This window comes from Lactuca serriola, chromosome 6 (genome assembly GCF_051521515.1).
Source record: "Lactuca serriola cultivar US96UC23 chromosome 6, Lser_US96UC23_V15, whole genome shotgun sequence".
Classification (NCBI taxonomy): domain Eukaryota; kingdom Viridiplantae; phylum Streptophyta; class Magnoliopsida; order Asterales; family Asteraceae; genus Lactuca; species Lactuca serriola.
In genome coordinates, this window is record NC_136413.1 from 9699047 (window position 1) to 9759994 (window position 60948).

Below are 60948 nucleotides of genomic sequence, written 5' to 3' on the forward strand. Positions count from 1 at the left end.
GGAGTTGTAAGTTTCTTCCACAAACAAACAGGATGACGTTGAGCTCATCCTGACGACTGCGTTGTTGTTAATCATAAAGAATTGAAATTTTTTGGTGGTGGACTTTAGAAGTCCCAAGATTCAGTCTGTGCTCGAAAAGCATGGCGTTGAAGGTATTTGCTGATCGAATGTCCCAACCATCTCGTGCAGTTCTCATCTTCTGCAAGTATGTTATCTTCTTCCTCGTTTCGATAATTTAGTAAATTAGTTCAAATTCGTTCTCTTTCATCCGTAGTAAATAAATACCAAGGGTTTGATTATTGATCTGTGACCCGAGTACACGTATTGTTGCGATTACTCAGGCTTACCATGATCTTTAAATTGGGTTCTCTGGCTGTTGAATTGAAATTAGTCGGTAACATTTCTACAACGATAAGCCCCTTTTTCTACTAATCTGTGCAAATTGAGTCGGTTTTCTATTATTACTGTTATATGTTCTACTTGTCTTTCCTTCATTAGCTTCTGGCCTACAGCAATTTCTTGCAATGATACTTGAGTTTCGTAAATTGATGTGTATGTATATGTTGTTTCATGGGTGAATTCAGTTGGGCTTATTAATCCTATTAGGGTTGTGTTTCTTTTTATGCACAAGTTATAATGTATCTGATTATGCTTGCCTAAATTTGTGTTTCTTATGGCTTATTTGGATGTTATTTGAAGGATAAATGGGATAGATTTTGAGGAAATCCGAGTAGATGTCTTGAAAAACCAGCAATTCTCCCCTGAATATAAAGGTTTGTCTCTGATTTTGTATCAAATTCTGCATATTTGGTTAATCACAATTCTCTCTGTTGTACACGTACACATCTACTAAGGGCAAAGTTTTCATTTTTTCAAAAAGATAAAGTTCAACAGTTTATTCAACATTATAGACATGTAACAACATGCTATATGAATTTGAAGATAAAGGATTGTTGTGTGTTGTATGTTTTACGCAGCAATAAATCCCATGTCTCAGGTTCCAGCAATAGTTGATGGACGCTTTAAGCTGTTTGAGAGGTTTTTTTTCTCGTGTTTTTAAAGAGGTTTTAGTTTATTTTATACATAATAAACTCTCGGTTTTCATAAGGTGAATTTGTTGTGGTTTGTTTGTAGTCATGCAATTCTTATCTACTTGTCTTGTTCATTTCCCGGAGTTTCTAGTCATTGGTAAGAGTCTGGTTTTCTTCTCTCCTTGAATATGACAAAATCTCTAGAGGCATACAAATCCCAAACTCCAATAAACTCCATGGATTTATCATTTATATATAAAAAGCTTAATCGCATCCATAGGTATCCTGGTGATGTATCCAAAAGAGCTAAAATCCACTCTGTTTTAGACTGGCATCATTCAAACCTACGTCGTGGAGCAGGTGATATCTAATTTTTTTTTTCTTTAAATTCAATGATTGGATTTTAAACCACAAGTTTGATTGGTTTTGGGGTATTAACACATATGTTTGGTTTTTTATATCTACTTTCAGCTGGAGTTGTTTTCAACACTATCTTGGCCCCACTAAATGGCATCCCCTCAAGCCCTCAAGCAGCCAAAGAAGCCGAGAAGATACTCATGAGATCGTTGACTAAATTGGAAAACTTTTGGCTAAAAGATGGAAGATTTTTGGTTGGAAGCTCTCAGCCTTCAATTGCAGATCTCAGTTTAGTATGTGAACTCATGCAACTTGAGGTAATCATATACTATTATAGAATCAAAATATTTCATCACATTCATCTTTTTGGCTAATTCTTAACTAAAAACATATATTTTTTTTCTTCATGTGTTTAGCTTCTGAGTGAGGAGGAGTGTCATCGGATATTAAGTCCTTACAAGAAAGTTGTTGAGTGGATGGAAGGTACAAAGAAGGCAACTGCACCTCATTTTGATGAAGTTCATGAGTTTCTCTTTAAAGCCCAGAAAAGATTTCGAGAGCAGACATCAAAAAAAGAATCTGGGAAAAACGAATTTAAGTCAAAGCTGTAAAATCAAACATAATCTTCGAAAGTCGTTTGATTTCTGTATAATGTTGCTATATGAAGTGTATTAAGTTGAAATAAACCATTACAGAGATTATGTAATGTAATCATCGTTACATTTTAATTACCTGGATTTCATATAAAGTATATGGATCAATGGTATTGTACAAGTAAGTAGTCAACGCATTAAATACTAATTTAAACTCATGCTGACGATTGCGTTGTTAATCATAAAGAGGTGAAATATTGTTTATTTGAGTTGAAATTTTTTACAACTCCCAAGATTAACATGGCGCTGAAGGTCTTTGCTGATCGGATTTCCCAACCATCTCGTGCAATTCTCATCTTCTGCAAGTATATTTATTATCTTCTTCCTCGTTTCGTTAATTTAGTAAATTACTTACAAATTCCTTCTCTTTGATCGGATTGTAAATAAATACCAACCGCTTTGGTCATTGACTTGTGATCGACTGCAAGTATTGATCTTTAATAGGGTTCGCTGGCTGTTGAATTGAAATTTGTCCTTCCAATTCTATACTCGAGGGTTTCTTTCATCAGCAAGGATTCTATTAATCTGTACAAATTGAGTTGCTTTTCTATTAGTATTACTGTTAAAGCGATCTTTATGTTCTACTTTGTCTTTTACTTTGGGTTTATTGTTAAATTGATACTTAATAATCCTATATTAGCGTTGTGTTATGTGTTTCTTTTTATGCACAACTTATATTCTCTCTGATTATGCTTCTCTAAATTCATCATTCTTGTGGCTTTTATCGATGTTATCTGAAGAAAAAATGGGATAGATTTTGAGGAAATCCGAGTAGATGTCTTCAAAAACCAGCAATTCACCCCTGAATACAAAGGTCTGTTTGATACCATCTGCACTGATTTTGTATCAAATCCTCTGCATATTTAGTCAACATCTACCAATGGCAAAGTATAAGGTTACGTATTGATATTATTACTAAAAGAATGTAAATACATTGCTCTTTTATGCAGCAATAAATCCTATGTCTCAAGTTCCAGCAATAGTTAATGGACGTTTCAAGCTGTTTGAAAGGTTGTTTCTGTTTATGAATTAAAAGTCCTTATTCTATTTGGACTCATTTATTTTATGCTGTAAATAAACTCGTTTGTTTCACTTTAACAATGTGAAGTGTTGTGATTTTCAGTCATGCAATTCTTATCTACTTGTGCATTTCCAGGAGTTGCTAGTCATTGGTAAATCGGTTTTTTTCTCCTTCTGTATCTTGATACAAATTCTAAACTTTATTTTAAATGATTATTAACTTATTAGATGAATAGGTATCCTGGTGATGTATCCAAAAGAGCTAAAATCCATTCTGTTTTGGATTGGCATCATTCCAATTTACGCCGTGGGACAGGTGATATGTAGTTTATTTATTTATTTTTTAAAAATATATTTTAACCTAAATCATAACATTTTAAACAACAGATTTATCGGACAATGATCTTATCATATATGCTCCTTTTCTACTTTCAGTTGGACTTGTTTTCTACACTATCTTGGCACCACAAATTGGCCTCCCTTCAAACCTTCAAACAGCCAAGGAATCCGAGAAGTTACTCATGAAATCGTTGACTAAATTAGAAAACTTTCGGCTAAAAGATGGAAGCTTTTTGGTTGGAAGTTCTCAACTATCAATAGCAGATCTTAGTTTAGTATGTGAAATCATGCAACTTGAGGTAATCATATATTGTAGAGTCAAAATATTTCATCACGTTCATCTTTTTGGCTAATTCTTAACTAAAAACATAAATTTTTTCATGTGTTTAGCTTCTGAGTGAGACAGATTGTAATCGGATATTAAACCCTTACAAGAAAGTTGTTGAGTGGATGGAAGATACAAAGAAGGCAACTGCACCTCATTTTGATGAAGTTCATGAGTTTCTCTTTAAAGCCCAGAAAAGATTTCGAGAGCAGACATCAAAAGAATCTGAGAAAGATGAATTGAAGTCCAAGTTGTAAAATTAAACATAATCTTTATCTTGGTAAAGACTAAAATCGTTTTATTTCTGTATAATTAATTCACCACGTAATGTTGTTATGTGAACTGTATTAAGTTGAAATAAACCATTAATGAGATTATGTAATCATCGTTACATTTTAATTACCTGGATTTCATATAAAGTATCGAAGAATACAGGTGATGGTGTTATATATTCCTACACTTTTTCCTAACCCACATTTGATAAAAATAAGAATAAAAAAAGTGATGTTATTTTAGGTTTAGAAATTTTTATGTCAAGTGTATATTAAGATGACGTTTAGGAGAATATATTATTAGGATCGTACAAGTGGTGTGGAGCATTAAATACTAATTTAAACTCATGCTGACGATTACGTTGTTAATCATAAAGAGGTGAAAGATTGTTTATTGGAGTTGAAATTTTTTGCAACTCCGAAGATTCAGTCTGTGCTCGAAAAACATGGCGCTGAAGGTATATGCTGATCGGATGTCCCAACCATCTCGTGCAGTTCTCATCTTCTGCAAGTATGTTAATTATCTTCTTCCTCGTTTCCATAATTTAGTAAATTACTTACAAATTCATGCTTTTTGATCGGATTGTAAATAAATACCAACCGCTTTTGTGATCGACTGCAAGTATTGAAGTGATTACTTGATTGCTCAGGCTTACTGTGATCTTTAATCGGATTCTCTGGTTGTTGAATTGAAATTTGTCCTTCGAAGGATAAACCCCTTTTCTATTAATCTGTGCAAATTGAGTTGGTTTATTGTTAAATTGATACTTAATCCTATTCGGGTTGTGTTTTGTGTTTCTTTTTATGCACAAGTTATATTCTATCTGATTATGCTTGTCTAAATTCATCATTCTTATTATGGCTTTTTCCGAAGAAAAAATGGGATAGATTTTGAGGAAATCCGAGTAGATGTTTTGAGGAACGAGCAATTCACCCCTGAATACAAAGGTAATTGTTTCTGATTTTGTATCAAATCCTGCATATTTAGTCAAAAAAGTAGACATATTGATATTATTACTAAAAGAATGTAAATACATTGCTCTTGTTTTAATTTTTATGCAGCAATAAATCCAATGTCTCAAGTTCCAGCAATAGTTGATGGAGGTTTCAAGCTGTTTGAAAGGTTGTTTCTGTTTATGATTTGAAAGTCCTTATTCTATTTGGATTCATTTATTTTATGCTGGAAATAAACTCAAAATGTTTGTGTTTTTCAGTCATGCAATTCTTATCTACTTATCTTGTGCATTTCCAGGAGTAGCTAGTCATTGGTGAGTCAGTTCCATATTTTCATACAAATTCTTAACTTTATTTGAAATGAATATATATATATATATATATATATATATATATATATATATATATATATATATAAAGATTATAAGGTTATTAACTTATTAGATGTATAGGTATCCTGGTGATTTAACCATAAGAGCTAAAATCCATTCTGTTTTGGATTGGCATCATTCAAATTTACGCCGTGGGACAGGTGATAATTATATGTGGTTTTTTTTTTAAACAACAGATTTGTTGGAGAATGATCTTATCATATATGATACTTTTCTACTTTCAGTTGGACTTGTTTTCAACACTATCTTGGCACCATTATTTGGCCTCCCTTCAAATCTTCAAACAGCCAAGGAATCCGAGAAGTTACTCATGAAATCGTTGAATAAACTGGAAAACTTTTGGCTAAAAGATGGAAGCTTTTTGGTTGGAAGCTCTCAACCATCAATAGCAGATCTAAGTTTAGTATGTGAAATCATGCAACTTCAGGTAACCATATTAAATCAAAGTAGTAGTATTTCATTACATTCATCCTTTTGGCTAATCCTTAATTAAAATATATCTATATATATTATGTGTTTAGCTTCTGAGTGAGACGGATTGTAATCGGATATTAAGCCCTTACAAGAGAGTTGTTGAGTGGATGGAAGATACAAAGAAAGCGACTGCACCTCATTTTGATGAAGTTCATGAGTTTCTCTTTGAAGCCCAAAAAAGAATTCGAGAGCAAACAGCAAAAGAATCTTCTGGGAAAGATTGAAGTCCAAGTTGTAAAATTAAACATGATCTTCGTTTGGTAAAGACTAAATTCAGTTTGATTTCTGTATAATTCACCACGTAATGTTCCTGCTATATGAAGTATATTAAGTTGAAATAAAGTATGTATCGTCATTGCATTTTAATTAGCTGGATTTCATAAATTATTGAAGAATACAGGTGATGGTGTTATTTTAAAGAGAAAATTGCAAATTTAGCCAAATACACAAATTACTTTGTGAAAAATAGCAAAGAAAAAAACCAAATTACAAAATTAGCCCTTAAAATCACAGATGGAATAAGCCCATCTGCGATTTCACATTTCCATCTACGAACGTACAAGTGCCTAAAGCACATCTGTGCTTTAGGCACCTTTACGTTTGCAGATGGAACAGTCCATCAATGATTTTGTACATTCCATCTGTGATTTCGTAACTATTTTGTATAAAAACGTTTTTTTTCTTCATTTTTCACTATCTTTTCTAAAGAAACTCTCTTTCCACCTCCCGCCAGTTACAATGCAAACAAAATATTCATTATTTTTTTAAAGACGTTTTAAACAAAATTTCCAACTAAATAACAACAAAAATGATAATTTCCGAAGAAGTTTATATATAATAATGTTGTTTCGTAGTGAAACCTTATCAATTTTGTAATTAAAATAATAAAAAAAAACAATAAAAAATCACAAAATCGTAGGTGAATAGAGAGGAAATCCTAGATAGTCAATTTGTGATTTTAGGCTGGAAAAGGGGGTATATATACATCGAAAAAAAACCTCATCTGCAAACATACAAGTGTGTTTTAGCCATTTGTACGTTCACAAATGGCATGACGAAATCACAGATGGAGTATACTCATCTGCGATTTTAGTGGCTAAAAATGCAATTTTGATTTTTTTTTTGCTATTTTCCACAAAATAATTAGTGTATTTGGTTAAATTTACAATTTTCTCTATTTTAAAAGATTACTCTTATATATATATATATATATATATATATATATATATATATATATATATATATATATATATATATATATATTCTTACACTTCTTCCCAAACGACATTTGACAAAAAAATAAAAAAATAAAACAAGTGATGTTATATTAGGTTTAGAAATTTTTGTCCAATATATAAGAGAACGTTTAGGATAATATATTAGCGTTGTAGAAATTGTTTAGGAGAACGTTTAGGAGAATATATTAGTGTTGTACAAATTGTTTTCTTTATGTAAAAACATGGCTTTTTTTAATTATTTTATACAAAGATAAATCTCACACAAACCGGCTTTCTTTGACATGACACATAAGGTAGGCTTTGTTTTCAAAAGTGAGCATTACCTCTGTTGCTCTAAACATGTTATGATTTACATTTGTGGAAAATCCGATGAAATAAAACTTTAACATTCCACTTTATGGTATGTTTATTTATAAATGAAAATTTAAGAATCATTGTTTCACAATTCTCTTCTTCTATTTAAGTTCTTTCACAAAATTCTTTTGCTTTTAAGAAAAGTGTATACAATGCAAACCAAACACCGCTTGTCATCTTAATACTTATTTGTTAAAGATAATTGATTAGAAATTTCAAAATATTAACATAGGTGCTATTTGTGTGGTTAGAAAAAGACCCACCTAGTCGTCTTTATGTTTTGGGTCGGACACATGTTAAAATAAAAGACCGTTTATTTTTTAAAAGGCTACAGACGTATATATGTGAGTGACATCAAAATAAAAAAACTTATGATGCTTCTGCCACAATTGCCACTGTTATACCTGACAAAACCCGACATGAAATTAGTGGGTTTGAGTAAAAGATTTTAACACGTTTATATAAACAGGTTGACATGACATGACATAATAATTAAATAGGTAAAGTTAGGGTTAACACTTTCAACTCGAAGATGACTCGAATATGACCCGTTTAATTATATATCGTTTTTATAAATTTCATAATTTTATAAATTTATTATATATTATATACTTGTAGTGGGCCAAATTCAAAAATCAAAAGTAAAATTCAAGCTTTCAAAATGATTTAGTTTTCCAGTCACCATCAATCCCATTTGCTCCCTGATTCTAATTTTTTTAATTTTACTTTCTAAACTTATTATAAATTTTGTCATTCTATCTTCCAATTCTAGTGTTTCATTTTTTCCTTTTCGCCTTCCCATCTCCTACTTTCCAATCTTTTAAAATGTTTCAAACCAATATGACTGAACATATTTACAAGGTCTAAACCTTAACTCAAAACCCGACACAAAAATAAACAAGTTAACCCGACCCGATCTGATAATTAAACGGATCGGGTTAGGGTTAAACCCTCTTAATCCATTTAATGTCTTGACACAACACACGTTTGTCAGGTCTAGCAACTGCCATTACCACCACCACTAGCACTTGCACCTTGGCGTTTACCACCACTGTCTGATTTGTTTGTTCAGTATCATCTATGATTAATGTGGTTTAGTATTGTTTATACAATCAATTATTACAATATCTAGAATTTTATTTTATTTATTTATTTATTTTTTTGCCACTGCAACTTTGTTGTAGAGATGTAAATAAACGAATGCATATATATATATATATATATATATATATATTCTTACATAAAAAATCAAACATGATGAAGATTCGAACACTATGAGGATACACTTAACCAAAAAAATGTTTTTATTTTGAAGTTAAAATTGATTTTTACCCAAAAAATTATTGAGGGTAAATTACGTGAATCGTTCCTCGTGCACGTGCCAAAAATCACGTTTTGTCTTTATTTTCAAAAATAACTCGGACCGTCTCTCGTTTGGTTTAACCTTGCATGCTTCATCCCTGAAAGACAATTTTGTTGCAAACTTAGTTCATGCCAAAACTAAAATGACAATAATACCCTTGACTTTTTATTTTTCAATTAATTTGATATTTTTATTATTATTTTCAGCTTTTTTTAAAAAAATAGGGCCCACTATACCATCCTCTCATCACTTTCCCCACCCTTACATTTTTACTGATCGGAAACACACATACACACACTCGATGAGGGGGAAAAAATGAGACACAACTAGCCGACATGTCACCAGCAAGTCACAACCATCATCACTGCCTCCATCCTTCGGCGAACCTTATCTCTTCATCTATCATCGTGTCTAACCAACTCCCTCACTTCCAACAACATTTGAGGCCATCACCTCGCCGAAGAAGGTTGACTTCGCAGAGCCACCTTCACCACCGTAGATCGGCACCGGAATCACTTGTGTTGTGAGCTGTCATCGCTATTGTAGATCTACACTGAAACCCTAATGTTGTCTGAAACCCTAACTATCACCACCTCTATTCGAAAGCATATAGATATGAGGTAGTGGTTATGTATTTCTGCGATTGTGGTGACTATGACTCTTCCAGATGTAAATCAGAAAAAGATGAAGGGATACAACGACTATCTATGGTTTGTTTTTGACACTTCATATGGCGACGATGATTTAGGGCTACGTCGAAAAAGTTATTCCTTTTTCAATTTGGGGTTCGCTGATCTGTTCTTCCTTTTCAGTATAGATTCACCAAAAAAGTTGGAGATCTTTGAGAGAAAGGGGTACAAGAGAGCAAATGAGAAAAGATAGAGGGTTGTTAGAGTCGTGAGAGTGTCGTCGGAGTATTGGAGTTGGTGGCTTCTTCCGGCAAACATGGCTTTTTTCTGCAAACATAAAAAATCGAACCCTGGTGGTGGTGCTTGTACCTGATGGTAGTAATGGTTGTGTTGGTTAATGGAAATAGTGAAAGAACCATATATTTAATCAAACCATTTGATTTAATAGATTAATAGTTAATAATTAATAAATAAATCAAAAAAGAAGTAAATAAGGGCAAAATGGTCTTTTAATGCCTGGAGGGATGAAATGTGCAACTTTTAAACAAACGAAGAACGACCCGAGTTAATTTTTGAAAATAAGGACTAAACACGCTTTTTGGCATATACACGATGAACAATTGGTGTAATTTACCCAATTATTGATTTATGAAGGTTAGAAAAAAAGTTTTTTTTTTTTTTTTTTTTTTTTTTTTTTTTTTTTTTTTTTTTTTTTTTTTTAAGATTTTAGATTAGTTTTTATAATGACAAAAATCAATAAGTTGTTTTTTTAAAAAGTGTTGGGCTATTGTTCAAAGGGTTAAGGAGAAATTGTTAACAAAAAATCATAAAGAATTTGCAAAAATTACAAATACTAACTTCTTAAAACCTTTTTTTTTAAAAGTTAAGAAGAAGTTGTTTAAAAAAAACTTTTACTTTTGCCCATTTAAAACTTATCGATTTTTGAAGAAGTAAGGGGGTGTTTGGCTTATTTTTCGAGAAGTTAAAAATATTTTAAGAAAAGTTGCAAAAAACCAGGTTTTCTGATTTTTCCAAAAAGTTCATTTTTCTTATATCTAAAATTCAAAAATGGCTTTTAAAAAAAATGCTTTTATCAATCATTTTTTACCTTTTATTTTTTTTCTAAAAAGACTTTTGGCATCCAGCACCACTAAATAAGTTAACATGAAGTTTTTAAAGAGAAAATGATAAAAATAACCATTTACACTAATGGGATTACAAAAATAGCCAAAAAAAATCAAAATTACAAAATTAGCCCACAATTTCGCAGATGGAGATGCCCCATCTGCGAAATCAGCATCTCATCTGCGAATGTACAAGCACCTAAAGCACATCTGTGTTTTAGGTGCTTGTACATTCACAGGTGCTTTTAATTTTTTTTTTTAATTTTTTTTCTGTATATATAGGGGTAATTTCGCAGATGGAATAGGTCCATCTGCGATTTAGTCTCATTCTATCCGCGAAATTGTGGTTTTTTTTTTGTATTTTTTTTTTTAATTTGACTATGAAATGAATTTGTTTGACTACGAAATCATGTTGCTATATAAAAAGTTTTGTAGAAAAATATCATTTTGGTTGTTATATAAATCAGGTTCCATTAACTTGTCATCTCCCACCGGTTACAAGACAAACCAAATATTCAACCAAAATGATATTTTTCTACAAAACTTTTTATACAGCAACATGATTTCGTAGTCAAACCAATTCATTTCATAATCAAACTAAAAAAAAATACAAAAAAAACCACAATTTCGCAGATAGAATGAGAGTAAATCGCAGATGGACCTATTCCATCTGCGAAATTACCCCTATATATACAGAAAAAAAAATTAAAAGCACCTGCGAATGTACAAGCACCTAAAGCACAGCTGTGCTTTAGGTGCTTGTACATTCGCAGATGAGATGCTCATTTCGCAGATGGGACATCTCCATCTATAAAATCGTAGGCTAATTTTGTAATTTCGATTTTTTTGGCTATTTTTGTAATGCAATTAGTATAAATGATTATTTTAAAATACCTTTTTACTTCTTAAGAAAAATAAAAACAAAAATAAAAGATGAGGTTGGCTGAGGCCATGGTGAGAAACTGACAATTGGATTTTTCATTTTTCATTTCAAAAAGGTCAAAGATGGTGTACTATACTTGAAAATCTTGGTGTTTGAGTCTTCACATTCCCAGGATTCGATTTCGATTTGAGCTCCTCGAGAATCATGGCGCTGAAGGTATATGCTGATCGGATGTCCCAGCCATCTCGTGCTGTTCTCATCTTCTGCAAGTATATGAATTTCTTCCCCTTTTCGATAATTTACTAAATTAGTTACAAATGCCTTTTCTTTGCCCTTTATTGACTTTTGACTGAGTGCACCCTTTTTAAACGATTAGTTGATTGCTCAGATTCTTGGTGAATTGAAATTTGTTCTTCAAATGTACATTCTAGGGTTTCTTTCATCACTCACAGTAACATTTCTACCCATTTTCTTTTAATTTGTGCAAATTCAGTTGGGGTTATTGTTGGTTTGTTACTTATTGCAGTTAGGGTTGCGCTTGTGTTCTTTCTTTATCCACAAGTCTATGTGATGATTGTCTAAACTTGCCTTTCTTATGCCTTTTATGGATGTTATTTGAAGGATAAATGGGATAGATTTCGAGGAAATCCGAGTAGATGTCTTGAAAAACCAGCAATTCAGCCCTGAATATAAAGGTTTGATACTGATTTTGTATCAAATTCTGCATATTTAGTTAACAACTTTTAACTGCTTATGTTTTATGCAGCAATAAATCCCATGCATCAAGTTCCAGCTATAGTTGATGGACGCTTCAAGCTGTTTGAGAGGTTCTTTCTGTTTCTTAATTCTTATCCAAAATCCTTACTCCTTATGCTATTAATATTCATAAATGTTGTAAATGAACTCTTGTTATTTTCAGTCATGCAATTCTTATCTACATCTGTAGTGCATTTCCAGGAGTAGCTAGTCATTGGTGAGTCAATTTTCTTCATCTTCCATATCTTTATACAAATTCCAAACTTCATTAAACTCCATGGATTTATCACATTTATATATAAAAGCTTAATCACATCCATAGGTATCCTGGTGATTTATCCAAAAGAGCTAAGATCCACTCTGTTCTAGACTGGCATCATTCCAATTTACGCCGTGGTTCAGGTAATAATACATATATATATATATATATATATATATATATATATGTAGTTGTATTACACTTTTACTATATATATATATATATATATATATATATATATATATATATATATATATGTAGTTGTATTACACTTTTACTATATACTATTAAATAAAATAATAAATTAATAAGATCTTAAACCCTGAAAATTGATTGGTTTTATACTTTCAGCTGGACTTGTTTTCAACACTATCTTGGCACATAATGATGCCCACCATGCATACCCTCAAGTAGTCAATCAAGCCGAGGGGATACTCATGAAATCTTTGAATAAATTAGAAACTTTTTGGCTAAAAGATGGAAGATTTTTGGTTGGAAGCTCTCAACCATCAATTGCAGATATCAGTTTAGTATGTGAAATCATGCAACTTCAGGTAATCAACATGTTATTTAATATGTTTATGATCTTCATGTTTTTGGCTAATTCCTTAATTAAAAAGATCAAATTTCATGTGTTTAGCTTTTGAGTGAGAAGGAATGCGAACGAATATTAAGCCCTTTCAAGAAAGTTGTTCAGTGGATTGAAGATACAAAGAAAGCGACTGCTCCTCATTTTGATGAAGTTCATGGGATTCTGTTTAGAGCCCAGAAAAGGATTCGAACAGAATCTGCGAAAGAGGAATTGAAGTCAAAGTTGTAATGTCAAGATCATTTAATCTTTGTCTATTTTAAAGAATAAATCTGTTTGATTTGTGTATAATATAGCTTGTAATATTGCTATATCATATGTTGTAACTTGCAATAAACTGTTATAAGATTATGCAATATCATTGTTGAATTTTAATACAAATGGACTTCTTCAATTATGCCTCTTGAATTCAAACATTCACATGTCATATGTTGAAAATTTTAGTTAGTTGTCAAGTTCATGCAGATTACTATTCGTGTGAAACTGTCCATGCAAATTACTAATAAGTCAATACTTGTATTTTGGAAACCTCATCATCTGTTTCAAATTATACAAAATCAGGCGCTCACTGTGCATCGTCTTCTTCTTCGTTCATCCATCAAAGAAGAAAACCTCAAAGACATTGAAATCATCATTGTTTCTGGTGAAAGCTTCGACATACGATTCAAATAATGTAAACTCATGTTAGATTCGAACATGAAAAGATATTTTACAGGTTATCATCATCATCTGTTTCAAATTATACAAAATCAGCTTCTATCATAATGAAATCCTTTAAGAAATTGACATATTTATCTCAATTTTCTATTAAAAATGATGAATTATAGTTAGATTCGTTAATATTTGAAGCCATATCAGTATGGTAGGAAGATTTAGAGGGAATGAATTAAATTATAAAATGGTTGTTAACTTATGTTTATTGATGCCTATCAAGTGTTTGATGAAATGCCTAAGAGAGTTTATGTTCTCATTGCAAACAAAGGTAAGTTAGGGGATTATTTATGAGAAAATTAAAGTAGTTATATGTAACAATTTGAATAGACTTTAAACATTTTTGGGCCAAGAAATGTGAAGACAAAAACATACGTTTTAAAACAAAGTTATTTCAGAGGTGAAGACACTCATTTTTCAAAAGGGTGGATCAATTGTTTTCCTACCATTTTAATTTTCCATTCTTTATATTAGAAATCAATTGGATTTAATTTATTTCTCAATGATCAGGTGGTCAACTTGAGTTAAATCTAAAGAGACCTTATTGTGCTTGTTTTTTCTCCGGGCGGTGAGCTTGAGTTAAATCTAAAAAGACCTTATTATGCTTGTTTTTTCTTAGATTAGTTGATAAAAGACCTATTTTATGGAGGATGTTAATTGTGTTTTATTGTTTTATCGGCTCAGCTTGTGTGGAGGCTTTGACTAACCGCTCAAGATTTTGGTATTTTTTTATATGGTTAGAGTTTTTGAGTATTGGTGTTGTTGGATTTCTTTCCTAAAAAGGGGTGTCGCATCTAATTTGTTTCTTAATAAGGTACATTGATGTAGCTATTGGATTTCTTTCACATAAAATTCAGAACAAGTATATAAACAAACTGTGGTTTCTGATAAACAGTTTCTTTTAAAAGGTTTTTTTTCCTACTGTTTCAATTATGATTAATCTTATTGGTTGAGTTGGCCTCTAATAGGTTTCTTAAATTATGATCCAATTATAGTTTGTAATTGGATGTAACTATTCAGATTTTTTCGAGAATAAATCATTCTCTTAATAGATCTCGTCTTGTTCCTCAATCTTCGAAGAATGCGGCGTTGTATTATTGTAAGTTTCCTGTTCCAAACATTTCCTTCAAGTAGACGACAAATTTTAAATCTTAATGCGGGCATTCCTCCCTTACATGCATTTGCTTGCAACAGATTCTTACTAAGACCCCATAGACACAGTCTCGGTATCTTCACTGTTGCCCCTCTTCTCCAAGCCCTTCAAGAGGAAGATGAATGTCAATGTGCCATTTTCTTCTTTCCCCTACTCTACTTCTCATTGATCAAGTTGTTGTTGATCTTTACACATATAACTAGTGATATTATATAGTCTTGTTAGTTTTGTGATGTTTATCTTCTTTTTTTTTTTCTTACTTTTTCTTTTTGTATTTGTACTTCTCCAACTAGTTATATGTTGTAATATTATGCACAAAATTCCACACAAGGTTGGTTCCGGTTGTCCATACAAAATTGGGTTGACATCTAGTTTTTTTATCATAATTTTTTTGTATCATAATACATCGGATTATAATATTTTTCAATCATATAAGAAACTTTTGGAAACAACTCTTCGTAACTTGAATCGTATAATTGAAATCATAAATTTTTGGATCCTAACATTTTATATCATATAATTGAAATTATGTCATTTTGAATCATAATATTTCGAATCATATCATTTTCTATCATAACATTTTGGATCATATCATTTTAAATCATATAATAGACTTTTGGAAACAATTTTTTTATAACTATAATCATATTCTTAAAATCATATCATTTTGGATCGTAATATTTTTAATCATATCTATCAGTTTTAGTCATATCAATTTTGAATAATCCGATTATGGATCATATCTTTTGGATCATATGTTTTAAATAATATCATTTTTAATCAAGTTAAAACTTTCACATAAGTTATTGTTCATAAACAATTTTTGATTTTCTAATAGATTTTAGATAGCCACTTATTAATTTGTTATGATGCAAATAGTTTTATACTTTGAATTATATCATGTGTTACATAATTTTTTGTTTCTATCATGTTTTTCAATATGTTATGAAACAAACTTGAATACACATTAAATAGTTGCAATCATATCATTTAAAATAATATCAAATTTGAATCATAAAATTTTAACTCGTGTCAGGTTTTTCACATTAGTATCGGTTCACAACATGTTTGGTTCATCACAAGTTTTGAATCATAACAACTTCTGGATCATAACAAGTTTTGGTTCATAAATATTAAATATGAAGGTTGAATAATATGACATAAAATGTGTATAGATTTTACAATGCATAACTTGAGAAAAGTACACTACATAGTTTATACATGTTTGGATCATAGTTGATTATTTTCAACAAAAAGCTGGAAGTATAATATTATGTTATGTAGATTTTGTCCATTGTAATGCATCGATAAAGAACATTTATCATTTAAAAGGTATTTGGTTTAGAAAATATATGACACAATTTATATGACCCAAAAATATGATATGAATAATTTTTTAGATGATGATTTGATACATAACTTAACGTGATCCATAATAATACGATTCATACATTTTTTATTATTTATCATAGATGGTTTGTAAAATATGTATCATAAACTTTTCATCATTACGATGCAAAAAATATGATCTAAAATTTCTATGATTATAAAATACGACATGAATGATAAACTTTTCTAATTATTTAAGATGGAAAATTTATAAAAGATAGATAATCAATTTTAGCATGATAAGAATTAGTAATTTACTCTTAATAAAAGTTTATCATGATTATGATCCACAAAATAATGATCCAAATATGATGATATGTAACTTAACTTGATGTAAAACTTTTTGATTATGATGAACAATTTTCATAAAATCGATAATAGAAGTTTGAAACTAATAATTTAATTTGAATATCCAAAAGCTATGAACACAATTTAATATTCAAAACCATATTTAATATCTAGAACCATGCAACACTAAAAAATGAGAATGTATCTTAAAAATGTTCATAACCAAAACACACATCAAACTAACATTATTTTCTTAAAGAACCTGACACGAAAACCATTAAAAATGGAAATGGAAACCAAAAACAAACATATATGTCATTATTTAACAACCAAAAGAACAACATGTCTTTAAATACACCCTGACAAACAATCATAAAACTCTAATGCGTGTAATCCTGACTTGAACTTTTTCAAATGCGCTTCACTATAAATCTTGTGTTTTTAACTTCACAAATTATCAAAACACTCCAAAGTTGTCAGAAAGATAGGTGTTTATAGAATAAAATAAGAAAACATCTTTGCAAGATATTTCTTCATTATCTCATCCAATTATAGGGCTTAATCATAAGACTCATGTTCTAAATCAACCTCAACATTATCAGCTCCGTTACCATGATATACTTCATAAGAAACAAAACATAGTCAATATGATTATTTTTCATGGGAGTGACATAAAGTTTCAAACCATAGGAAAGTTCTTTGTATTTATGTGTTGGTTCTTTTGGTAGAAAAATTTTGTAACACACCACTTTTTCAACACCACTATACAATATATTTAATTCATAATATTTCAGAGTTTAAAGGAAGCTTAAGTCCCATTTAATAAACTTTTACAACAGATTTGTAATGGTGTTCCGATTATAACAACTTACTTTCTTACAAAAAAAATGTAGTTGTCACAAAATCTCTGCCTTTTCTTTGAAGAATCTGTACATAGGCAAAACAATGTCAACATAAGATCCAAAATAAACAATTTGAATATGATATAAAAGAACCAAATTAACAATATGATACACCAATCAACATATGATCCACAATAAAAAAAAGTGTATGAAACTCATCCAGTAACAAAATAATTTATCAGAGCTTATTAAATGAACTAGAAATAACAAGTTTCATATGATCCACAATAAGTAAATGATCAATAATTAGTTTATGATACAAATAACCATAAGACACAAGCATCAGTCTATGATTCTGAAAATAAAAACTTAACCGTATGATCCAGTAAGAAAACAAAACACACATATCTAATTATATGAACTAGTTTTAACAAATTACATATGATCCACAATAAGCATATGATCCAATCATAAACAGACAAACCAAAACATGTAATTTATTAATATCATGAAGCAACGAAAACAAAATTATCAGAATTCTTTAAACGAACTATGATCACAAATTTTGCATATAATCCACATAACAATCATGAGTATATATAGTAACATGCATTTAAAACCAAACTACATCAAATCATAAAACCTTACAGTAACAAAATTAAAGAAACTATTCAATGGCAAAAAATGTCTACAATTTAATGTCAAGAAAAAAAACATTGATCCTTGTTATAAACAACTGCATCAGTAACTATAACATATAAATACATGAAAACAACAAAAAAATGTTCAAGAATTCTCTTTTTTTAAGAAATGGTTTCTTTGAGACATTAGATCGAACAACTTGTGAGCATCATTATATAAAGTTTCACTTTAATGTTTTAGTCATGGGAAGGACTGAGATAGTTCTTCAGAAGAAAAAGCTCATTTAGCAGATTAGGCAGAGACTTCAGACATATCAGAGTCGACAGAAGAGTTATGCCGACAAACGTCGATCCGAGTTGGAGTTTCAGGTCGGGGATATGGTCTTCTTTAACGTATCACCTTGGAAGGGTGTAATATGCTTCAGGAAGAAGGGCAAGTTGGGGCCCCGATATATTTGGCCATTTCGGGTGATAGCTACGACTGGCAAGGTAGCGTACATATTGGATTTGCCTGAGGAGCTCAACCAGATCCACAACACTTTCCATGTTTCGTAGCTTCAGAAGTGTGTGGTTGATGATTTAGCGGTTGTTTCATTTGGAGGATATTCAGGTTGATGATCGCCTTAATTATGTGGAGAGACCACTGGCGATCTTGGATCGGAAGACGAAGGCCTTGCGCAAAAAAGTGGTGTCTTTGGTCAAGGTGCAGTGGCAGCACCAAAAGGGTTTCGAATTGACGTAGGAACCCGAGTCTGAGATGCGGGAGCATTACCCTGACTTGTTCACGACAGTTGATTTCGAGGACGAAATCTAGTTCAAGTGGAGAAGAATTGTAACATCCTGAAGTTGAGGTAATTCCAAAATTTAACTGTAACATCCCAAAAATACAGGCCAAAAATTTCATTTTTAAATACCTTATTATAAAACCAACAGTATAAGAAAACATCCATAATATCATGTCATGTCAAAACTAAAGTAGAAATAATCAAAACACGTTATCATAAAACAATATCAGAGTGTAATCCTAAAGATCTTGTGTGCGGAAAACCATAGTGTGATGCGCTGCGATCAAGCCGGCTCCTTTCCTTTGAAAACGAGAACCTGAAACCAAAACTGTAAACCGTAAGCACAAAGCTTAGTGAGTTCCCCCATCATACCACATACCATACAATCATATAATGAACAGCTAGGAGATACGGGCCTCGCCCACACTCCGCTAACTGGGAGATACGGGCCTCACCCACACTCCACTATCTCTGAGATACGGGCCTCGCCCACACTCAGCTACTAAACCATAACATACAAGTATATACAACCATATACTTAACAGCTAGGAGATACAGGCCTCGCCCACACTCATGGGGATACAAGCCTCGCCCACACTCCGCTAACTGGGAGATACGGGCCTTGCCCACACTCCACTATCTCTGAGATACGGGCCTCGCCCACACTCAGCTACTATCACATATATCATAACACAAACATACTATCAGACATACTTGGGGTGTCCGAACTACCCTTCGGTCCTAACAACCGAACTTGGGGACTATTCCCCTCCTACTACCACTATCACATATAACATATCATGCCAACATATAAACATATCATCACATACTGTCATACATATCTGGGGTGTCTGACCTACCCTTCGGTCCTAAAAACCGAACTCTACTACTATCACATATAACATATCATTCCAGCATATAACATAACAGGTAATAGCAAACCTAGATGATATCACAAAGACAATCATCTAACATACAACTCCTACTGGTGGGCCAACATTATGGCCGTAGACCCACCGCTACTGGAAGGTAACTCACCTCACACTGCTGAAGTCCCGTAGACACAATCCCACACTGCTGAAGTCCCGCAGACTCAACCCCACCTGCTGGATGACAGATTCCCGATCTGTCGATATCAAACATCACCCAATTAATAATTGGGTCCCACTACATAACCATAAACACTTACTTTGGATAATTACATTACCCCAAGCTTGGCTTATTCAAGCCCAAGGCCCAATCCGTAGGCCCAAAGTCAATTAGGAATCAAAGCCCAACACATGGCCCAATTTTCCAAATTGGGCCTAGGCTTATACATGGTCTCATTCTAAGGGCCAAACTATGGCCCGATTTTCCAAATTGGTCCTAAACCCCTTACATGGGCCTTACCCTAGGCCCATTAAATTATTCTAGTTCAATTGCTTGCTCTTGGATGGTCCATTATTATCTCAATCATTTAGGCCCAGCATAAAGGCCCAATAATATACCCAAGTGAAATTAGGGTTTCACATAAAAGGATGATTAGGGTTAAGTTTCCTACTTAACCCATTAAGGACTTAATCCATTAAGGAATTAATTCATTAAGTCCTATATTGCTTAGATTGGTCTTTGCAAATGATTATTATTTAATATTTCAAACTATTAAATAATTCTCGTGTGTGTGTCCCGATTAGTTCTCAGAATTAGGGTTTTATGCCCCTTAAGGTTTTCCAAACCCAACACTAGCCCATTAGCCCATTGGTTAGGCTTTTAGGTCACTATGGGCCTTATTGGGCCCATTAGGGTCTCTTTGGGTTAACTAGGGTCCATTAGACCCATTAGGGTTTCCTTAAGCCCATTAATCAAATGTTTGGGCTTTTATGTCCATTACGCTTCTTTGGGCCCATTAAGGTCTATTAGGCCCATTAGGGTTTATGTCCCTTGTCCAAACACCACAAACGAGTCACCATACAACAAGGCACACTGCCAACCGACACAGCGACCGACGGTGGTAGGAGGCGGCCTACGGTTGTGGTTTCGAGTTTCTTTCCATTATTCTATTTTTGATACAAATTACAATGCTAAAAACTCAAATAAACATACGTCCACACACTAAGATAAACACACACATATGGCGGCGCATGGTGGCAGCCACCACCTCACGATGGTGGTGGTGGACTCTCCCGCCACACAAATACCCATACAACCCCAACGACACCGGTAACAACAATTTCACACGAACATACACCCATAAACACACCTACAACCACCTTTTACGGTGGTTAAGGGTGGCAGAAAAGGAACTAGCGGCGGCAGCCACCATGGTTGGCGGCCATGGTGGTTTCCTTGGGTTTTCCGGCCAACCAGCACACACCAAACGTATTGAAACGCGCACAAACCAACGGACAGAACACCCACCACACATATATATACTTCAAACATGGAGGAGGATGACGGCGACAATGAAAAGACCGGTGAAACGAACCAGCGACGGCGACAGTGGTGCTCCGATTCCCAGCTTCTTCTTCTTGTCGGAAAGCCAACAGCGACAGCAGCAAGGCGACACGGGATGCGGCAGCGTACGAACAATGGAACAAGAGGGTGGTGCGGCGCCGGAAACTGAAGAGATGAGAGTAGCATTCGCAACATCCCGACGAATGAAAGTGACGATCCACAACAGCAACCTCCGACGGCCTTGCTTACTTTCCGGCGTAGGGGAATTGGCTCCGGTGGCTGGAAGTTGAAGAGGTGAGGGTGGCTGCTGGAGGTCTTCCGATGATGGCGGCTGCCTTCATGCTAGGGTTTGGGTTAACATGTGATGTGTTTTATACTCCCGTAGCCCATCAAACTTTTCTCCGTAACAACACCTTTGGTCCCTCCTTTTTCTTATTCTTTCAAAATGAGGCCATATTTTACCCTTTCTACCCTAACCTCGGAAATCCTTTTCAAATTCAACCCATAATTTACCAAACAGCCCCCCAAAGTCTTAATTACAACATAATCAACCCCTCCACCTCATTTCCTTTTAAATTAATTCCAAGTAATTACCACGGAGCCCCTGTCTTCATAAATATTTATAAAATGGTTCCCAAACACACACTATTAACCCCCGACTTATAGAAATGTGGCAATTAACTCCTCGAACCCAATACCCTGCATATATAATTATTTATTTTAGGCTACCATTCATTCATTAATTTATTTATTTAACTAATAAATAAACGGGTGTTACATTAACCCTGAGTATGAAGATTATTGCATTTTAGCCCTTTTGTATGAGAAATGTTGCAAAATGGCCCATAGTGGCATTTTTTTATGAATTATGAGGTGTAGGCACGTACGCTAGGCATACATATTGTACACTGGGCGTACGTGGTGAGATCCTAAACCATGATTTTTAGGGCTAGGACCCTCTTTAAGAATCCTTATGGCCTCCAAGTATCTTCTCTCATCAGCCTCCATCACCTTATTCGACCTTAGCAAACCTTAGTCCCTTGTTTGAGCATTCTTGATGTAACATCCGAAATTTGAGGATCGACTTTGGTATAAATCTCCTTTTTGGAATTAGAAACGTCATGTTGGAGGCACCAACACATCGTGTCGAGATAAGAAAGGTGCAGGTCTCATTAATAGCAACACGACGTGTTGCCTCTTGGAACACAGCGTGTTGGTCACTGGATATGAAACCCTAATTTTCGGGTTTTGCTCCCTATTTAAAGGAAAGTGGAGGCTAGGGTTTCTTCACCCTCAACCCCCAAGCCCTGAGGAAACCCTAATCATCTTTCCATCTCATTTTTGAGCTAGTGTGGTGTTTTTGGAGCCAAAGAATGAAGAAGTTGGAAGAAGGAAGCAAGATCCAACAAGCAAGTCCCTCATCCTTCAGTTTGGCTTTCTTCTAGACCTTTGTAAGTGTCCAAGATCCAATTTTTATCATTACATGTTGCTAGATCTTGGGTTTTTTTCCCTTTTGCTTCTTGTTCTTGAAAGTTGGAATGGTAAGATCTCATAAAGTTTTCAACTTTATGAATCCCCATGTCAAGGTGACCTTGTAGAGTGTTAGATCTGGCTTATAGTTGAGTTTTGGTGCCATGCATAAAGATTAGTTCATTATCCCCTGTGTTGGCCTAATTTGGGTTCAAGACATGCATTAGACATGCATGTCTATAAAGCACCGACCTTTAGGATGGTTTTAGTGATAGAACCTCTTCTGGGAAGTATTTGGCTTCAACTTTAAGGATTAAGTGCTTATTGGTTAAGTCCTTGCATCTTCAAGCCTTGTAGATGGGTTTTGGACCCTTTGGAGTAGTCCCAGAGGATAAAGTTGGAAACTTTATCCTTCTTAGTATCATTTTGGTCTAGATCTGAGCTTGGGAGCTCTGGGAATCGAAGGAAGCAGCTTAATGGATTAAGTTGCTGGAACTCTGGCAAACATGACGTTCTGGCTGGGGTTTTCCCGACTGGTTGGGTGTGGGAGGAACACGACGCGTTTGCAAGTCAACACGGTGTGTTGGAGTCAACATGGACTGTTGACTTTGACTTTTGACTTTGACCAAGTTTGACCTTAAGGGTATTTTAGGTATTTTTAATTTTGGGACTGTGATGGATATTGGTCACTTGGATGGATATGTATTGGTTGGAGTTGAGATTTAGAGTCAGGACCTCATCAGATGTGGATCAGATCGAGAGGTGAGTTTTCCTCACTGTATTTTCAGGTCGAATGCACCAAGGTCGATCCGCTGGTTTGATAACTTGTTATTGTGAACATGTTGAGTATGGAGTAGATATGCATGCTAGTTTTGATATGCTAGTTTGGTAGATCTGTAGGACTACCTGTGATACTGACCGTTTATCTGTATATGATATTATCTGATATATGCCAACATATTGTGTGGGTTGGGTTGAGGCTGTACTGCTTTGTGATGTAGCTAATAAACCATAGAGCATACCAAATATGAGTTGAGGGCCAAGGGAGAGCATGATAGACTCATACTGAGGACTCATTAGCATTCCAGATATGAGATGAGGGTCGGGTAGGGCATGCCAGACTCATACTGAAGGCTCAGTAGCATTCTAGATACGAGCTGAGGACCGTTTGGTATGCCAGAATCGTACTGAGGGCTAAACATTTGTAGGCCTTTCTAATAATTCATTGGGCTAGGGAGCAAGCTAGACATAAGATGTGGGCCCCAGGGGCAATCCATACATAAGTTGTGGGCCCCGGGGGCAAGCCAGACTAATGTTATGGGCTCAAGAGCAAGCCATATATGAGTTGTGGGCCCAATAGGCAAGCCAGACTCATACTTTGGGCTCATGGGTAATCCAGTCTCTTAGTTGTGGACCCATCGCATGTTGATATATATATATATATATATATATATATATGTGTGTGTGTGTGTGTGTGTGTTTGTGTGTGTGTGCGCGCGCTATTTGATTAGGTGTTGGTACTTTGGGGGAACTCACCAAACTTCGTGCTTATAGTTTTGGTGTATGGTTTCACGTACTTCAGTGGACCGTGGCAAGGTGAAGGCATGACCGTACACATCCTCATGCTTTTGGAACTTATGACTTCTGGGAAAAATCTGATAATGGAGATGTTTTGAAAACTATGTTGTAAACGATTCTGATTTTAAATAATGTTTTGGAAACAATGGTTTTTGTAAACGCCTCTTTAGTAAATGGGTTGTTTTGAAAAGTCAAAATTTGTTGAAATTTTTAGGATGTTACACTTGACCTTTGGTGTGCATTTTGGTGAACTTGAAGGAGAGGGAAGGAAGTAGAATCACTTCCTAATTTTTATGGTTTGGACCTTCTTTAAGCATCCTTATGGCCTCCAAGTCTCTTCTCTCATCAACCTCCATCACCTCATTCGACCTTAGCAAACCCTAGTCTCTTATTTAAGTATTCTTGACCTTTGGTGTGCATTTTAGTAACCTTGAAGGAGAGGGAAGGAAGTATTTTCACTTTGGAAGCTTGAAGAAGCTCTGGATCTGGAATTCTCATCTACCTAGCAACCTCTAAGAGGTATAAATTTCTGAACTTGGCTTGCATTTCTTTAGATCTTGTTAGTTCTTCATTCATGAAGCATTTTGGTCCCAAGTCTTGACATTTATGAGCATGGCATGCTCCAACCCATATAAGTTGTCCTTTCAGACATTTTGAGAGGTCTAGAAGCATGAAATATGATCTCGGCTCCTAGTTCTTCCCCATGCATGTGCTAGGATGTCCTAATTGATTAAGAAGTTAGGGTTTGTTGGTATTACGCACTTATAGTCATACAAAGTCATAAAGTTGGAAACTTTATGACTCATAATGATATTTTGGACTAAAATCTGGATTTAGACGTAAGGAATTAGTGTATTAAGCTCTTAATAAGAAGTTGAGGTGACTAGGTGCGTACGCTGCGCGTATGCGGTCAAATCCCTAACTTCTTGGTCAAGAGGAGTACGCCCGACATAGAGCTGAGTACGCCCAACGTACTCGGCTAGATTGACTAAGCTGGTTTATTGACCTTGACCTTTTGACCAAGTTTGACCTAAGGGTAGTTTAGGTATTTTAGGTCTTTTGGGATTATTAACAAAGCTTAGGTCACCGGTTTCGTTTAGGTGATCGGTAGAGTTGGTGTTGGAGTTGTACTCGGTGCTATGTACTTTTTTGATGCTCTTCCGACTGAGTGGTGGTTTTTCCTCACTGTACTCGTGAGTTGAAGGCACAATGCCGAAACACTAGATTATGTATCCTAGTTATACGAAAGTGTTATGCTAGTATATGATTGATTAGTAGATACGTATGATTATCTGTATTTGCTAATTCTGTGTTTATGTTTATATGTTACATATGTCGACATATGGTGGTTGGGTGAGGTGGTTCTGCTTTGTGCTGAAGGCCAAGACACCTCAAGCGGTCCGGAGAGGCTGTAGGCCCTGCGAGGCAGTCCAGTCATGTCGAAGGCTCGTAGAGTGGTCCAGATAAGTTGTAGGCCCTGTGAGGCGATCCAGTCAGGCTAAAGACTCATATTTGCATGCTATTGTTTGTTGTGTTGTGTGATGATACTTTGGGGGAATTCACTAAGCTTTGGCTTACAATTTTAGTTTATTGTTTCAGGTACTTCAGATAATCGTGAGAAAGCGAATGCATGATCATGCATATCTTCCTGTTTTTATGACACTAGATCTTAGGATACTCCGATTTTGAATAATACTTTTGAAATAATGGTTTTGTAAACACTTTATGGATGAAATGGGTTGCTTTTGAAAATTTTAAATTTTTATGATTTTTGGGATGTTACAAGACAAAACAGACGTGATAAGTCTTGCCACCACATCCTGGGCCTTCCTTGACCACGCTGTGGTTTACGGTCAGAACAATTGTCTTCAATAAGAGCTTAATCTATAAGGACCAAAGCTAAAAACATAAGATATGATTCCTAATAGCTTCATAATGGATAAAGTTTCCAACTTTATCCATTAGGATGGTCTAAACCACCAAAATCTAGACTTTCAGTCTTAAAGGGACCAACAATGCATCTTTCTCAACTTAATCCATTAAGTCCAAATCTACAACCTTCAGAATTGAATCAACATGATGATTATATGGATAAAGTTTCCAACTTTATCAATAATAATGTCTCAAACTTTCAAGATCAAAAGTTTAATACACCAAAATGACCTAAAGGACCAAGATAACTTGCATGGCTAAAATGGAAGGAAAAAGATCATAACTTTCCTAGTCCATAAGGTCCAAGAAGAATTCTAAACTAATCAAAATATGTTGGAGTCCACTCAAATCTAAGATCACTCATAAAATGGACCAAAAGTGTCAAAAACCACAAATGAATAGATCTAAAGAACTAAAGAGCAAGATTGGAACTTTATACTCACAATAGTCCAGAAATGTAGTGCCTTTAATGGATCCAAACTTGAAACATAATTACTTTCAACCAAAAGAACTGTAACACCCAAAATTTTCAAATAATTTTTCACAATTTAAAAACACACTTTCATTCATAAATATTATAAAAATGTCATTGTATCACATCTCAATCCATAGAAACACAATGTAACACCTAAAATCAGAAAGGTCAAGAAAGGAAAGGAAACCCATAAGTTGAAGAGGGTCGACTCGTCGAGTCCAGGGAGGAACTCGGCGAGTCGGAGCGGGATCCAGGTGTAAAGTAAGTGATCGACTCGGCGAGTCGGCAAGTGGACTCGGCGAGTCTGGTCTGGGTTGGGAAACCCTAATTCTGGTACTTGGTACCTTATTTAAGCATCTTATTCTCTTCCCTAGGGCTCATTTGCGGCCCCTATAGTCCAGAACCCCAAACCCTAGCCACCATAACCGTTTTTAGAGCAAGATCTACCCTTGGTGAAGTAATTTGGAGCTTGGAAGAGAAGAGATTCATAGTGGTGCAAGAGGAGGCGTTGGATCCAGAGTTAGTGGAACTTTTTAGAGCATTTGGAGGTACTGAATCACTATCCTTGGCTTTCTCCTTTCTAGATCCATCTTTCATGGAGTTTTAGGGTTTCTTTGAGAGTATGTGATGAGAAGTGGGTGCACAAGTTAGATCTGGAGTTGAAACTCCAGATCTAAGCTCTATTTGGACCAAAGATGCAGAAAGCCCTGTTAGTTGCTATGCAAAAGCCATTCCCCATGAGTTAAGTTCCTTTCTAGCTTGGTTTTGGTATTATGAGACAAGAAGCACGTAAAGGTAGCAACTTTATGTTGCTAATGGACTATAGGAACCCATATCGATTGTTTGGAGCAAAGGAGTAGCTCTGTGACTCGAGATCATTAGAATACATGAAAGGACTCGGCGAGTCTGGGAGATGACTCGGCGAGTCGGGCTAGATACCAGACTTAAATCGCGTAGCAACTCGGCGAGTCACATGGGTGGACTTGACGAGTTGGATGAAGATAGGCAGGAACTCGATGAGTTGGAAGAATAAATCGGCGAGTTTGTTGAAGATTGCCTTGGACTCGGCGAGCCTGTTCTTGGACTCAGCGAGTCAAGTCGCGAAACCCTAAACCCTTCTAGTTAAGACTCGGATCCGTGAGTTGAGTGAAGACTCAGTGAGTTGGACAGGACTGAACTCGGAAATCAGTAGACTCGGCGAGTCATGGTCTGGCTTGGCGAGTCGAGTCGCGAATGAAAGGGGTTTCTGAGCTTATGAACTCGGCGAGTCAGTAGGCTGACTCGGTGAGTAGGATCAACCTGGAAGGTTGACTGTGACCAGGACTTTGACTTTGACCAGAGTTGACTTAGTTGAATTTTGGAGGACTGTCAGACTAAGTGTCATATTGATATTGGTAGCTCGGAGAGCTAGAGGAGCAGCGACTCAGAGGGTTGTCGGTTAGCAGCCAGAGGGTTATCAGCAGAGCTCAGCAGTTCAGGTGAGTTTCCTTCCAGTAGGAACGGGTCTACGGCCACAATGCCGGCCCGATTAGCTAGTGGTAGTTTCCAGACTTGGGTCCGACGCAATAGATAGTGTGTTTGATGCCTTCGTGGCTCAGACAGGATTTATGTGTTATGTGTTCCGAGCTACGGCCTGATGCAGTATGCGGTATATGTGTTTATGATGATATGTGTTATGCTAGTTGATATGTGTTTATGCTATGCTATGATCAGTTAGTTCCGAACTTCGGTCAGATGTAGTCAGTTCCGGACTTCGGTTCGATGTAGCTAGTTCCGGACACCGGTCTGATGCAGGGGACAAGGTCCAAGTCAGTTCCGGACTTCGATCCAATGCAGTTTCCAGATTTCAGTCCGATGCAGTGGGCAAGGCCTAGTACGTGCTTTATATATTTGTATGGTATGTGGTAGTTTGGGGGAGCTCACTAAGCTTCATGCTTACAGTTTTCAGTTTTTGGTTTCAGGTACTCAGTTTTCAAAAGAGGAGCTCGGAGAGGTTGCATTGCACACACCATAGTCAATTAGCCTGGGAATGTTTTACTCTGATAATAAGATTATGTTTTGAATTGATACTCGGAAACTATGTTATGACTTATGATACGGTTTTTATAAATATGGTTTTAGTAATGTTTTAAAAGAATTTTTTAGTCGTGATTTTGGGTCGTCACACACAACCCAAGATCATAATGTGTAAAAACCCCCTCATGTGTGTACTGATCATGCCGGCGCCCTCCCGCGATCCTCACTGGTACCTGAAACACATAACACAACACTGTAAGCATAAAAGCTTAGTGAGTTCCCCAAAATACCACATACAACACATATTAGCAACTCGAGGCTATAACTATGTATGACCCTCTGGTCAGTGTGTCTCAGTGGGACCCTCCAGTCCCATATCTCTATGGATCCTCTGGTCCTAACTCTGTGGACCTTTCGGTCCTAACTCTGTAAACTTTGAATCATACATAGAACAAATCACATAGAAATCACATCATACAAAAAGCATACAAGATACTCTGTCATATAACTCTAATTACCACCCTCTGGTAAAGTATAGTGAGAAGACTCACATCGGGTAACTCGGTAATCTCGAACTCGGTAAAAATCTGGTCTAGCCTCCGCTTAATCACATGGAATAAGCACTCTAATCAATACAACTCTCAAGGCTAGACTATTCCCTCTCTTAGAACTCTTAGAAGGGTAAAAGACCATTTTACCCTTCTCATGGCTCAAGGACCCTAAAGTTGACCAAACCCTAAAAGTCAACAAAAGTCAACTCTCTGGGTTACGCTGCGCGTACCAAACCTATACGCTGGGCGTACCCGACGACCTCACAGAAATGGGGAACGCGACCCCCTACGCCGCGCGTACTGGGATTATTCCCCGCGTAACTCCCAGTTTCAGACTCCTTAGCTCTTGGGCTCTTAAACAGTTAAGACACACGTCCCACTTTCAGATCTGACCATTTCTAAGCCTCTTAATCCATAAAGTTTGTGACTTTAAGCCTTTGCATGGCTGAACAAGTCACCAACACTCATAACATTCCATTTCCAACCCTAGAAAAGCTCATAACTCAAGCATGACCCCATAACAACGACCAAGTTGGAATTTTTATGGATCTACAACACAAATATCACTGCAATGGGACAGATCTAGGTCCATGGAGTCCCTTACACTCATAAAGTTTCCACCTTTGGGACTTTTAACCCTAGCAATGGTCCATGCAACACCAAACCAAAATAAAGAGGAAAGTTTTGAGCTTTATACCTCTAGATGAAGCTATTCCCCCTGAAGAACTCAGATCCAAACTTGCACTTCAAGCCCTAGCCTCCACAAGCTCCTCTCCTTCTTCTTCACTAACACACAAGGCACTTTTAGATCAAAACACTCACACACAAGCTTTAAGACGAAGGAAATGCTCTCTTAAGGTTTCACTCTCTGATATGGTGGCTGAGGATAAAGCCTTAGCATTCCTTATATAGTGCATAAGCCAAATATTAGGGTTTGCATCTGGGCCCGCTACGCCCATCGTACCAAGGCGAGCCCGCGTCCAAATTAAGCGCATGAGTACGCGCAACGTATTCTCCAGTACGCCCAACTTACTCATTTGCTACAATTCCACTCAAGGGCTAATCTTGACAACTTGATAAAAGAGAAGGGTCAAATAGTTTTACCTGAATTTCGGGATGTTACAAGAACCTTCTTGATCTTTAAGATTCATCAAAATATCAAAAAGCATCCAAAAGAGGAGAGAGAGAGAGAGAGAGAGAGAGGATAAGGGAGGAGCTCAAATCTTGAAGATGAAAGCTAGGGTTTCTCCCAAGGGGTTCTAGATATGATGAAGGCTAAGAAAATACCCTAAAACATGAATCCTTAACTTTTAATACCTTGAAAACCCTAAAAAATTCATGGGCTTAGGTTGCACAGTTTTCACCTCATGACAACCTGCTTGTCACCTCGTGATGGCTCTCACGTCGTGACAACATTCTTCTCACCTAGTGACGACGATTTTTCACCTAATTTCACTCCAACGTTAAACGGTCATAAGTTTTTGGTTTCAACTCCGTTTTCAGTGATCTTTATATGAACGGAAATGTATTGACGAGCCTCATAACCCCATTTAATTAATTTTGACTTAAAACATATCGAGCTAAAATCATTAATTCATGCAAGAAGTCTGAAGCATCACTTTTCCTATTTTACCCTTGGATCCAAAACATAAATCAAAGGCTTAGATCACTTAACCAATGTTATCAACATCTGGTAGGGTCTAAACTCTATTTCTTTGAAGCCCAAAACCTTCACATGATGGAATTATGGTCTGCAATCCGAAATAAAAAACACCTTGAAACTGGATGTTGCATGGGTTTAAGTGTCTTCTTTAAGTAAATAAAATAACCTGGACCATATATTGAGTTTTTTTAATCATTTTTATTTTTTATAAACATAATGTTTTAGATAAAAAACGAAAAAAAAAAACATTTTGAGTAGAAAAAAGGGTTTATGCTACAAAAACCATTATATATACAATTTTGTTTTGTTTTAGCCTCGATTTTATTTTTTTGTTCCTAATTGCCATTATATTTTAGAAAATGTTTCATTTTGGGGTCCTTGGCCGGTCACCAATAGATCATGATGACGTGTCGGTTTCTCATTTTTCTCAGTTTATATTTATCCCCAACATTTACATATGAGTTTACATTTTTCCCAATTTGCCATTATTTTTTTAGTAAAAAAAAATTCATTTTAGCCATTGGCAATCGCAAATAGGTATTTTAGAACGTAATAACTTAAAATGAAAAAAATGAAAAAACAAAAGCAAGAGTCGAAACTGCGACTTCTCCTTAAGAGGGGCATGTTAGCCAGTAAGCTAATGACTTTGTTTTTGTATTATTAGTGTTTGTTGTATTTAATGTAAACATGTATCCTAAAATGAAGGAAAGAGACCTAATGTAAGTCTCAAGTCCAATACATCTAATAAACAATGTAATATGTTAATCTTTAAGCCAATAAAAATTATCATTTCTTTGGTTTCTCAATAAATATGTCATTAGAAATATTTGGTTTCTCAACAAATATATTATTAGAAATAAGCAAATGTTTCTTAATTAGATGAGTTACAAATGTATTAACAAACATTAACTCAAAGATTAGCATGTTATATTGTTTATTAGATCAAAGACTCAAGATTTACATTAGATAATTTTCCTTCATTTTAAAATACATGTATACATTAAATACAACAAACATTGATAATACAAAAAAAAAAAATCATTAACTTACTAGCTAACACATCCCGCCACTAAAGGAGAAGTCACAGTTTCGACTTTTGTTTTCGTTATTTCCTTTTTACATTTTAAGATATTATGTTTTAAAATATCTATTCGTGACTCGGCAATAGTTAAAATGAAATTTTTTCTGAAAAATAATGACAAATAGAAAACAAAAAAGAATCGGGTCCAAATGCAAAGCAATAGGCTAAACTGAGAAAATGATATTAATACAAATGGTAAAAATAAAATAAAATTGAAATTAAAATAAAACAAAATCGTACAAAGTGTATATATAATGACTTTTTGTAGACACTAGAAAAAAAACAGTCTTTGACTTTATTTTCTAGATCCCACCAAATCAAAGCTTGATCTGGAAAGTAAATTAACGACACAATTTCTCGATACAGAGAAAACATGGTGCTGAAAGTATGTGCTGATCGACTCTCCGCACCCTCTCGTTCTGTTCTCATCTTCTGCAAGTAAATTATATTCTTCGTTTACCTTCTATTTTCAACTGCATTTTCTTTCATCGTCATCGATCGAGTACTCGAACACGCCTATTGAAGCTATTTGAAGGATAATTGGGATCGACTTTGAGGAAATAGGAAGCATATCCACTCTAGTTTCTTTCTTTAGTTTGACTGTCATTTCAACTAGAAAAAAAAACCCATTTGTATCAATTTTTGCAAATTGAATTAGGTTTTGACGATGAATCTTTGTAAATACTATGTTTTATCTGGCTCTTGCTTCGTTAGTTTCAGTAATTTGACTAATTTCTTTTAATTTTTTACTTGTTTATCGTTAAATTGATTCTTCATCCAATTAAATTCCTTCTATATCTTATGCCCTTTTTGGATGTTATTTGAAGAAAAAACGGGATAGATTTTGAGGAAATTGTGGTAACTGTCTTGAAAGGCCACCAATTCTCCCCTGAATATAAAGGTTTGTTTGATGAATATAAAGGAAATTCATTAAGATACGTGATTTCGGAACCTAAAAAAAACTGTCTTGTTGTATGCAGCAATAAATCCCATGGGTCAAGTTCCTGCAATAGTTGATGGACAATTGAAGCTCTTTGAAAGGTTCTTTTTGCATCTTTTACATGATATTCAAATCCTCATTATCTGTCCATCGATTCATTAGTTTTATGTTGAGATTTTCAGTCATGCGATTCTTATCTACTTATCTTGTGCGTTTCCAGGAGTAGCTAGTCACTGGTAAGTCGTTTATTTATTTATTTTAATTTTAATTTTAATTTCATAAATTTATTAGTTTATTACATGCATAGGTATCCTGGTGATCCAGCCAAAAGAGCTAAGGTCCACTCCATTTTAGATTGGCATCATTCGCATCTTCGACGTGGTGCAGGTGATAACTAGTACTTGCTTTTAAAATTATATTTTAGATATTGGAAATTGGCGATGCTTCTTTTTTTTTTTTTTTTTTTTTTTTTTTTTTATACTTTCGTCTACTTTCAGGTGGACTTGTATTCCACAGTATCCTAGCACCACAAAATGGCATGCGTTCATACCCTGAGATACTCATTCAAACTGAGGAGATACTCTTGAGATCTTTGTCTAAATTAGAAAATGTTTGGTTAAAAGATGGAAGCTTTTTGGGTGGAAGCACTCAACCATCAATCGCAGATCTCAGTTTAGCATGTGAAGTCATGCAACTTGAGGTAATCATAGCAACATGTTAAAAAAAAAGTTTCACTTATGTTGGGTTAATTGTAACTATTTTTTTTTATATGTGTGTTTAGCTTTTGAGTGAGAAGGATTACCATAGGATATTAACTCCTTACAAGAAAGTGAAAAAGTGGATAGAAGACACAAGGAGTGCAACTGCACCTTATTTTGATGAAGTTCATGAGCATCTCTTTGAATCCCAAAAAGGAATTCGAGAGAAAATGGTGACACAATCTGGAAAAAACAATGTGAGGTCAAAGATGTGAGATGACACATAAGGGTACCTTCTTGTTTTTTGAATGGATAATATAAAATACGTAAATATAATGGAACATTTTTTTGTATCAGTTGGGCAAATTGAGTTAGTTTTCTAAACGACTTTTTGAAAATTATACGTTGTAAAAGACCTTGCTTCGTTAGTTTATGTAATTTCTTGAGCAAATTATGCGAATGGTCCTTGTGGTTTGCGTTAATCTGCGCGGTTGGTCCCTACTTAATTTTTTTTAACTCGGATGGTTCTTAAGATGTAATTTTGTTGTGCGTTTCGTTTCTGCGCAACCTAAAAAGACTATTTTACCCTTTCTTATTTTTTAAATTTTTTATTATTTGTTTTTATTATTTATTTAATTTTAAAAAATTATTACCCTCCCCCCCTCCCTTCTCTCTCTCTCTCTCTCTCTCTCTCTCTCTCTCTCTCTCTCCTTGCAACCAAAAGAATCTTCTTGATCTTTAAGTTTCATCAAAATATCATAAAAAAACATCCAAAAGTGGAGAGAGGAGAGGGGAGGCGCTCAATTCTTGAAGATGGAGTTTAGGGTTTCTCCCAATGGGTTCTAGATATGATGGATACCATAAAACATGAATCATTACTTTTAAATACCTTAAAAACCCTAAAAAATTGTGCCCTTGGGTTGCACAATTTTCACCTCGTGACAGCCTGCTTGTCACCTCGTGACGGCTCTCACATTGTGACAACATTCACGTTACCTCGTGACGATGAGTTTTCATCCAATTTCACCCCAACTTCAAATAGTCATAACTTCTTTGTTTCATCTCCATTTTCGGCGATCTTTATATGAACGGAAAGGGTAGCTCATACCCAAAAGGACGAAGAATATGGGGCTAATAAGCATAGACTTCTAACATAAACAAGATCTAGAGATATGATCATCAAGTTCAGAACTTTATGCCTCAAAATGAAGCTTGGAGGTTAGGTGTTTCTGGATCTATGAGGTCTTGATCTTCCAATTTGGTGCTTCTCTCTTCCCTTTGCTTCAAAGACACCACAAACACACACTTTCGAGCTCAAAGGAACACACATAAGAGATTAGGGTGCAATAGACGAAATGAAGGCTGGAGGCTGGTGAGGGAATAAGCATTAGTGAGTTAATGATGCTTTTATAGGGTCCAAACCCTAAAAATTAGAGTTTAAGGTTCTAGAACGTACGTGAGCTCCGCCCATAATTTACAAAAATGCCACTATGGGTCACTTTGCAACACTTTCCATACATAAGGGCTAAAATGAAAATATTATTCATACTTGGGGTTAAAATTGGAAATTACTCATCATCAGGATGTTACATGTTGTGTTTGTTGTTCCTAATGATCTGTCTCGAAAAGATCCAAGGGTTGGTTATGATGAGTGTGCCTTCCACAAACAGAAAAATCATTGGAAAGCTTAGTTTCCATTGTTACTTAACAAAGTTAAGTCTAGTCAATAAGGACAACGACATAAATCTACTCAACAGAAGTTTCAACCACGTTCCTTTGGTGCTCCTCCATGGACACTTTGCCCTCCATAGTTTGTTGTTGCTGCTACGCCACCAGTTGCCACTAAGTATGTTGGCAACATGTTACCTTCTACGCTGGATCCCAAGGTTTTTGAGAGTTTCAGGCAGTATTTGGCCACTAATCCTACTGTTATGTCTGCATCTATGTCTCATTCTGTTCCTACTTCATCTGGTACCTCAGGTATTCCCACATCTTTGTGGATTTTAGATTCTGGTGCAACCCATCACATGTCTATTTATTTGTCACCGTTTACTTCTTTGTCACACATGTTAGCTATCTCTGTTAGGTGTGCTAGTGATATATCTATGTTAGTTGAGGGTGTTGGGTCTGTTTCCATCCTTCATATTTCTCTCCCTCATGTTTATTAAATTCCTAAACTCACATTGAATCTTGCTTCGGTCAGTCAGTTGTGTAAGTCTGGTAATTGGATGCTCTTTTCTGATTATGTCTATTTTATATAAGATCAACACACCCAGAAGGTGCTTATGATTGGCCGTAGGGTGGGGGAACAACATGTCTTGGAGGTTCTTAAAGTGTCTGTTGTTGTTGCCTCCGACATTGATTTGTAATCTTTTCGTTTGAGTGATTTTTCATCTCATTTTTATCTTTGGCATTCTCGTTTGGGACATGTGTTTCTATCAAGTTTACGTTTTCTAGCATCTAGTTGTGTTTTGGGTTATTTGAATACTTGTGATATTTCTGATTGTAGTGGTTGTAGATTGGTAAAATTCTCTGCTTTCGTTTTCACAAAAAGTATGTCTTGTTCTAGTGCTCTTTTTGATATTATTCATTCTGATGTGTCGGGTCCTGCACCAGTATCCACAAAGGGTGGTTTGACCTATTATGTATCTTTCATTATGATTATACTCGCTATACATGAGTTTATCTTATGAAACGTAGATCTAATTTCCTTGGCATTTACAATAATTTTAGAGCTCTTATTAAAATTCAACATTTGCTTGTGATAAAGTGTTTCGGGTGTGACTTAATTAGGGGGGGGGGGGTTGAATATACCTCTAATGATTTTACTCAATTACTTGTTTCTGATGATACCATACACCATTCATCATTTACTGACACTCCTCAGCAAAACGGTGTAGCAGAACGAAAACATCATCAAATTGATGAGACAGCCCGCTCATTGCTCTTGTTTGCGTAGGTCCCTAGTACCTTTTGGGGAGAAGCACTCTTAACTGTTGTTTGTGTGATTAATCGTATCCCTACTGCATTGAATTCAGGAGTGTCTCCTTTTGAGAAGCTATGTAGACCATTCTACTCTACGGGTTTTTGGATGTACTAGTTTTGTTCTTCGTCCTCATGTTTAGGGGTGTGCAAAAAAACCGCAAAACCGAAAAACCAAGCCGATCCGGCTAATCCGAAACCAAAAATAAACTGAAACTGAAACCGAAAAAACCGGGTACCTACGGATCGGTTTCCGTTTTGGTATTTAGATATCAACGGATACTCGAACCGAATCGTGTTTATATATATATATATATATATATATATATATATATATATATATATATATATATATATATTCAAACAAATAACTTTCATAATTATTTGTTCTAATAATATTAATATCATAATGTTTAAGTACAATAAATAATATTCATATAAAATAGAATTAATAGGGATATATATATATATATATATATATATATATATATATATATATATATATATATATATATATTCTGTGAATAGTAGCGAATATTGATAACCATACAATTTAATCAACTGTCAAATCTTATACTTTGACGAAACTTATATCTAGATCATGCAATTTGTTTTTAAGAAAATGCACGGAAAGAAGCTGTCTAGTTACCAATATATTCATCCAATAATTTTAAGGTGATCCTATTTTTTAAGACTACATTAGTATTGTAAACAGTTTTTGATTTGATGAAAACATTAAATCTTAAATACAATAAATATACGGTTCAAATGTGTATGTATGTTTTTATCAACTTTTATCACATATTTTATGTTTATGTATTTTGATTTCAGAAAGAATGGTTAAAATGGAGTTTATAGCTTTTGATTGATTCGTATTTTTTATATTTAGTGGGTATCCGTGATTCGAACCGTGGTTACCCGTCTTTATACGGTTCGGTTCGGTTCAAGTTTTTTAGCAATTCGGTTCGGTTTCAGTTAGTGCATGTAAGGTACCCGCCCCGTGGTCATGGTTCATAATTTTTTTACTATCCGAACCGAACCGCCCCGTGAACACCCCTACTCATGTTGAGAGGAACATATTGGGCCGAAATATACTATTTGTGTATTTTTGGGGTATGATGTTGGACAAAAAAGATATTGTTGCTATGAATCTGTGAGTAGGAAATTATATGTTTCCCGACATGTCACCTTTTTAGAACATATTCCCTTCACTCGAATCCTGCTACATCCCATAATGTAACGAAGTCAGATCTTCTGCAAATTGATACTTTTGATGTGGATATAGAGGCTCGAGATTCATCTATGTCGCCTGATCTTCCAGTTCATGACACGACCACTTCTTTATAGAGTTCCTCAACTCCTGTTCCTGAGTCTGCCCCTTCGATTGCTGAGATTGAAGACCCACCTCCACTACCCCTCAGAAGGTCTACTTGTCCTCTAAGCTTCTAGATTTTGCTTACTCTACATACTCTGGTTCATTTGCTTAATTTATAGTCAACATCCATCAGTCTGAACATTCATCGTATAGTGAGGTTGTTATAGCTGAGGAACTCACTACTCTGATACCATGATAATAGAACAACATTCATATTGAAAAAGAGAAAAGTGCTAGTTCTTCATTAGAAAGTGTTAAAGCTACAAAACATGAACAATAGAACAAATGCCAAAACCCTAAGGCTAATGGGCCAAAGGACTAGATAAAAAGGAGCCCATATGGGCTAACAATGAGTCGATGAGTTTATCTTCATGTTTTTAGCTAATTCTTAACAAAAAAGACAAAAAAAATTGTTTAGCTTTTGAGTGAGAAGGAATGTCATCGTATATTAAGTCCTTTCATGAAAGTTCTTCGGTGGATTGAAGATACAAAGAAAACGACCACACCTCATTTAGATGAAGTTCATGGGATTCTCTTTAAATCCCAAGAAAAGGATACATGAGCGGATGACATCAGAATCTAGGAAGGATCAAGGATGAATTGAAGTCCAAGTTGTAATATCAAGATCATTTAATCTTTTCTATTTTAAAGAATAAATTCATTTGATTTGTGTATAATATAGCTTGTAATGTTGCTATATGATATGTCTTAACTTGCAATAAACGTTATAAGATAATGCAATATCATCGTTGCATTTTAATACAAATGCAGTTCTTCAATTATGCCTCTTGAATTCAAACATTCAAATGTCATGTAGAAATTCTTATTCCAACACACACCCTAAAAGTCCTCTCCAAGTGTTACCAACATCGACAACAATTTTTTTAAACAAACATTATTTTATATAAAATATGTTTTGGGGTTGTGCATAACGGATCAAAGTTATTAACAAAACAAAATACATTATATTACATTCTGTTTTTCACGAAAATGAGATGAGTTCTTTCACATTTTGATACGAAAATGTCGTTATGGAAGAGTTTAGTTGTCAAAATAATCAATGCATGTTCGAATAAACTTCTGCAACAGTGCAATTGTTGGGTGGCTTAGAGGTTTTATTATTAATTAACTAGTTTATTTTTATTGATTAATGTCTATCTTTTGTAAACACCACGTTTTAGATTAAAAAAAAACATTTTTGAGTAGCAAAAGATTCAAAATATATGTAGTTAAAAGTCAAAGGCTTTAATTTACTAGATCCAAATCAAAGCTCGATCTAGACACAGAGAAAACATGGTGCTGAAAGTATATGCTGATCGACTCTCCCAACCATCTCGTTCTGTCCTCCTCTTCTGCAAGTAAATTACACCCTTCATTTGATTTTCAATTGCATTTTCTTTCATCATCCGATTATAGTTTTCCGACTGGATTAGTACACCTATTGAAGCTATTAGTTAATTTATCGTTTATATTCGGTGTTTCCTTTCTTTAGTTCCGGTTAGGTTTTCTTTATCACTGCACAAGTGATATTCTAACTGATGCTTGTCAAAAATCGTGGCTCGTTTTTTTTTGGATGTTATTTGAAGGGTAATTGGGATCGACTTTGAGGAAATCCAAGTAGAGGTCTTGAAAAATCAGCGATTCTCCCCTGAATATAAGGGTTTGTTTGCTACCATCTGCATTGATTTGTGCTAATAAGTTCATATGAAAACTACAAAACATTCATACAAACTTTACATAGGTCATGTTTTATGTTTTATGCAGCAATAAATCCCATGTCTCAAGTTCCAGCCATAGTTGATGGACACTTGAAGCTGTTTGAGAGGTTCTTCATTTCTGCTTCTTAAGTTTATGGTATACTTATACATAATAAACTCTCGGTTTTCATAATAAGAATTTGTTGTGGTTTATAGTCACGCAATTCTTATCTACTTATCATGTTCATTTCCCGGTGTTGCTAATAATTGGTAAGTCCGGGTTTCTTCTCCTTCAATTCCTCTGCATACAAATCCCAAACTCCAATAAACTCCATTGATGTATAGGTATCCTAGTGATGTATCCAGAAGAGCTAAGATCCACTCTGTTTTAGATTGGCATCATTCCAATTTACATCGTGGTTCAGTTGGACTTATTTTAAACACTATCATGGCACCCAAAGGGTTCCCTTCAAGCCCTCAAGCAGCTAAAGAAGCTGAGAAGATACTCATGAAATCTTTGAATAAATTAGAAACATTTTGGTTAAAAGATGGAAGCTTTTTGGTTGGAAGCTCCAAACCATCGATTGCAGATATCAATTTAGTATGTGATATCATGCAACTTCAGGTAAGGTGATCATATAAAATCAATCGATCAATCGTATTCATGTTATGTGCTTTTTTGGGTAAATCTTGATCAAAATTACAAAATTTTGATTGTCAGCTTTTGAGTGATAAGGATTTTGATCGGATATTAAGCCCTTACAAGAAAGTTGTTCAGTGGATCCAAGATACAATATCTGCAACTGCACCTCATTTTCATGAAGTTCATGGGCTTCTCTTTAAAGCCCAGAAAAGAATTCGAGGGCAGATGGCAACACAGACTTTTTCTGCATTGAGTAAAATTTGATACATATGGGGTATCAATGTCATTATAGGATTCGAATGTGTGATTATTTGAGTAATATGTGAAATTTTGGCAAAGCATTTAAGGAAAGTGGCTATTTTGCTCATTTTCTCTTACAATAAGAGTCCTATTGTAAAGTGAAATATGATCACTGTCATGAAGAATCCACAAAAATAGTCAAAACATGTAACTATGTAAGTCCAAAAATCTAAAATGAATCTAATGATAACACTTAGTAATTAATAACTTCTCCATTTATAGAAACTCTATTGTATAAGTTTAACAAAATTTGTGTCAATAATAGATTTTATGACATCCAGTTTGCTAGAATCGTCACTAGAATTTTATAAGCTCTTGTACGTCATTATGTGTTGAAGTTCGAAAATATAACCTACGATCATGTTTAGAGAAGACACAAGCTATTATCAAAGTTCTTTTGATCAATTTTTGGCAAAAGCTTGTGTGTTTGTTTTTAATGCGATGTTTGGTTTTTTGACAAAAAGTTTTTTGACCTCGTATGAGGAAAGACATTTTAGAAAAAGATTGTTTTTTAGAAGTCAAAAGACATTAAAAAAAACTTTTTGACTCTTTTTTTCATAAGACAAAAAAAATAGTTTCTGATTTTGAAAAACGTTTTCTAAGTTTTAACTATATTGTGATATTTCTTTTTCAATTGTCAGCACCGCGGCCGTCACCACCACCCAACCTCTGCCACTATCACCCTCACCTCCAATGCCACCACCACCACCACACCTACTTCCGCCTCCTCCACCTCCATCGTCACCACCACCAAAAATATCGGTCTATTTCGTGAAGACTTTAAAAAGAAACAAACGATCTTTTTTATGAAAACCAAAGACATGGAAATATACTTTTGGTCCACATGTTATTCTATACTCATGGAAAAATTCCAAAGAAATTTTATCTTTTTCAAGCATACGCCACCTAAATGTCCAACAACTTACATACTACTTTGGTATGATTTGGTGCATACATGGGGCATGGGACTGAAGTATGAACAGCTGACAGTGTGTGTTTGTTGACTATTGGCACTATAGCAGGCACCTTTTAGAAAATAAAAGAATTTTTTGTTAAGAATTAATGGATTCAAAAAAGTTTAAGGTTTTAAGCAATCCAATATCACAATTACGTGGTGGAAAGAAACACTTAAACATAATTTGCAATGTCAAATCCAACTGGAACTAACAGGATCAACCAAAATACAATCATATGGGATTAAATAATTTTACCTTTAGTACCTCATTCATTTCCAACTAACTTTCAAATTTAAGATGACTGTTGATATATATATATATATATATATATATATATATATATATATATATATATATATATATATATATATATATATATATATATATATATATATATATATATATATATATATATAACCCTTTTTTTTTCTTAAACAAGAAAGTTAATAAATCAAAAGAATCTATTTCAAAGATCTAACAAATTTCAAATGGTAGTGATGTAGGGAACTTGTAACTTTGATTTCTTCTTTATACTTATTATTACAAGATGTATGCAAGGTTTAATTTTGGTTTCTTTGTTAACGTTTCTATTATCTGAGGTCCCACACAACATCGAGCCCTGCTCGGTATATAGATCTGTCCTTCATCAGGCCTCGCCTGGAATCGGGCCCCGCCCGGTATACATATTAACATACAAACATATAATCATACGAACACATGCGATAATCACAAAGACAATAACATACAATACTGTTATCGGGCCCTGCCCGACATTGGGCCTTGCCTGGTAAGCATACAATAACATAACGCATGCAAGAGTCATGCAAACATCTAGCACCCTAACATAATAACTCATGAGCCGACATTGGTTCCTTCAACCCGCTAAACGCAGTGAGGAAACTCACTTCAAGCTGCTGAATCACTCGAATGAATCCCTAACTGTTGGATCGGAAATCTTCGCACTATCAAAATCAACAACATCCAATTATTAATTTGATTCCGACTCATAACCAAAAGTCTAAGCTATTCGGCTGTAACGCCCGCAGATCCGGGCTAGTCAATTTAGAGGCAATAGGGGTCGAAAACGACTTTTCGACAAAAAGATTATTTAGAATAAATAATCTTAACCAAGTTGTAGAAGATGTCACAGGGTTTCCGTACATATAAAGAACGCCGAAATCCGAGTTATAACGAAGAAGTTATGACCCGTCGAAGTTTCGCGTCGGAACCGGCACGGCGCCGGGAAGCGTAAATAGTAAATTTATGATAGAGCGAGATTTAGATTTAGCGCTCTAAACGAAAGTCGTAGAATATGTTAAACTAAGAACTTCGATCAAAAGAAGGCCCAAATCTGACTTCGTATGAAGAAGTTACGATTTTTCGAAGTTTCGGATTAGCAGTGTACAGTCCGAAATTCGAATATTAGATCGAGCGATTTTTAGCCGACACAACCTAAACGCGAATTGAAGATCTCATTATTAGTAGCGTAACAATAAAAAGACAGACGAAAATGGACATCGGATGAAGAAGTTATGAGATTATAACGGACCAATCCTGTCCCGGCCTGTTAAAAATATAACTTTAAAAATAAATTCAAAATTAGCCGAAGGAGTCTAAACGAAAGTTGTAGAGTGCGTCTCCACCTACGCATGGATATAAAGAACGTCAAAAACGGAGTTCGTATGAACGAGTTACAAATTATAATAGCATATTTACGTATTAAAATAAAGTATAAATCATATATACATACACATATATATACATATGTATATATCACTAGAAAGGTATCGATGATGCGGTCATTATAAGACTAATGTTGAGTTCTTTCGACATTAGTTTAGTACAAATATCTTTAAATCTATTTAAAATAGTATTATAAAGGGGTGTTTAGTTGTTTATATAACTATAAGGTCATTAAGTAATTATAGGGGGTAGTTTTTGTAAATTCAATTACAAAAACTAATTTACCTTTATCTAACTTGGCCCAAAACCAAGGCCCAAATCAACCATACAAAGGCCCAAATTCTAAAGCCCAATATATATGGTCCAATCTTCCAAATTGGTCCCGAACCCATCAATTGACCTAAAATCCAAGGAAACCTAACATGCAAGCCCAAAGCCCAAAACAGAGGTCTAATGGCCTAACAAGGCACAAACTTCCAAACCCACACTATGGCCCAATACCGAGGACACTAACCCTAAAGGCCCATCTGCTGAGTATGTGTGGCGTACTCAGCTCGTACGCTTAGCGTACTCCATCCGGGGCTAGTACACTCAGCGTATCAGCTGGATACGCCATGCATACTCCTCAGTGTGCCAATTCACACCATTAAGCACTTAACCTGCTAAGTCCTTCATCTAAACTCTCAAATCTTGTCCCTAAAGGTGACTTATTATGTAAAGTTGGCAACTTTACGTGCATGCATGGCTTAATGGGGCTCAAGAGCTTAAAAATAGCTTAACAAACTTAACACATGTATGGGTCAAGATACACCCTAAAGCTTGCATTTTTATGCATAAGGGAACCTTAAAATGTCCAGATCTAAGGGCTAAGCTTTTGAAACAACCTTTACTCACAAGGACCAACCAAAAGGGACCAAAATAAGCCATAAACAAACCCAAACTGGATCTACACAAGGAGTTAGCAAGCTAAGATCTTTATACCTCAAATGGATCGAAATGAAGATGATAACTTTGAATCTCTAAGCTCTACTCCAAGGAATGAGTCTCCAAGCTCCTTCTACCACTTCGAAATGCACAAGAACACACCAAAATTCTTCACAAGAGCTCAAAAGCACCAAAACAAAGACTAGGGGCAAAATTAAGGTTTAGAAGATATGGAGGTTGGTCTAAAATGTATAGGAGGTGAATTTTAGATGCTTAAATTGGGCACAAACCCTAAAATTTAGAGTTTGTCCCAGACCTGCATACACCATGCGTGCTCCATGTACACCCCACGTACGTAGTTAAGACCCGAGATCAAGAAATGAGCCAGTACTCCCGGCATACTCCAACTTTTTTGAAGTTGGCAAATCTGCCCCCTAGGGACCAATTCTGTAGAACATTAACACACCAAGGGTCTAAAATGAAAAGTACTTTGAATCGGGTGTTAGAGAGAGAGAGAGAGAGAGAGAAAGAGAGAGAGCCCTTATCTTTATGTAATGATAATAAATTCTTATAGAAAAAAATTGAAAATAAATAATCAAGGACAATTTAATCACTTCAATTTTAAAAGAGACCAAATCTATAACGAAACATTTATGTTAATTTTTGTTTGTACTACAAGTTTAATGGTTAGAAGCTACTATCACGAAAATCAGTATTAGAACTTGAGACTTCTAATTTAAGAGGGAAAACTTCTCCTAAATGGACTAACCTACTTTGGCACATTTATATTAAATTGTTTTTATTTTCTTTTAATATATTTTAATGGACATCACGTTTTGAATAAAATAATACATTTTGAGTGGAAAAAAAGTCAAAATGTATGTTCTTGCTAGATCCCACGAAATTAAAGCTTGATCTGGAAAGTAAGTAATAACACACAAATTGTGGACACAGAGAAAAACATGGTGCTGAAAGTATATGCTGATCGACTCTCCCAACCATCTCGTTCTGTTCTCCTCTTCTGCAAGTAAATTACATTTTTCATTTGATTTTCAATTGCAATTTCTTCATCGTCCGATTATAGTTTTCCGACTGGATTAGTACACCTATTGAAGCTATTAGTTAATTGCTCAAGCATACCCTTCTGCTGTTAATTCATCGTTTATATTGGGTGTTTTTCTTTTTTTTTTGTTAAACTGACGTCTGTTCTTCTTAATGGTTACTTTCGTTAGTTCCAGTTAAGGTGAGTGATATTCTTTCTGATACTTGTCGAAAATCGCGTTTCTAATTGCTTGTTTTTTTGAATGTTATTTCTAGGATAAATGGAATTGACTTTGAGGAAATCCGAGTAGATGTCTTGAAAAATCAGCGATTCTCCACTGAATTTAAGGGTTTATTTGCTACCATCTGTATCGATTTGCGCTAAGATCATATGAAAAAAAAAGATAGATATTAAACATTCATATAGATTAAAAAGATAAAATCGTCAAATATTTACTCAGGTTATGATTTATGCAGCAATAAATCCCATGTCTCAAGTTCCAGCAATAGTTGATGGACGCTTTAAGCTGTTTGAGAGGTTTTTTTTGTCTCATTTTTAAAGAAATTTCAGTTTATTGCACAATATAAATTGTTGGTTTTTCATAAGGTGAATTTGTTGTGGTTTGTTTGTAGTCATGCAATTCTTATCTACTTGTCTTGTTCATTTCCTGGAGTTTCTAGTCATTGGTAAGAGTCTGGTTTTCTTCTCTCCTTGAATATGACAAAATCTCTAGAGGCATACAAATCCCAAACTCCAATAAACTCCATGGATTTATCATTTATATATAAAAAGCTTAATCGCATCCATAGGTATCCTGGTGATGTATCCAAAAGAGCTAAAATCCACTCTGTTTTAGACTGGCATCATTCAAACCTACGTCGTGGTTCAGGTGAGATTGACATGGGCAATTAAGTTGTTAATGATGATAAAAAAAAAAATCATCCATTTATTATTAGAATTTGGTTTCATAGTTTTCCTAGTTTCAGTTGGACTTTTTTTGAACACTATCGTGGCACCCGAAGGGTTCCCTTCAAGCCCTCAAGCAGCCAAAGAAGCCGAGAAGATACTCATGAGATCTTTGTATAAATTAGAAACTTTTTGGCTAAAAGATGGAAGATTTTTGGTTGGAAGCTCTCAACCATCGATTGCAGATCTGAGTTTAGTATGTGAAATCATGCAACTTGAGGTAATTTTATACAATCAATCTATATATGTGGTTTTATGGGTAAGTTTTGATCAAAACTCAATATGTTTTGATCGGCAGCTTTTGAGTGATGAGGATCGTGATCGGATATTCAGCCCTTACAAGAAAGTTGTTGAGTGGATCCAAGATACAATATCTGCAACTGCACCTCATTTTCATGAAGTTCATGGGCTTCTCTTTAAAGCCCAGAAAAGAATTCGAGGGCAGATGCTAACACAATCCGAGATTTTTTGTGCATTGAGTAAAATTTGACACATTTGGTGCTAACCACCACCTTTAGTCTGAAGCCAGACTTGAAATCTAACCCTATGGCTGGAGCCGGAGGGCACATTTTCCACGTTTAAGAATTAAGATCTCAAAGGAAGAAAAATTGTTGATTTATCTGAAAAAAATGTTCCACATAAACTCTTATGAAAAATGTTATTACAAATGAATCACATCCCTGTAGAGAAATTTTGTCTGGGTTTTTAGATATAATAAGAAAACCAAATCGGACCAAAACAATCAGTTTTTTTAAACCATAAAAAGTTGTTCAAAACACTTTGGTTTTGTGGTTTACGTATTACTTGTTTGAGGAAAGAAATTGTAGGAACTATAAAGTTCATTTTACAAAATTAAAAAAGTTTCACAAACACCCCTTGTACAACATACATCACCATTTTATGGTACTTTCGTTAAAATACGTTTCATAATACATTTACATTTATATTAAAGTAATTACATGAATGGTCCCCATGCTTTAGAGTAATTTGTACGTTTGGTCCGTAATTTTTTTTTTTTAACTTGGAAGGTCTCTAAAAAGACTATTTTGCCTTTGGTTTTTTAATTTATTTAAATAAGATGGGGTAGGTAAGATAAGGTAAGGTGAGATGGAAGTGGGGTTGTGGTCGTGTTTATTTAAATAAATTAAAAAATCATAGGCAAAATAGTCATTTTAGGTAAAACAGGGACCAAGCGCGCAACAAAAACAAACAGTTGAGACCTTTTGAGTTAAAAAAATAAGTTAGGGACCAAATATGCAAATTACCCGAAACCATAAGGACCATTCATATAATTTACTCTTTATATTATTTTGAAAGCTCTTATCCAATAATAAATTATAATAAAACAATATTAAAATTGACAGTTTAATTTTTAAAAAAGAAATTTATAAACTTAACCAAAAATGCTAATTACTTTGTAAAAAATAGCAAAAAATTAATAAGTTACACAAAATAACCGTCAAAATCGCAAATAATTAGCACAATCTGCGGCTTTGTTAGTCCATCCATGAATGTACAATACATTAATGTGTGTTTTGTGCATTGAGACTTGTACATTCACATATAAAAGTTCATCTATGATTTTGTCCTATCCCATTTGTGATTTGCATGTTGAAGTATAAATGCCCTTTTTTTTAAGCCCTCATTTTTCTTGTTACAAAATTGGGAAAACTCTCTTGTATTCTCAACGATCAACTATGGACGAAGCTATGAATAGACTATATTTGGCATTTGCATAACATCATACACTGAGTAAATTTCACTAGATAGTTTATACTGTTTTAACGATTTAATTTGGTAAAAACATTATATATTGTTTATGTATAAAGTTACCAATTGTTGAGTAAAAGGTTTTTGATCATATTTGTGTTTGTATCTATCTTGCAAAAGGTTCTATTTGCACAGATTTTAAGCAAAAGGCTTAACCAACGGGTAAAGATGCATTTTTTACAAATTGATCTAATGTTTGAGTAACTTTCTTTTTGTTTTGATAATTTGAAAAAATAAAAATAAAAGAAACAAATGGATTAGCTCTTAGTAAAGGTTGTTGCTAATTGGGTAATTGATAAAAAAAAATATATCTTATGCTATATTATAAAGCATATTGATCATATCTTAAATTTTAAAATGTGAAAATTACAAAACATTTTGTACAAGTTAATCATGCATAAATAATTCATTAATACTTGTCAAAAATTTGAAGACTTGAATTAGGAAAGTAATTAAGAAATTTAATTTGAAGCAAAATAAAATTTTAAAATACTAAATTCATATGTATATAAATTAATTTATGTTTCTTAAACTAAACATCAATATTAATTTATTTACATCAATATTATTAACATACAATATAAATATAAGGTATATATATATATATATATATATATATATATATATATATATATATATATATATATATTATTTAAAAGTGGTAAATATTTATTATGCAATAATTAATAATTAAATCTAATAAATATTTCACCGTATGAAACTATTCGTTAAGAAATCTATTTATTATCACCGTTTTGCACGGACACACATCTAATATATATAATAGACATATCTAATTATCATTTTATTTAGGGCCCTTTTATTTAATCAAAAATGAATGAAAAATTATTCGGTAAAACTATATTTAAGTAAGTTTTGAATATTTTGAAATAAACAAATGTTACGAATTCATAGTTAATTTTAACAAATTTGTAGTCAACTCTAATTATTTAAAAAAAATTACACCGACAAATCGCATATGGGATGTGAAGCATATAGGGAACATCCATCTGTGATTTGGTGAAAATTATATATATATATTTTATATTCTGGATCTAGAGCAAATAAAATATGGATGATTAGGAAATAACAGAGGACTCACCAAATTAAATTGCAGATAGACTCCCCCAAATAGGAGATGGCTAAACAACAGGGAACTAAGAACTCATTCTAACACAACATCGTAGATAGACGTTAGCCGTCTATGATTTTTGTGGTTACTTTGTGTAATTTTCTTTTTTTGCTATTTTTTTACTAAATTATTAACGTTTTTACTAAATTAGCAAATTTCTCTTTTTATTTTAAAATAAATACTACTTACCTAAAAACATCAAAAGCATACTCTCAGAAAATAGTCAAAGATATTTGTCTTATAATCACAGAAAATAGTCAAAAGATTTTGTTCTTGTGTTGTAGTTTTCCTTGATAAAAAGCTTCAACTTTGACATTTAATACTCCGAAGATCTGACCCGAGCTTCGTTTCCTGATAGATAAACATGGCGCTGAAAGTATATGGTAATCGAATGTCCGAACCAACTCGTGCAGTTCTCATCTTCTGCAAGTAACTTCTTTTCTTTCCCCTTTTCGCTAATTTAGTAAATTAACTTGTATTTACAAATGCCCTTTCTTTCATCTTCCATCTGTAATTTTCGGATCGAATAGTTAAATACGCACCATTTTGTTCTTGTTCTGTGAGTGAGTACACGAATTGAAGCAATTAGGTTATTGTGGTAACCTTTTCATGTTGGGTTTGGTTTAGATTTCTAGAACTATTGCTGAATTTTTCACTCTAGTTTCTTTCTCTAGTTTGACTTTCATTTCAACCAAAAAAAATACCCCTTTTGTATCAATTTGTGCAAATTGAATTAGGTTTGTCAATGAATGGTTGTAAATACTATGTTCTATGCCTTTGCTTCGTTAGTTTCAGTAATTTGACTATTTTATTTTATTTTATTTTTAATTTGACTTGTTTATTGTTAAATTGATTCTTTACTCTCTCTCTCTCTCTCATGCCCTTTTTGGATGTTATTTGAAGAAAAAACGGGATAGATTTTGAGGAAATCCAGGTAGACGTCTTGAAAGGCCACCATTTCTCCCCTGAATATAAAGGTTTGTTTGATGATACCTTCTGCATTCATTAACTGAAGCAAAGGGTTTCATCTCACCACTCTTGTTTTATGCAGCAATAAATCCCATGCGCCAAATTCCTGCAATAGTTGATGGAAAATTGAAGCTGTTTGAAAGGTTCTTTTTGCATCTTTTACGTGATATTCAATTCCTCACTATCTGTCCAATATCGATTCATTTGTTTTATGTTGGATTTTCAGTCATGCGATTCTTATCTACTTATCTTGTGCGTTTCCAGGAGTAGCTAGTCACTGGTGAGTCGTTTATTTATTTATTTTAATTTTAATTGCATAAATTTATTAGTTGGTTACATGCATAGGTATCCTGTTGATCCATCCAAAAGAGCTAAGATTCATTCCATTTTAGATTGGCATCATTCATATCTTCGACGTGGTGCAGGTGATAAGTAATTAATTTAATTAGTACTTATTTTTAAAATTATATTTCAGATATCGCGAATGCTTTTTTTTTTTTTATAAAATATATATATATATATATATATATATATATATATATATATGTATATATACTTTCAGCTGGACTTGTATTCAACAGTATCTTGGCACCAGTAAATGGCATGCGTTCATACCCTCAGATAATCATTCAAGCTGAGGAGATTCTGTTGAGATCTTTGTCTAAATTAGAAAATGTTTGGTTAAAAGATGGAAGCTTTTTGGGTGGAAGCACTCAACCATCAATCGCAGATCTCAGTTTAGCATGTGAAGTCATGCAACTTGAGGTAATCTAATCATACAAAAGCTTCAGTTATGGTCTGTTAATTGTAACTAATTCTTTTTTTGTTTGTGTTTAGCTTTTGAGTGAGAAGGATTACAATAGGATATTAAGCCCTTACAAGAAAGTGAAAAAGTGGATTGAAGACACAAGGAGTGCAACTGCACCTTATTTTGATGAAGTTCATGAGCATCTCTTTGAATCCCAAAAAGGAATTCGAGAGAAAATGGTGACACAAACTGGAAAAAACAATGTGAGGTCAAAGATGTGAGATGACGCATAATAAGGGTTTTTCAGATAACTAACAGAATGAATTTTCAAATATGGATTCGGATATCAAAATTCCCATCAATGTAATTTTATAAACATCAAGTATCAAGAAGTTATAAAACCAATAAATGATTTACCTATAATAAAAAATTAAAAACCCATGACCATATTAAAAAGAAATAACAAACAATAACTAAGTGTCTACAAACGGAATGATTCAGTGTTGAACCACTAAGATGTATGAATGATTAAGTGATGTTTGGTAAAGTTTCTACCCGGATATGTTGAATGAGCAAAATTACCATTTTAGCCTTCTAACAAAAACAACTTTGGAACTATAATTTAATTCACATTTTTTTTTTGTTAAATTGCTATGTAGGAAGACAAATGAATAGTTTATAGAGGCTTAAACACGTCCTGAATGCTTAAGGATTCAGAGGCTGCCTTTATATGAAACGATTCAGATACCATTAAGAGGTTTACCAAAAATCCCTTTAACTCACGAACCATAAATTCTATCGGAAATTCGGAATTGAAGCAAACAAACCTATACGTATTAATCAATTAACAGCAACCATGTTCCTTAGTTTTAGTTAATTGCTATCCACAATAGTATAGCACCAAAATTGCAAGTTTTACTTTTCATTCCTAATTGTCGACTCAAATATTAAATCACAAACTGAGGGAAATCTTAGTAATGATAATATTTTTCCTTAATAAGTAATAAGAGTATCCATTTCTTGAAGAATGAATCCCAAGTTCCAATGCATATATTATACTTCCTCTACACTCTTGTGAGTTGTGAGAACATGGACGCATGGGTGTCGTGTCTCTAGCACATAAGATATCAAAGATCTTGTCAAAGTTATGCATATTCACTATTTAATCAGCTTCCTCAACTTCAATACTTCAAACTCCAAAGATTTGATCTGTGCATGCGCCATTAATTGAATATTCCTGAGAAAGAGAGAATCTAATTAACATGGTGCTGAAAGTATATGGTCATAGAATTTCTGAACCATCTCGTGCAGTTCTCATCTTCTGCAAGTAATCAATTTATCTTCTATCCTCATCTTTTCTGCTAATTACTGTTTGTAAATGCTCTTTCTATCATCTTCAATTCCTCGATAGTTTAGTAAATACCAGCCATTTCGTTCTTGAATTGTGATTGACCACAAGTATTGAAGTGACCCATTTTAAGATGAGTCAAACATGTTGGGTTGTATTTCTAGACTAGTTTCTTATTTCATTAGTTTGACTGACATTCTACTAGACTAAAAACCCTTTTTTTGGTATTTATTTGCGCAAATTGAATTAGTTTTTTTTTCTTTAACTTCTGTTTGAAAGCTATACGTTCTATAATACTTTTGATTTGCATTGTTAGTTAATTTCAGTAATTTGTTTTATGTTTACTTGTGTATCTGTAAATAAATATATGTTGGTTTGCGTGGGGTTTATTAACTGTTGAATAGATTCTTTATCCAATAATCTTCTTGTTGACCTTTTTGATGTTATTTGAAGGATAAACATGATAGATTTTGAGGAAATTCACGTGGAGGTCTTGAAAGGCCAGCAATTCTCCCAAGAATATGGAGGTTTGTTAATTTGACAACTTTTGCATTCATTAACATAAGTAGTTTGTATCAAGATAAGTGATTTAAGAACCTGACAAATCGATCTTGTTTTATGTAGCAATAACTCCCATGCGCCAAATTCCAGCAATAGTTGATGGACATTTGAAGTTGATTGAAAGGTTCTTTTTGCATCTCCTCATGATATATATATTCAACTCCTCAATATCTATCTATCTATCTATCTATCTATCGATTCGTTTGTTTTATGTTTTGATTTGTAGTCATGCGATCCTTATCTACTTAAGTTGTTCATTTCCTGGAGTGGCTAGCCACTGGTGAGTATGTTTTCTTCTTAAACTTCACTTAGCTCCATGAATAAATATATAAGCTTATTTCATGAACAGGTATCCTGGTGATCCACAAAAAAGAGCTAAGATCCATTCCATTTTAGATTGGCATCATTCTCATTTACGTCGTGGTGCAGGTGATACATAGGGCGTGTTTGGCTTAGCTTTTAAAAGCTCAAAAGTTCTTTTCCAAAAAGTTACAAAAAGTCAGGATTTTCTGGCTTTTCCGAAAAGTTGCTTTTCCTTGTATTAGAACTCAAAAAGTTACTAGTTTACCAAACATCTTTTTGTTTTTTTTTCTTTTACAAAAAGGACTTTTGGCTGTGAAAAGCTAAGCCAAACACATAGATAGTCTTTTCATAATATTATTGCAAATTGTTGGCAAAAGATAAGATTTTAAATCATAATTTGGTTTTCAGCTGGACTTGTATACACCACTATCTTGGCACCACTAAATGGCCTTCGTTCATTCCTTCAGATAGTCATTCAAGCTGAAGAGATACTCCTGAAATCTTTGTCCGAATTAGAAAATGTTTGGTTAAAAGATGGAACGTTTTTGGGTGGAATCTCCCAACCATCAATTGCAGATCTCAGTTTAGCGTGTGAAGTCATGCAACTTGAGGTAATATTATAATTTAAACTCTACAGCATGTTACAAAAAGCTTCAGTTGTGTTCTGTTAATTGTAACTAAATAGTTTTTGTGCATAGCTTTTGAATGAGGAGGATTACCATCAGATATTAAGCCCTTACAAGAAAGTAAAAAAGTGGATTAAAGACGTAAGAAGTGCGACTGCACCTTATTTTGATGAAATTCATGAGTATCTTTTTGAATCCCAAAAAGGAATTCGTGATCAAATGGCAACACAATCAGGGAAAAAGAAAGTGAGGCCGAAAATGTGACACCACTTAACCTTGTTCATTTAATGAAATTTCTCAAAATTATGTAACCATCATTAGATGTTAATTAGCTAGGTTATACACAAACACACACAAATGCTTTAGCTACATGGTAGAGTTGTGTTTTACATCGAGTATACTCACTTTTTTCCCCACACATAATTCGGGTAGATCGTTCTTTATCAAATGGATTGATGTAACAGCTGGTAACAACAGGTCAAAGTTCGTCGGTCAAACCATCTAAACACCTCTGTAAAATGGACCTATTGTGTAGTATTTCTTGTTTTTTAGTGCAATTGAAGTCATTATACTTAAAATTGCATAACAAATACCTTGAAATTTCTTAAGTTTGCCAGTCATTAACTATTGGAAAACAATTCACAAAATGAGTATTAATGAATGCCCTAAATACAAATTTTTTGTATTAATCATATTTGAGAGCTATTGATAAGTTATTTGAATAGCTTATGCTCACCTGATTCTGTAGTTATAAAAAACATCCAAAAGGGAGATCGTATGAAGAAGTTATACATCTTTCAAATTATTAAATTAGTATTTATCTGATTTTTATACGAACTTTGCATTGCTTCGTTTGAAATAACTACGAACCTTGTAAATTGTTTTTGATCAGGTTTTTGAACTAATATTGTGGTCTATTATTTGATTTCATTTTTATGGCATTTTTAATCTCGAGAAAAACCGAATTTGTAAAATCTATCGAATCGGAATAAAAAAATCGCGATACTTTAAATGTTATTTCCCAAAGTTTCGAATATCGGAATTGAATTCCGTTTGCATTTTTGAAACCAACACGACCAAGAAAATAAGCAGAAAATTTTAGAAAAAAAATTACATGTCAAAATTCATTAACACGAGAATCGAAAAACGGGATTACAAAGCAAAAGTACATTGCACATGTTTATTACCCAAAATATCTTACCAAAAAGTCAATGATTACTTTTTGATTTTCCAGCCATATCTCTCTCTCTCCTTTTTTCTTCTTAATTTCGGTAAGACACCTCCCACCAGAGGTGATGTTTTCATCACTATGAGGACAACAACCCTCCACCTTCCCCTTTCTACTGTTGATCACCACACCAAAACACCCCCACGGAATGTAAATTTTATGAATGTAATTATTTAAAAGTATGGGTAAAATAATTTATTAGTTGTGGGTAGTATTAGAATATGATGCATCATTCAGGTATAATCCTATCATAATTTTTATTATGGTTTTGGGAAAATACATGGATATTTATTGATCTTTTAATGATTTTCAAGTTTCCATACATTAAAATGCATCATAAAATTTTAATCTTTGTTGTATGCATGCACAAATATGTTAAGAAAGTGTGAAAAGACATTAAACTTATAACCAAAGTTGTTATTCAACATAATTATGTACAAAAAGAAAATACATTTCCTAAATTGATTGAAAAACAAAGTTTGAACACTTACATGATAATTAGCTGTAGAATACCAAAAATCAACAATTAATTATGAAGTTATGTAAAAATGAGTTTAAAAACGTTTTTATTATATTTTATAAATATTATAAAAATATAAATCATTTTTACTAAATTATGAAACTTGTCAAATATCATAACATAATTGATTTCCGGATTTTAAGAATCGTTATCTATGAAATTATGTATTGTATCAATTATGTAACTTATTATATAAATTTTTGGTTTCACGTTGGTTGAAACCTAAAAAAATGTTATAAAAGCAGTCGTTATGCTGCCCAGATTTTGTCACAACAGACAATACAATTTAGAAATACGTTAAGTTTTACGAATCTCAAATACTAAAAGATTTCAATCAAAATCATTTATGAACATCAAAGAATTATAGGTGCTCAAAGAAATTCTAATGGAAAGTGTAAGATTAGGATGTCTAGACATATTGTTAGGATCCAACACACACAAGTTTCTTGTATGAGCTATGTTCGCTTCTAAAAGCCATAGGAGCTAGGTTCATTTCCTAAGCTATATGGGCTATGTTTATCACTACACTAAGACTCTATATCTTAGTAAAAACCCTCTCTGCATTATAACCATTAATCCTTTTGGAATGTGGAACACAATGTATAAGATCGGTGGTATATATTGTGACAACCCGAAACTTTTAGTCTGTAAAGATTGGTAAATTCTCTCAATATTAAACTCGATTATGTTACCTTTTAACGTCGTTTAAGGGTTCGTTTAAGTGTTCTAAGCTTGAGTACAACCGGAAATGAGATCAGGAATGAGTCAACACGTCATATAGAAGCAAAACCGGGCCATACACCCTCATGAGAGGTGTGTACGGCCGCACACCCAACCGTACACCCCCAGCCACACACACCCAACCGTACACCCTACAGCATCACACTCAAACCTATATATAGGACCTTTGGCTGACCTCACACCCCTTTTCTCACTCTTTCAAGCTTGGAACCCATTTTCTCTTAAGAACCCCCAAGATATCCCCTTAAATCATCAAAACAAGTAAGCATTCATCCCTAGATCCTTGATACAACTTATTAGCAAGACTTATCTTTGAGTGTGATCCATAAAAACATCCATTTCGGATGACCTTCAAGAGTGTACGGCCGCACAAGCTATGTGTGGCCACACACACTTCTTTTGGGCATAAAATGATCTTAAACACCCATTCTAGCGTTGTACCGGCCAAAACATCACCCTAGATCATTCCCTGGCATTGGAAACTCGATTTTTGGCACATTCTTAGGGAGTATGCGGCCGCACACGTCACCTGGCCGCACACACTTCATATGAGCCGCACACTTCCCTTAGATGAATCACATGTGATTCCAACACTTGATTCAAGTGTTTCCTAGTCCCTAAGGGAGTTACTTGCATATAATGGCTTATAAACACTATATGTAAGGCTATATATGTCTCTATATGTCATTTAGGACTCGTTGTGTTCCGATAATTCATTCATGGAACTTCTCGTCCTTACGTGAATCTACCTTCGAAACATCCTCCAGAGTGAGTTCATACCCTACGCTTTTATAAGTTTTTATAACGTTTTAAGGGGGGGGGGGGAATACAAGCCAAGCATAAAAGTTTTCACAACTTAAAAACTGATGCAATTACAATGGTTTTACGTTAAACATTTAGATTCTTTATCCCTTTTGTAAAATGCGGAGCATAAGGGACATTTTCTAAACATAATTGCATAGTTTTCAGAACAGTACATGAACACAACTTACCAGTCAAACTATAATAGGTATAGTTTGGGGATTTCATTACCGGTTTTACATAATCAAACTCCATGCAAAGTCAAACATATAAACTATGACAGATTTAGTTTATTCATACAGATAACAAGAGTATCTTACTAAATAATTACTTTGTGTATAATTATTTATACTCTACAACGTATACAACGATTTCGAACTCGAGAACAACCGAACAACACGTAAACTAGTTGATACAAGATTTTGAGACTTATCTTTGTTATGCCCTTCGAGGTACCACTAAATCCTCTCCGTTAGTATAACCATAGTAAGCTGGAGGGAGAGCGTGGAATTTGTGAATAGATCTATTCGGGGCTGACAATCCCACACCTGAACTGTTAGCTACAGTTAGGCGGGCAGGCCTGGGGTGATAAATTTTGTAATCGTACGACGCCTGAAGAAACGTCAAAGAGGTCATCAGTCACATTAGTATGGTTATATGAACCCACAATAGTATAAACTAACCCTTGTTTACGGGATTTCTTTCTTCCATAGTTTTATTTTAATTAATAAAATTACCTATCTACTTACTAGAGGGTATTCCAGGGATACAATCTTTAGTTTTATTTGTAATAAAACTACTATACATACTGGTGGTATCCAGGGTTTTCAAGCAAATCTTAGAGTACATACTGGTGGTAGCCAGGGTTTTCAAACATAACATACATTACGTACTGGGGGTAGCCAGGGTTTTCAAACAGAACATACATTACTTACTGGTGGTAGCCAGGGTTTTCAAACAGAACATACATTAATTACTGGTGGTAGCCAGGGTTTCCAAACAGAACATACATTAAATATTGGTGGTAGCCAGGGTTTTCAAACGAACATATCTTTATGCAATGATAAACAAACATGGTAGAAAATATTGGATTTTCTTGGAAAACATGCATACATATCTCATAACTTGATAGCAATGGTTTTCGATACAAATGACATTTTACTTATAATGAAAAGAAACCATTTGTACAAATTCAGTGACTAGTTTCCAATTCAAAAACATGCTTATGAACTCACCAACTTTATGCTGATACGTTTTCAAAACCGCTTGTATTCTCAGGACAATGTTAGACATGTGCCTTGCCAGCTTTTGGAGAAGATGGAGCATTTTGGAGTTTCGTCTTTATCTTTTTCTTATACCGATGTATACAAACCATGGTTTCAAAACAGATGTAAATATTCATATCATAATGTAATGGTTGTGTTTACTTTGATTGCTATGATACGATTGTTGTGATACTATGTATGACGTCACCCGCCCCCGGACGTTTCCGTTGTTGTTTTCTGACGGTTCGGGGGTGTGACATATACTTATACAGGTAGACATCCCGCCACCGGTTGCTATCTACAACTATCACCTGGCGAGTTGAATTTGGATGTTGGCATTTCTACTCTATTTAACCCACAACGTTGATAAAACGTTGGTGTGGAATTTTAGCGCACCACTTTTAGTGGTGCAGAGGTCTCATGTTGCAGTTTGGTTATGAGCTCATTACAAATCTCATATTTGTTCTGTTTCCGTAAAGAATTGAAATAGGATTTATACGAGGTTTTTGTTCACTTATACTAGTTGAAAGAAACTATATGTAGTGGGATAGTTGGTGAATCAAAACGATAAGTGTCATTACCAAAATTAAGTTATATAACACTTAGTTTGATAAAACCAGTAAAATGCTCTAAGTTAAATGACTAAAGTAAGTGGGGAAGTAATAGCTTATCAGCTGATATAAATACAATAATGAAAGATCAGAAACATAAGTAAATGAACATATTGAAATTTACAAAGAACAATCATATATTGAGTAGATGTCTAGCAAGGTTGCTAGGAAAGGTGTAAGGAGAACTATATCCCGGTTCCCTTTTTATAGACACAAAAGGATGGAAAAAACATAAATAAGTTTTGCAAAAAGATAGTGAAATGACTGAGTAATCTATTCATTATCCAACAATCATTACATTTTAGAAAATATTAACTGCAATAACTAAAAGACAAAACAAAAGTCAATTTCTTCTAAACTTCGCATCTTCTTCTAAGATCAGCACCTTCCTAATCCCTTCATATCTTTAGTTACAACACCCTTTGGTCAGTAGCTAAAGCATTAGCAGAGGGTCACTTCTGTGATAACCCGAAATTTCTATCTTATAAAACCATTCAATTCAAACAAAAGTCAGACTTGTTTATGCTATCTTTTAGCATTGTTAATGGTCTGTTTGAGTGTTTTAAGCCTAGTACATTCAAGGATTGGGTGTTAGGATGTATCTACTAGAGTTCTTTATGCAACATTCAAGCCGGAAAACTCCATTATATGGAGTTTACGGTCATAAAATAGAGCTTACGGGCGTAAGCTCTTGTTTGGCCATGAACTCCACCCTTAAAGATGATATTCCTTCATTTTTCTTCACTTCTCACACTTCCAAGCCAAGAACACTCATTTCTCTCTCAAGTATCATCAAGAACACTTCCATTCTCGTGAAATTTGTAAGTGATTCTTCCATCTATTAGTTGATATCCTTCTTGATCTAGTAAAACCCCATGATTTCATCCATGAATTCATCTCTTTTGGTTTAGATCTTCAAATCTTCGTCATTTACACCAAGAACACACACTTTTTCTTGGTCTGTGAACTCCTTAAGCACCTTCAAAGTGTGGGTATCTCTTCTATCATCTATTTAAACATGTGAATCACTTGATTTCCTAACCTCGAAACATCCTCTAGTGCAAGAACATCAAGAGTTTACAGCCGTAAACTCCTTTTATGGCTGTAAACCCTTGTTTGGTGCATGTTTTGGCCATAATATCTTCTTGAATCCAAGCATAGGACCGTGAAAACTTAATAGATGCTAGATAGGACCGTAAACACCTCTTAAGGTCATGCACATTGGGACGTAAACTTACCCTATGGTAGTAAACACCAAAGGTGTGGCCGTGAACACCCTTTATACAATCATATGTGATTGTAACACTTCATTCCAAGTGATTCCTAGTCCTTAAGGTTGTTACCTAGCATGATTAGTAGTTATATACACTAATTATATACATATATGTATCATTATATGCATAATAGGATCCGTTTGTGCTCGAGACTTCACTTAACACTCAACATCCTACATCGATTTTGCATTCGAATCACTCACTACAGGTGAGTTCATACCCCTAAACTTACCTTTTAAATGATTTTAAATGCTTTTATGGGGGGGGGGAGGGGGGAATACAAGTAGAAAACATTATAGTTATTGTATCAATCGCATGTGATTAATAACTAACTAACAAGTGGATTTCATATACTTCAAAGCTGTGTTACCAAACAAAATATTTCAAAACATTTTATAAATTGACATCAAGTCATCTATAAACCATTCAAATGGTTAAATCTCTTTTATATGCTAAACTCTTTATCAAACTCTTTTAAACTTATATATTGTCAAAATCATGTCTATATAGATATAGTTATATAAATAAGGTTGAAAGGGCTTAGGACTGATAACTCGCTTTATTTCTTGTTCCTTGTTTGGTTGTGGACTTAGGGTATCGGTTGTTTGTCCGAGGGTCATTTAAATCTTAGTTATATATTATGTATATGTGTATAGATATAAAAGTGTTTCCAACAGTTCAATACCTTGGGGTAGCAAAGGTGTACAATCATGATCAGTCGTTCAAACAACTTTACTAGTAAACTATAATAGGTATAGTTTAGAGGTTTACTACACTCTATTTCTAGAACAATAAAACATACAAGAGTCAGTTCAAACATACTAT

The 60948-nt window shown here is 34.2% G+C and overlaps 8 protein-coding genes and 1 pseudogene across 14 annotated transcripts; all 9 read left to right on the plus strand.

The window, feature by feature from the left end:
• Positions 1–32: 32 nt before the first annotated feature.
• On the plus strand, positions 33–2162 carry LOC145057794 (glutathione S-transferase T1-like). Of its 2 annotated transcripts, XM_079005694.1 has the most exons (7): positions 37–205; positions 700–773; positions 978–1038; positions 1135–1188; positions 1312–1391; positions 1503–1705; positions 1805–2162. In XM_079005694.1, exons 1-7 carry the CDS (start codon positions 141–143, stop codon positions 1997–1999), a joined length of 732 nt encoding a protein of 243 aa, XP_078861820.1. In that variant the 5' UTR covers positions 37–140; the 3' UTR covers positions 2000–2162. The 2 variants fall into 2 exon arrangements, with proteins under 2 accessions (XP_078861821.1, XP_078861820.1); XM_079005695.1 differs by lacking the exon at positions 1135–1188 and having other exon boundaries at positions 33–205.
• Positions 2163–2278: 116 nt separating this feature from the next.
• LOC145057797 (glutathione S-transferase T1-like) lies at positions 2279–4508 on the plus strand (annotated as a pseudogene). The gene is made up of 7 exons (XR_013686185.1): positions 2279–2346; positions 2782–2855; positions 2992–3052; positions 3165–3213; positions 3298–3377; positions 3497–3699; positions 3791–4508. The product of XR_013686185.1 is annotated as a glutathione S-transferase T1-like (transcript).
• Positions 4376–6183, plus strand: LOC145057798 (glutathione S-transferase T1-like). Its single transcript, XM_079005697.1, has 7 exons — positions 4376–4508; positions 4872–4945; positions 5060–5120; positions 5212–5265; positions 5404–5483; positions 5568–5770; positions 5865–6183. Exons 1-7 carry the CDS (start codon positions 4444–4446, stop codon positions 6039–6041), a joined length of 714 nt encoding a protein of 237 aa, XP_078861823.1. The 5' UTR covers positions 4376–4443; the 3' UTR covers positions 6042–6183.
• Positions 6184–11498: 5315 nt separating this feature from the next.
• LOC145058422 (glutathione S-transferase T1-like) lies at positions 11499–13409 on the plus strand. 2 transcript variants are annotated; one of them, XM_079006331.1, is made up of 7 exons: positions 11499–11677; positions 12030–12103; positions 12175–12235; positions 12355–12381; positions 12487–12566; positions 12775–12977; positions 13064–13409. In XM_079006331.1, exons 1-7 carry the CDS (start codon positions 11613–11615, stop codon positions 13241–13243), a joined length of 690 nt encoding a protein of 229 aa, XP_078862457.1. In that variant the 5' UTR covers positions 11499–11612; the 3' UTR covers positions 13244–13409. The 2 variants fall into 2 exon arrangements, with proteins under 2 accessions (XP_078862457.1, XP_078862455.1); XM_079006329.1 differs by having other exon boundaries at positions 11501–11677; positions 12328–12381.
• An 18889-nt stretch (positions 13410–32298) lies between these two features.
• Positions 32299–34140, plus strand: LOC145057795 (glutathione S-transferase T1-like). Its single transcript, XM_079005696.1, has 7 exons — positions 32299–32458; positions 32848–32921; positions 33001–33061; positions 33143–33196; positions 33268–33347; positions 33458–33660; positions 33742–34140. The coding sequence occupies exons 1-7, from the start codon at positions 32394–32396 to the stop codon at positions 33931–33933; spliced, it is 729 nt and encodes a 242-aa protein (XP_078861822.1). The 5' UTR covers positions 32299–32393; the 3' UTR covers positions 33934–34140.
• Positions 34141–39258: 5118 nt separating this feature from the next.
• Positions 39259–40780, plus strand: LOC145056670 (glutathione S-transferase T1-like). Its single transcript, XM_079004379.1, has 6 exons — positions 39259–39373; positions 39602–39675; positions 39780–39840; positions 39929–39982; positions 40058–40337; positions 40434–40780. The coding sequence occupies exons 1-6, from the start codon at positions 39309–39311 to the stop codon at positions 40617–40619; spliced, it is 720 nt and encodes a 239-aa protein (XP_078860505.1). The 5' UTR covers positions 39259–39308; the 3' UTR covers positions 40620–40780.
• Positions 40781–45094: 4314 nt separating this feature from the next.
• On the plus strand, positions 45095–46917 carry LOC145056669 (glutathione S-transferase T1-like). 4 transcript variants are annotated; one of them, XM_079004375.1, is made up of 7 exons: positions 45095–45245; positions 45536–45609; positions 45737–45797; positions 45893–45946; positions 46070–46149; positions 46232–46446; positions 46525–46917. In XM_079004375.1, the coding sequence occupies exons 1-7, from the start codon at positions 45181–45183 to the stop codon at positions 46714–46716; spliced, it is 741 nt and encodes a 246-aa protein (XP_078860501.1). In that variant the 5' UTR covers positions 45095–45180; the 3' UTR covers positions 46717–46917. The 4 variants fall into 4 exon arrangements, with proteins under 4 accessions (XP_078860501.1, XP_078860502.1, XP_078860504.1 ...); XM_079004376.1 differs by having other exon boundaries at positions 45096–45245; positions 46247–46446; XM_079004378.1 differs by having other exon boundaries at positions 45143–45461.
• A 2217-nt stretch (positions 46918–49134) lies between these two features.
• Positions 49135–51254, plus strand: LOC145057817 (glutathione S-transferase T1-like). Its single transcript, XM_079005720.1, has 8 exons — positions 49135–49222; positions 49487–49557; positions 50032–50105; positions 50180–50240; positions 50324–50377; positions 50443–50522; positions 50660–50862; positions 50935–51254. The coding sequence occupies exons 2-8, from the start codon at positions 49493–49495 to the stop codon at positions 51124–51126; spliced, it is 729 nt and encodes a 242-aa protein (XP_078861846.1). The 5' UTR covers positions 49135–49222; positions 49487–49492; the 3' UTR covers positions 51127–51254.
• Positions 51255–51374: 120 nt separating this feature from the next.
• Positions 51375–54261, plus strand: LOC145057818 (glutathione S-transferase T1-like). The gene is made up of 7 exons (XM_079005721.1): positions 51375–52172; positions 52647–52720; positions 52818–52878; positions 52981–53034; positions 53104–53183; positions 53466–53668; positions 53756–54261. Exons 1-7 carry the CDS (start codon positions 52108–52110, stop codon positions 53945–53947), a joined length of 729 nt encoding a protein of 242 aa, XP_078861847.1. The 5' UTR covers positions 51375–52107; the 3' UTR covers positions 53948–54261.
• The last annotated feature ends 6687 nt before the right edge of the window (positions 54262–60948 follow it).

Excerpts from the sequence above, each read along its gene's own strand:
- LOC145057794 (XM_079005694.1), top strand. The coding sequence starts at position 141 with ATGGCGTTGAAGGTATTTGCTGATCGAATGTCCCAACCATCTCGTGCA. Across the intron at positions 774-977 it reads ATTCTCCCCTGAATATAAAG|CAATAAATCCCATGTCTCAG; the intron begins GTTTGTCTCTGA and ends TGTTTTACGCAG. Across the intron at positions 1,189-1,311 it reads CCCGGAGTTTCTAGTCATTG|GTATCCTGGTGATGTATCCA; the intron begins GTAAGAGTCTGG and ends TCGCATCCATAG.
- LOC145057798 (XM_079005697.1), top strand. The coding sequence starts at position 4,444 with ATGGCGCTGAAGGTATATGCTGATCGGATGTCCCAACCATCTCGTGCA. Across the intron at positions 4,946-5,059 it reads ATTCACCCCTGAATACAAAG|CAATAAATCCAATGTCTCAA; the intron begins GTAATTGTTTCT and ends ATTTTTATGCAG. Across the intron at positions 5,266-5,403 it reads CCAGGAGTAGCTAGTCATTG|GTATCCTGGTGATTTAACCA; the intron begins GTGAGTCAGTTC and ends TTAGATGTATAG.
- LOC145058422 (XM_079006329.1), top strand. The coding sequence starts at position 11,613 with ATGGCGCTGAAGGTATATGCTGATCGGATGTCCCAGCCATCTCGTGCT. Across the intron at positions 12,104-12,174 it reads ATTCAGCCCTGAATATAAAG|CAATAAATCCCATGCATCAA; the intron begins GTTTGATACTGA and ends TGTTTTATGCAG. Across the intron at positions 12,236-12,327 it reads CGCTTCAAGCTGTTTGAGAG|TCATGCAATTCTTATCTACA; the intron begins GTTCTTTCTGTT and ends TGTTATTTTCAG.
- LOC145057795 (XM_079005696.1), top strand. The coding sequence starts at position 32,394 with ATGGTGCTGAAAGTATGTGCTGATCGACTCTCCGCACCCTCTCGTTCT. Across the intron at positions 32,922-33,000 it reads ATTCTCCCCTGAATATAAAG|CAATAAATCCCATGGGTCAA; the intron begins GTTTGTTTGATG and ends TGTTGTATGCAG. Across the intron at positions 33,348-33,457 it reads GCATCTTCGACGTGGTGCAG|GTGGACTTGTATTCCACAGT; the intron begins GTGATAACTAGT and ends GTCTACTTTCAG.
- LOC145056670 (XM_079004379.1), top strand. The coding sequence starts at position 39,309 with ATGGTGCTGAAAGTATATGCTGATCGACTCTCCCAACCATCTCGTTCT. Across the intron at positions 39,676-39,779 it reads ATTCTCCCCTGAATATAAGG|CAATAAATCCCATGTCTCAA; the intron begins GTTTGTTTGCTA and ends TGTTTTATGCAG. Across the intron at positions 39,841-39,928 it reads CACTTGAAGCTGTTTGAGAG|TCACGCAATTCTTATCTACT; the intron begins GTTCTTCATTTC and ends TGTGGTTTATAG.
- LOC145056669 (XM_079004375.1), top strand. The coding sequence starts at position 45,181 with ATGGTGCTGAAAGTATATGCTGATCGACTCTCCCAACCATCTCGTTCT. Across the intron at positions 45,798-45,892 it reads CGCTTTAAGCTGTTTGAGAG|TCATGCAATTCTTATCTACT; the intron begins GTTTTTTTTGTC and ends GTTTGTTTGTAG. Across the intron at positions 46,447-46,524 it reads GTGAAATCATGCAACTTGAG|CTTTTGAGTGATGAGGATCG; the intron begins GTAATTTTATAC and ends TTTGATCGGCAG.
- LOC145057817 (XM_079005720.1), top strand. The coding sequence starts at position 49,493 with ATGGCGCTGAAAGTATATGGTAATCGAATGTCCGAACCAACTCGTGCA. Across the intron at positions 49,558-50,031 it reads GCAGTTCTCATCTTCTGCAA|AAAAAACGGGATAGATTTTG; the intron begins GTAACTTCTTTT and ends TGTTATTTGAAG. Across the intron at positions 50,523-50,659 it reads ATATCTTCGACGTGGTGCAG|CTGGACTTGTATTCAACAGT; the intron begins GTGATAAGTAAT and ends ATATACTTTCAG.
- LOC145057818 (XM_079005721.1), top strand. The coding sequence starts at position 52,108 with ATGGTGCTGAAAGTATATGGTCATAGAATTTCTGAACCATCTCGTGCA. Across the intron at positions 52,879-52,980 it reads CATTTGAAGTTGATTGAAAG|TCATGCGATCCTTATCTACT; the intron begins GTTCTTTTTGCA and ends TTTGATTTGTAG. Across the intron at positions 53,035-53,103 it reads CCTGGAGTGGCTAGCCACTG|GTATCCTGGTGATCCACAAA; the intron begins GTGAGTATGTTT and ends TTTCATGAACAG.